Source organism: Ixodes scapularis, unplaced genomic scaffold (genome assembly GCF_016920785.2).
Source record: "Ixodes scapularis isolate PalLabHiFi unplaced genomic scaffold, ASM1692078v2 PGA_scaffold15__6_contigs__length_5221840, whole genome shotgun sequence".
NCBI classification, from domain to species: Eukaryota; Metazoa; Arthropoda; class Arachnida; order Ixodida; family Ixodidae; genus Ixodes; species Ixodes scapularis.
In genome coordinates this window covers 2,683,086-2,744,033 of record NW_024609841.1, presented here as the reverse complement: position 1 = coordinate 2,744,033, position 60,948 = coordinate 2,683,086, and the positions used below count along the sequence as shown (strand labels likewise).

General features: G+C 49.4%; 2 protein-coding genes across 2 annotated transcripts; both read right to left on the bottom strand.

Moving 5' to 3' along the window:
* Positions 1 to 23,769: 23,769 nt before the first annotated feature.
* On the bottom strand, positions 23,770 to 24,471 carry LOC121835628 (the record flags this gene model as incomplete). Its single annotated transcript, XM_042290059.1, has 1 exon — positions 23,770 to 24,471. A coding segment is annotated over one exon (702 nt), but the record flags the coding sequence as incomplete, so codon positions are not given.
* Positions 24,472 to 36,838: 12,367 nt separating this feature from the next.
* On the bottom strand, positions 36,839 to 37,678 carry LOC121835629. Its single transcript, XM_042290060.1, has one exon. It carries the CDS (start codon positions 37,676 to 37,678, stop codon positions 36,839 to 36,841), a length of 840 nt encoding a protein of 279 aa, XP_042145994.1.
* Between the last annotated feature and the right edge of the window lie 23,270 nt (positions 37,679 to 60,948).

Genomic DNA, 60,948 nt, shown 5'->3' with positions numbered 1-60,948 from the left:
TCCATCGCGCGTGGGTTCGAACTGTCGTCTGCTCTTTCAAACTTGGCTGCTTTTTGTCGTCAGCTCGTTCAAACGACAGCGGCCCGTAAACCAAATGTTGACCCGGTAATTGCGATAAGAACTAAGTACAGGCCTCAAAACACTCTTGAAGGTTGGTTGGGGTAAGTCGCTAAGGTGTAAACAGATACAAGAAGTTGTTGATCATTGTTACCAGTGGCCATCACCGACTTGTAATGCCCGATTCTACTTGCGGTTTTCAGTATCGATGTCCACCATCTCTGCTACGGTCCACGCTTTTGCAGTCCGAGCGACGTCGCGACTGAAAATAGCGAGCAGAATCTCATCGTGGGAGTCAGGCTTTAACGCCCATTCTGCGGCGTCCACGTGAAATGAATCGCCGCACGTCACATTATTCACGCAAAATTTTGCCTCGATAGTTTTGCTGAAGCCGCTCAAGTAGTCAGACATTGTTAGGAGGACGTAGAATCAACAATTCCAACGCGAAAAAGAACACATGGGACTCCCACCGACGCCGACAACAACGCAATTCAATGGTTTGTTTATGGGCGACGGCGGGCTTCCTGCCCACCATCCACCGCGCATGCGCGGCGCCGGTGGCGTCCGCTAGGGGCGCTCCGGTTTGTTTGTAAACATGAGTTGGTGTATAGTACGTGACCAGTGGCGGCTCCGGCATGTGCCAACTACAAATGCGCTTCGCGTCGTAAATATAACTCTTAAAATATTTTTTGTTGGTTGTAAATTCATTTCACGGCCTCCTGTTCCCGTCCAAGCTGTAATAAAAAAAATTGTTTTTGTCCTTTGCATGTTACCTTTAAACAACCCATAGCAAATTAAAGTCTCAACATCGGCAGAAAAAACAAAAAAAACTTGGAGGGACGTTTAAGGTTTAAGGGACTGTGCCGCGCTATTGTGTAGGAAAGTTTCTCACTTTACACCAGCTTCCTGGCACTAGTGGTACCCAAAAGTACTTAAACGCAACGACACTGACCAAGAAGCTTCGTTGCGCTGGAATTTCAACGATAAAAGTGAACCTTTTCTTTCAGGCTTTCTTTCGCAAAACTTTATGACGCAGTTGTGGGGATAATGCCAACAATGCGATCCCCAGGAGTGCGTCATCGAGCTTTGCGATCCCCGCTGCGAAGATCTTTAAATGCTGCTCACACAGTGGAAACGAAGACTGCATAGGCATTTGATTTTGGGCCGTGGCAGTCAGTGCCTCGACACGCATTCCTGCAGTTGCTCGTGCAGAATCGCTGGAATGACGGAGATAGCGCGTGGAACTCAGCGCGCACCGTGTGCACTGCCAACCTCGACGCGTGGCTATGTTAAAAACATTGGGGCATATGCATCTCTCCATAAAAGCGTTTGAGGGTGCGTTCATTGCTGTGCTTGTGTTTTATGCGGACACACTTTCTGGCTGGCCGCAATAGACCATTTGCTATATTACCCAAGCATCAAGGAGAATGCAGGGATTGGAGTTCCATGCGCCACACGCGCACGCCTTCACCCGTATGTAATATTCGAAATAAAGAACCGCAATAAGGCGTTGACCACTGATCTCTACTGTAGTAGGCTGGATCGCGGACCGCGGCCTCGGCAGCTGGGGCCTAGTGTCGCCACCGGCGGCCATTGATTGACACCAGCCAATGCATGGGACTCTATGGGAAGAAGGAGAAGAAGTGCCGTTTCTCCCTTTTCTAAGCTGTTGTCGGCACTGACACTTTGTGGATGCTTTTCGATAAGCCCGCCAAATAGATTGCGTACAAGCATTAAAACTGACAACCCTCGCTGTTCTTATAAATAAATATTTTGTGGTCGAGAGTGACTCTGCTGATGTGCAGCTCAATGAGACGAGAGTTAGCTAGAGTTACCGCGGAGTCGGTGGCGGTTTCGTTGAGTTGTGTTTAGCAGACGACAAGCTCGAAGACCTTGCTACGCGGAATGCGCTCACTCCCGGAAAGCCGCTGTCGAGATGAAACTTCCTTGTCATTCACCAACTTTTGAGCTTCCGCGAGGACGGTCTCATTGACAGCAAATTCCGTTGTTTACTCCACTACGAGAGCAAGCTTGCCAGCTCAGCCGTAGGTGCTCCCGTACGTTTTTTTTTTTTTTTTTTAATCGGTGCTCGAACGTTTGACAAATACCGATTCAATCTCCAAACACCCGACATGAGGATCGCAGCGCACCATAAAATACTCGCCTCCGAGCACAGAGTACATGCTTCAATATGCTTACTTTTGTTCGTCTCTCCCATAGACTTGCGTGTATTGCCTGGTGTCAAGCAATGGTCGCCGGTGGCGACACCGACGGGCTCCCGATCCGCGATCCAGCCTACTACAATAGAGATCAGTGGCGTTGACGAATGCGCGTGCAAAATACACTTTGTTTTAGGTATTTGCTTTAGAAAAGTTACTACTGCTGAGGCCAGCACGTGCGGCACGTGGAACACCAATCCCTGCATTATCCTTGATGCTTGGGTAATATAGCAATAGGTGCACAGCGCGCGAGCGCTGGCTGGACTGACGTATACTTCGTTTCAGCTTAGCTTCAGACGCAGCTGATGCTGCAAGCGCGAGCTCCGGGCTTTCAGCACCCCTGTGAAGCACGCGCGCTTGTGGAGTGCAAGCATTGTTCAGGGCCACATGCTCACGCTTGTAGCTTCGGCCTCGCTGTCACTTAAAGTGAAACGGACGGTATTGGTGGCGAGATGTTTTGGTGGCACTTTCCTATGGTTACCTCTCGTGACATCATTACTTTGTGAACAACAAGTTTGATGTAGTTTGTAAAGAGCATAATGGAAGCTTGAAGTCATAGCACTCTCATACCAGGACTGCAAACACCGTCAAAATGGAAGTTCTTACATTACTCTTATTTCCGTCGATGGGAGACCGTTTGCTGACCTCATAGTCAGCATTCAGCCTATCGTGGAAGACCGACCACAGCGACGCTTTCGATCGCTCACGCCGCCAATAGCACGTGTGAACTGTGATTTTTGTAAACAGTGGAAACGTCTATAGTCGGCTCCAAGTCTCATGGGCACTTTCCCTGGCTGCGAGTTGAGAATCTAAACGGTGTTCGCGTTTCTTGGTTTTTCCTGCGACTTCCATTTACTAAAATAAAAAAAAAAAAAAAAAACAAGCAACAACGTGCATTTCATAGGTCATAAATGTCAAGGAATATTTCTAAGCTGTATTTATTCAATGTAGGAAAATTGTTGCATCGCCCCTTTAAGAGTGGAAGGCAATAGCGTTATTGGGCTTGTTCGCAAAGCCTTTTCACCCGCGCTCGTTCCCAAGCCGCAGAAACGTGCTTGCGTGATCTAGTTGGTAGGGCCACGTGTCACGTGATGTCACACGTGAATGTTGTGGGTTTTTTTAACTTCCCGCGCGAGATCATGTGTCGTGACGTCATGACTCAATCGACCCGCTAAACATAGTGAAAAACATTTCCTCCAAATGTAAAGAAAAAATTTCCCGCCTTTCCTGCCAAACTTAGCGGGAAATTTAGCCCTCGTGGCATCACCAGGTGCATGCCGGGATTTTTCGGTCCCACCGACGCTGACGCCGACGCGTGATTTTCTGGGACACGAGCTCCTGAGCACTATCGCGTTAAAATAGGACAAAAAAAAAAAAAAGAACACAACATATTGCTACAGCGAGGATAGGCACCAAACTTATAAGAGAGAATTAGCTTTTACAATTTAGAATGGCTACCTTCGATCTTGTGCTAAGGAACAGACATTTCCCGCATGTATTTTGACGTTTTGTTTATAGCTAATTACTGGAGATTAAATACAAGCCTTAGAATAAAATACCTAAAACAACGAAAGAACAAATTTTGTCTGCGCGCTGTTACAACTCTCGTGCCATTGAAATAAATGCCTGAGTTTGCTAAATATGTAAGTACGTTTCAATCACCGAAACAGGCATAATCTTCAAAGTTCCATCATTCCATTAATCTAAGCATCCACATCTTCGCCAGTGCGTGATACTACCAGCTGTTTTGTAGTTACACTTTAAACACTGACGAAAATAGGCTTTTTAAAAGGTGCATCGTTTTGATATGGTGTACATAAGAAAACGAAGATGCCGCTAGGATATGATGATCTTAAAAAATTGCCAACCAAAAGTGCAATAGAGTAGCCAAAAGTGCAATAGAGTAGCCACTTGTAGCCATTAAAACCAAGAAGAAATAAACACGGTTGTTTTTAATGTTAATAAGAACTTAAAAATAGTAACCAGAGTCCCGACAACGTTGCCCGAAGATACCTTTCGAGCAAAGTAGTGGTTTCCTTACCCCACAAAAGCGTTGCTCTAATGTAGGCGGTAAATACTACCATTCATCGAAAACTTGACTTGAAACTTGAAAGAAGCAATACGTCGAGAAAGTGAGGGCGAGGAGGAGACGAGAGCGCGCAGTGACGTCAGAACGCCGAGCTCTGATTGAACCGATTAGTGGGTAGACCTAAAGCTAGGTGTCTTTGGCTGTAGCGCACTCTCGTCGGACGCGTTAGAACGCGGAACGCGGGCGTCCGGTGTTTGGCTCCATCATTCGAGCGCGCTCGACGAGTGCAGTGGAGACAAAGGCAGCTTAGCTCTAGGTCTACCCACTAATCAGACCAATCAGAACTCGGTGTTCGAATGCCGCCGCGCGCTCTCGACTCCTTCTTCCTCTGTTTCTCGGCGCATTGGCTTCCGCTCTTTAAGGGAAGAGTGTAAACCTTTTTTCGATGTTCGATACAAACAATCGCTCCTTGCTTCTCTTTTCTAGCAAAAGGAGAAATATGAAAGAGCCGGTTTTCTTCATTTCTTACACTCGGCGTACAAAAGATGCTTCATTGACGTCCACATCTAAAAATCTTAGACCTGAGATCAAACCAAAAATCCGGTAGGTAAGCATGGGAACAACGCAAATTGAATTGAAAGCTACCCTCGTGAGAAATGGGGAAAGTGGTAGGAGAAAGTCGGGCGAGTTGGTGAATTATCTTATAAGATAAAGCAGCGCAAAAACGAGACAAAAATAAAACAAAAAACAATGTAGGCAGGGCTGAGTCTGTTCCTAATAAAAAAACAATACACGCAGTGCTGTTTTGCCTAAAAAGAAAGCGGTAGCTTGCCGGTTGTTGATTGAAAGGGTCCATACTATATACGCAAGAAAGGGCAAGTTGTGCACTGGAATGCCTCTGGAACGCGCTAAAATAGGAGTATTATTGAGGAGCCCGAAAATTCATATTAGGAGACCTGCGCCCGTTCGGACAAGTTCGAAAACCCGAGCCCAAATCAGCCGAGTTTAGTCAATAGCACCGAGGAGACAAGGCTTCCGCATGACGTCATTCTTAGTGGATTCCGCCGCGAGCGGCAAGCACGCCGAAGCTGGACGAGAGACGCCGCAGGGTGAAAGACGCGTCCCTCTTGGCGTCACCAGCTACTAGCGTCGCATACGCTATGAGACGCTGCACCACGCGCTCGCAGCGACGCCGAGGCACTAGTGGTGACGTTTTGGGTAGAGGAAAGGCATCCGACTTGTCTCCTACATCCGTCTTCACCTCAAGACAAAAGTAAGTTTTGCGCATTGTTGATAGGCGGCGCGAACTACTTCTTACGGTGTTTGGTTATCGGTGGAAAATCCCATGGTTTTGACGTTTGGAACGTGTACGTCGTAATAAGACCACATATATCTAATCTCAAATGTACCCGCATATATCTTGATTCTCTGCATAAAGGGGGAAATCAGTAACGCTTTGCGAGAAGCCGGACTCTTTTTTTTTACTACGGTTCTTGAGGTGAAAACGGGTACAGGAGTATTGGTTGAGTTTTAATGAGAGTGAAGGTGAGTCCTATCCTAACTTGGGCCCGGCCGATTCACTGCGAATTCCATAGTGCTCGAGCACGTCTGGGATCCCGACGACCCGATCTTGCTAAATGTGAAAATACATGTGAGTGTGACTTTGGGTTAACTATCTGTAGCATCTTTAAACATATAAAAAAAGTTCCAGAAAAGCATGCACTTTTAACGCGCATTCATTCGACGACTAACGTGCCGCGGATCATTACGTTTCATACAAAGCTTGCTCTGACAACGTGCTTGCGTCATACGCCCCAATAAAACACCTTTGCGTATCCAGTTCTTCAATACACGAGGGCAGCCAGTTTTGAGCTTAGTTAAGATGATAAGGTTACATCTGAGAATGCGACAAGTGCACTGCGTAGAGACATTGATCATCGAAGTGCACTGCACGTCTTCCTTTCGCAAGTCGAAGCTTTTACGCCTAGTCGTATGTTACGCGATATTATTCTTTCAATAACTCTGTCTCGGTGTGCATTGCTTCTTTAGCGAAAATAAAACTAGAAATTAAAAGTTGTGTCAAAGTTATTTAACTAGGCAGGGTCGTGCCTCAAAGTTCCGGTGCAGTTAACTTTTAGGTAAAACTTGACGACAGCCTTTCTGTGGAATTTCGAGTCGATCGTAATACTTCATCTTCCTCTCTAAGATCAGTCCAGGCAAAAGAAGGCACTCGTAATTCGGGAATATTCAAGTTACAAGAGTACGCGCGCAAGCTATACACGCATTATCAAAGTACATTTGCTGTAATGTAAATTGAAATCAAACTTCATCGTACTTTATGTACGTTTAAATTACTTACGGCACTTTTTCGAAACCGCGATCCCGTGGAGCATACATACGATTTGAATTTATGCGCTTCCATCCTCCACGAAGAGCCGTAGAAACTACACACTTATAAGTACTTGCAAGTGTACTGCACAGTGGTGCAACCATGACACCAATCATTGGGTTTATTTTTACTCATTCAGTCAATGAGGAACGAGATGTTTGTTGTGCTACAATCGTAAAGCAATTCCAATAAAAGGTGGTTAACTTTTTTTTTTATACTGAGACGGTTCGACCATTAAAATGCGCATTACGCTATTACTTTAATTGGGTGAACTGATTAAAACATGACCAATAATTAATGTTCTAATTACACCTCCAGACTGTAGACACTGATGGGAACCCTTGACAATGTAGCTACTAATTTGATATAAAATTGTTGGTGTGGTTCTTCCTGACCTTTCTTCTGGAGATATTGTGACACCGAGTTGGGACTGAACGAAATTATTTCAAAAGAACATTGCACTTCTCACTCTAATCACTCGCCGAAAGAAAACGTACCACGGCATTTTGATTTTGGATAGCATACGCCACTCCAAGGATCCAAACAAGGTTGTCGCGAAAGAGAACACTCGAAAAGAACACACTCGCGCAGCACACGGCACTCTTAATCCTATCGAAATTCTGACTACAATCCTAATTACGTCTAATAATCTGTCTCAGCTCTACGGGTGGGCTCAAAACTCCCGGAGATGACGGCGCTTAGAGGCGGTTTATTTTTCCCGGTGCAATTTATCACCATTGCTTTGAGTCTATTCGTGTTCGGTCACCGACCGCTGGAAAAGTGTTGCCCTTCCAAAAAATGTTTCTTTGGACTGTCTTCAGCAACGTTTTAATCAACACTTTGCTTTGTGAGGGTCATTACTTGAACTCTTACGAAAGACTTTTCAGAGGACTGTAATGTTTGGGCATGCGTTATTGCTTGAATTGCATTCCTGGCCAGAATAGAATAGGTATATGAAATCAATGAGCAGATTCTGGAAGATTGACTACTGCGGAATACATAATAAATAAATTAATGATGTTACGAATGAATGACCGAAACAAAATGTTTTACCCCAGATGAATGTTCCATTATTAATTTCTTTTAAAAAGGAAGCCAGAGTCCTAAACCTTTATATCTCAAAAGTGAGCGTACTGATCTACACTAGACAGATGTTTGCGTGTGAAAATATCTTGGTCGCTTTGTCGGTTAGAGCAGTTCGAAATACAGTACCTGTTATTTTGGACGAGAAGGACTTTATTGTATCTCTAATGTGTATTTTTCCCTTTAGTCTCTATTTTTCGCTACAGTGTTCTCGTCGATCTCTACTGCGTACTTGCATTAACGTTACTATAGATTAACTCAGTTACGGAACTCCCATCCCCGAGGGTGTACTCCCTTCACTCCCTTTAGTACGCCTTCCGCCGTTTAAAGCGCTATCTAGATTTTTGTTTTAAAACTATGTGTTCTATGGATGGATGAATGGATGAAGGATGGCTGCTCCTTTTGAATCCCGCGGTGACTTGCGCCACCTAGTACTGTGAAACATCGTCTTGGTGCTGTGCTTCGAAACAGATGTGTTCCATAGAATACGCGGCACTTGCCGTAGCAACCGCTGTCCTAAACCGGCGGCACATCGAGCAACTGGAGGCCAGCCGTGGGGGGACAGGGTGGGGGGTACTACTCTATGGAACGCCACTGAGCAGCAGTATGCGAATGTCACGTGATACCCGGAATGTGACGATGCCGGGTTTGTTTACATCGCGGTCGCAATAGCGGTACTGCGTGATGGCTGACTTTTGGAGGCAGCAAGGTGGCTCGTTACTGTTCTGTAACCGGTGGAACAACGTACGCGACCGAAAGGGGTTTAAATTAAATGTAAGTGATTTGGCGAGCGACGAGACAAGCGACGGTGACCCGCTTCGCTGTCACTCGGTCAGTCACGCTCCAAGGCAAGGCGCACGAAAGCGACGGGAGGAAGCGGCTGGAGCAAGCGACGGGAGCAATGCCATGAGCGACGCTTTCTAGAAATCCAAAAACCGAGCGACGCGACGAGCGACAGTGAGGAATTCCCGTCGCGCTGACTCTCACCGCTGACGCCGTCGCTCGTATCGTCGCTCGCTAAATTGCTTACATGTTGTTCAGCCTTAAATTTCCATCGCGCATACCGTTCGCTGGTTTCATCGGTTTAACTGGTTAAACAAAGACCCGTGATTGATGTTTCGAGCTCACTGCGGGGAACTAGATATGCGGGAATATTGGCGACTGTACACTATATTGTGCATGCCTATTCGCATACGATGCAGACGGGTCATCAATCAGTTGCCTTATTTTAACCAATGCAACCAATGGAATCGGTTAGATATTTCGGCGGCCAAAACGCTTCGAGCCCTTTTGGCTGCTGATGATAATCGATTTTTACAAAATTGTTACCATGCACTAAACATACACTCCTGAGAATGGATACAAAATATCTCATCAAAATAAACATTATCTTTGAAGAAAACAAATTGGGAAGTTCACGCGTACACCTCCGAAACGCTGTCTGCCGCGCTACTGGCAACAACGAGAAGCGGCGCTCGTGACGTCAGCGACAGTATCCAAAAGCGATCGACGATCCCTTGTCCACGGCAATGTGCGTTGTTGTTAGAGTTGCGACCAGAGTCTGCGTTTGTTGTTTTGCGGATTGTGTCTGATTTAGGCGATTGACAGAATGCGATGGAGGGTGAGGAGAATCAGTGATGCTGCTGCATTTCTTCAACGACATCTCATCGGTTTCCTACCGACTCTGCGACGGAAGTGTTTCCAGCAGTTCGACGCAAACGCTGGCTCCTAGCGTTCGCGTCGTGCTAAACAGTTCGCACCGTGCTAGCAAACCAAACATTTTATACCGTTCTGCTTCTGAAGCGACATATAGGTCCACATGTCGACGGATCGCGAAGGCAGCCGTCACGCTCTTAAAAAAAAAACCTAGTAGTATTTACTAGGTAAAAGCTAGTAGCCGCTTGTCACATATGTTACAAGGCACCTAGTAATTTTAGGTGGTAACGGTCAAGCTAGTAACGGTTACTAGGTCAAGAAGCTAATAACTGTTACTAGCCTCAAAGTAGAATCCATGTATTTTACTACTTCTAGCTAGTAACTAGGGCTACCTCCCGACGGAAGACCGGAAACACAACTAGTCACGTGATTTCAGGTGAAAAATAAAAAAATAAAAGGTGTGGGGTTATGCCACTTACCACCAGGTGGCATGCGCAACAAAAATTGAAACTGGAAATGAGTAATCCAGGTAGCGCTAGTCACCGTCTAATTGAACGTACACACAAAAAAAACCCCGATTATTCATAGTTTATTTTAATTGTCCCACATTTGCTCCCACTTGACACACTGCAGTCACACAAACACGCGCTTAGTTAATCACTCAAATCGCTAATTTACGGGCGGGGCAATGGGGATCGAACCCAGGAGGTTCCCAGCGCAAGCTTCCGAGCGGAGACGCTTTAGCCCACTCGGACACTTCCTTTTTTATTTCTTTGTATTGCCAGGCATTATTCATTCACAAAATACACTTCAGAAGCACTTGTAAAAAAAGTCAACCTGACCTACGACAGACGCACATTAATTAACATGATCTTAAAGTGACCAGTTCGTCTAGGACTGGCAACAAATCAGGCCCATCTCCCAAAACGTTATACACTTCTCTAATCTGACTAATGCTCTGAGTAAAATAGTGACATACTGGTCGAGATTCTACATCAGCATGCCGCACTGCCATGCGGATCTTCCAGATACTGTGTAAGCCAATAACCATAAGTAAATCATACGGTACAGAATTTGGAGCAACAGGCAGAAAACGTATCCCGTGTGCGCTTAAAGGAAGTTCCTTTTTCAGAGTTCGCTGCAGTACATCCCAGTAGAACACCGCGTCCCAACAATCTAAAAACACATGCTCTATCGACTCGGGCCTTTTGCACAAGATAAAGTTCACAGTCCAGGGAACAAATATGCCCTTTTCGTCCAGCCATGTTTTCACCGGAAGTGCTCCGCTCTGAAGTTGAAAGGAAAAGGTTTTCATTGTGGCCGGGACCAGCATTTTCTTACCGCGACGAAGTACATCCTGTCCAGAAGTCACGCTGTAAATAGCTCGATACAAAGGGGTTAGGAATGACGTTTCTATCAGATTTCTTTTAACTCGCGTTCGAGAGACAGTGCTCAGATATTCCAAAGAGAAGCGCGTGGTTAAAAACTTGTATGCACCGACGACTTCCTTCAAATGAGCACTCAGTGGTCCCGTAGCACCGTCACTGGATGAAACGATGAAATTGGGTAAGACACCCGACAATTGAACCTGAAGAACAGTACGCAGACAGGGATCTTCTTGATCACGTAGGAAAAGAAAACGGTTAACAATTTGGCGTAAGAAAAGGTGCGATAAAGAAAGACCACCATGCCGTACGAGCCTAAACAAATTCATTCGGCTGACGCGCTCCCAGCTGAACGCCCACACATATTGCCACCCGCAGAGCCGAGAAGGCAACGCTCGGTCACGGTCTTCTAGAAGATTCCCGGTCATTCTCGCAGCAGACGTAACTTTCCTTCTGCTTTGTTATTCTCGAAAGTGCCAGTTCATCCTCGCCCCAAGCGCGCGACGCTCGAACCTTCTTTGCCGAACTTTCGAGATAGTGACGCAGGGTAGATAAGCGGCTCCCGCGACCTTGTCGAGTCAGTCCCAGTCTCGCTAGCGCTCTGTAGTGCCGCCGAACCGCCGCCCGCTTTTCCGCTACCTCGAAGCTCCTTCGGTATTTATTTTTGGTTGGCACAAGTTCGCCCATTAAATCTTTATTTTCAGCTCACTGTTTGGCTTTTCGTCACCTTCATTCGTGACATTTCTGGTGGAGGTGCGGGGTACAAAACCCGTGCAGCGTACCCCTAGAAGAACTCGGTCAACAAGCCCCATTTCCCGACGACCTTCCGTTGAAGGCTCAGAGCATCGTGCCAGCCGCCGTCTTCAAGGGCAAGCTCCTGAACTCGGACCCCCGCCGCGGAAATCAAAGAAGAAGACCGCGACGATGACCGCTCCGCCCGTCGTTGTCCTGCCCGTCGCCCCCCGATCGCCGACAACTTTCCATGGCGAAATTTATGAAGACGTCGAGGACTGGATCCTTCACTATGAGCGCGTCGCCCGCCACAACGGATGGAACGCCGAGCAGCGCCTCCAGAACCTCTACTTCTCGCTGGAAGGCACCGCGAGGCACTGGTTCGAAAACCACGAGGCTTCGCTTACATCGTGGGATATCTGCGCTGCCGAGTTGAGGCGAACATTCTCGAACCAACACCGGCGACAGAATGCGGAGGACCTGCTCCAGACGCGGACACAAGCCCCCGACGAAAGCGTGACAAGCTACGTTGAAGACGTGCTACGACTCTGTACACGCGCCGACCCTCAAGCCACCGAGGAGAAGAAGTTGCGCTTCCTCATGAGGGGCGTCAAGAGTGAAATCTTCGGTGGCCTTGTCCGCAGCCCCCCGACGACGGTAGATGGCTTCGTGGCCGAGGCAACCAACATCGAGCGAGCGCTGTTGGCCAGAGCTGTGCACTATTAACGACGCACCGGTGTGTCAACGGTTCCGGCTGTCTCACCACCTCGCTCCGATGTCAATAGTATCGGCATCGAACACCTGCGGCAGATAATCCGCGACGTCGTTCGAGAAGAAATCAGGAAGGTTCTGCCCACTGCCGATCGCCCTGCCTCGCTTTCTATGGCGGAAGTAGTGCGGGAGGAGGTGCAGCGAGCCTTCCAGCAGGAGGCTCCCGTCGACCTGCCACCACCGGAACAACCAACGGTGAGCTACGCCGCCATGGCTCGACGACCGCCAGTTCCTGCCCGTCAACCTCCTGCGCCGCAACGACGAGACACACCAGCACCGCCGTACCTCCGACGTCTCGACGACCGACCTCAGTGCGTCCGGCGAGAACAACCGGCGCCCAGGAAGACTGACGTGTGGCGGACGGCTGATCGACGCCCCCTGTGCTACCACTGTGGTGAAGCAGACCACATCTACCGACGATGCCCCTACCGACAGCTGGGCTTACGAGGGTTTGCGCCCAACGACCCTCGACCACGTCTTGGAGAGCGACCTCGGGACATCGAAGACTACCTCCGCCGCTCTTCATCTCCTGAGTCGTCTCGCCGCCGAGGATTCCGTTCACCATCTCCCCGACGCTCGCCATCGCCCTTCCGCCGGTCCCGCCGAGAAAGCCTGTCCCCCTTGCCTCGCCGGGAAAACTGAGTGCGGCAATACCGGGAGGTGGTATTGCCGGTGACGAACGACGCCAATATCCTCCACTAACGTCGGAGGGCTCCCACACTAGCGACGAAACGGATAGGAGCGAGGCTTCTGTGACGGTGTCGAATAACCTCGACGTTACCATCGACGGCCACGACGCGAAGGCACTCGTCGACACAGGAGCAGACTATTCCGTTTTAAGTGGGAAGCTCTCTCGCCGCCTTCGGAAAGTGATGACGCCGTGGGATGGCCCGAAAATGCGAACCGCCGGCGGACATCTCATCACACCAGTGGGAAGGTGTACTGCGCGCGTGGACATCTATGGAGAGTCTTGCCCCGTCAAATTCGTCGTCCTCAAAGACTGTTAGAGAGACGTCATCCTTGGCATGGACTTCCTTTGTGAGTACGGTGCCGTGATCGACCTTTGAGCAAACAGGTTGACGCTGCGAAAGCCCGTGCTACCTCCGGAGGAATCCAAAACGTCGCCAGCCGCCGTCCGAGTCATTGCGGACCACGTGAACCTGCCGCCACGGTCGAGTGTTCTTGTGCCCGTCGTTACCGACGCAGTTGCCAGCGGGAAAGTCCTTTTGGAAGGCAACGTCCAACTGCTTCTCGGAAGAGGAATAGGCGTCGCAAGGGGCGTAGCAGAGCTGCAGGATGGACGTTGTGTGGTCCTCGCGACGAACTTTCGACCGGAGGCGCAGCATCTCACGAAAGGTGCCACTATAGGACACGTCGAGGAACTCCGGGCCGACGCCGAAATCGCCGCGATCTCTGACGAGCCCTCGCCATGTCAGCCGTCCAGTACTGTGCCGCCACAGCTCGACGTTAACCCCAAGCTCAGCGCCACGGAACGACGACAGCTCGGAGACCTCCTCGCCGAGTTCGGCGACTGCTTTGCGACGACGTCGAGGGTGCGCCAGACAACAGTTGCGAAACACCGCATCATTACCAACGAGGACGCGCTCCCTGTGCCTCGGCCGCCGTACCGGGTCTCCCCAAAGGAACGAGAGGCCATTCATGAACAAGTACAGGAGGTGCTCAACGACGACATCATTCAGCCTTCGAGCAGCCCGTGGGCCTCTCCAGTTGTGCTGGTAAAGAAGAAAGACGGAACGCTTCGATTCTGCGTTGACTACCGGCGGCTCAACGCGGTCACGAAGAAAGATGTGTTTCCGCTCCCCCGCATCGACGACACGCTGGACCGGCTGCGCCACTCCCGATACTTTTCGTCGATGGACCTTAAGAGTGGCTACTGGCAGATCGAAGTCGACGAACGGGACCGAGAAAAGACTGCCTTCGTCACGCCCGACGGACTGTTTGAGTTCAAGGTGATGCCCTTCGGACTGTGCACGGCGCCGGCAACGTTCCAACGTGTCATGGACACCGTCCTGGCAGGCCTCAAGTGGCAGAGCTGTCTCGTTTACCTCGATGACGTCGTGGTATTCTCGGCCAACTTCGACGAGCATTTGCGACGCCTTCGGGCCGTTTTAGAGGCAATCAGGACCGCAGGACTCACCCTCAAGCCGACGAAGTGCCGGTTCGCCTACGGCGAACTGAAGTTCCTGGGCCACGTGGTGAGCAACGAAGGTGTAAGTCCTGACCCTGAGAAGACTCGCGCCGTAGCGGCCTTTCCACCGCCTACCGACAAAACTGCCGTCCGAAGATTCCTTGGGCTTTGCGCATACTACCGGCGATTCGTTCAGGATTTCGCCAAGCTTTCTGCGCCGCTAACGCACCTTACGAAGGACACCGTGAACTTCGACTGGGGTGAAGAACAACAACAGGCATTCGACGAACTAAAGCGACGGCTCCAGTCACCACCGATTCTCGGCCACTTCGACCAATCAGCCGATTTGCGTTAAAATCATCTGGTGGGCTAGTTGGCTAAACATAATGAGAAAAATTAGCGCAAATACAAGGAAGGAAGAACGTTAGGACAGGAAAGAGCGCTACTTACAACTGGCTTTAATTATAAGGTGAAAAAAGAAAAAGAAAACAAAACCCGGAGAGGGGAACAAAGTACTGACAAAAAAGAAGTGATACAGAGAGCGAAATTAATTAAGGTGAAAATACAAAATAAAATAATAAAATAATAAAATAGAATAAAATAAATTAAAGGCAGATCTGCAGAATCGCATCGGCAAATGCGCAGGCAGCAGCACTAGCAGCACACACACGAGACACCGGCAAACCCTTTGCGAGCATGAAGAGGCGAACTGCTGCCGGTGACCATCCCTCAGATCTAGTGGTCACACATGAGTCCCTTGCAGTAGCCGCACACACACACACACGGGACACCGGCAAATTCTTCCAGCATGAAGCCAGCATGAAGTGGCGACACTGTTGCCGGTAACCAAGCAGCAGGACGCAAATATCAGGGGCACGTGTCGAGGTATCTCAGCTCTTTCTCTGAAAGGAAGACTGACGTGGCACTAACACATTTGCTTTCTTCTTTCTTGATCTTGTACGCTTCATAGATTTCTCTAGCTCTTTTGTCATTGAGATGTTTTAACACCTTCGTCTGATTAAACAAAGGGGTACAATGACAGTCACGAACATGCACCGCAAGATGTCCAGATGGAGAGGCTTTCAGTGAGAGGTCATGCATGCTCTCTCAATCTAACATTGATGCAGCGACCCGACTGCCCCACATAGACCTTTCCACAGGAAAAAGGTACTTCATAAACGACATGACTCTTACAGTCCACGTACTTATGTTGGTGTCTTGTTTGGCATTGAACATTTTCTTCTTTTGTGTTGTTTATTCTTGGGAAAAGTTTTTTGAGCTTGTCCGGTGCTGAAAGTGCTACCTGTACATCATACTTGGAGGCTACTCTCTTGACATTGTGTGCCAAGCAATGGATATATGGAACAATAGCAGGACGCCGTGTCTTTTCTGATTTTCGTTGTCTTTTCTGTGACGTGAGCAGACGTTCTGCAACATCAAATAAGATTGAGTCAGGAAAACCTGAACACCTCAGTCGGTGAACTTGAGCTTCAAAGCTCTCCCCCGCTGAATGCAGACATGACTTTTTAAGAGCCGTGCTGAAGCATCCAGTGACAATAGCTCTCTTGATGAGTTTAGAATGAGCAGAGTCATACGGTAAAAGTCGTTTCTTGGAGCGTGGGGAATACATCCAACAGGTGTGGTCTTGCAGGAACGACAGTCTCAAATCCAGAAACTGGAGGGTGGCATTCTCCGGTGATTCATCAGTGAACTTAAGACCCTCTGCTTGCTCGATGAAGGTGGATCGTATGTGGCTCAAAAACTGCTTCTCGTTGCTAACAGGTCGTTGTTTAAGGAGGACAAGGTAATCGTCCACGTAGCGAAAAATGTGTGAGACATGTGCGTCAGTGAACCTGTCGGCTATAGCCCTATCACATTTGGCCAGAAAAATGTCGCAGAGGACAGGCGCCACGCACGACCCTATGCATATACCTTTCTTTTGCAGGTAAAATGCATCATTGAACGTGACAATTGTGGCTGACAAGTAGAACTTCAGTAGTTCTAAAAAAGATTCGACCTGAACGCCACATTGATTCTGAAAGGAGATGGTCCCGTTTTCTTCGATGGATTCCCTTACGGCTGTGAAGAGCTTGACGTGCGGAATGGAGTAGAACAAGTCTTCAACATCCAGGGAAAACCCATAGCGAACAGACGTCTTGTTTTGCTGCAGATATTGAACCAGCACATCAGAATTTGAAATCAAAAAAGGGTCATTCAGTGGAAGGGTAGACAGATGACGGAGGAGGAATCGTGACATATTGGCCTGCCACGATCCTTTTTCTGTTACAATGACTCGGAAAGGACATCCTAGCTTGTGCGTTTTTGCAGTAAAAAACATGTCCAGTTGGTCTTTTTTTGATTTGTCTACCCTTCCACTGAATGACCCTTTTTTGATTTCAAATTCTGATGTGCTGGTTCAATATCTGCAGCAAAACAAGACGTCTGTTCGCTATGGGTTTTCCCTGGATGTTGAAGACTTGTTCTACTCCATTCCGCACGTCAAGCTCTTCACAGCCGTAAGGGAATCCATCGAAGAAAACGGGACCATCTCCTTTCAGAATCAATGTGGCGTTCAGGTCGAATCTTTTTTAGAACTACTGAAGTTCTACTTGTCAGCCACAATTGTCACGTTCAATGATGCATTTTACCTGCAAAAGAAAGGTATATGCATAGGGTCGTGCGTGGCGCCTGTCCTCTGCGACATTTTTCTGGCCAAATGTGATAGGGCTATAGCCGACAGGTTCACTGACGCACATGTCTCACACATTTTTCGCTACGTGGACGATTACCTTGTCCTCCTTAAACAACGACCTGTTAGCAACGAGAAGCAGTTTTTGAGCCACATACGATCCACCTTCATCGAGCAAGCAGAGGGTCTTAAGTTCACTGATGAATCACCGGAGAATGCCACCCTCCAGTTTCTGGATTTGAGACTGTCGTTCCTGCAAGACCACACCTGTTGGATGTATTCCCCACGCTCCAAGAAACGACTTTTACCGTATGACTCTGCTCATTCTAAACTCATCAAGAGAGCTATTGTCACTGGATGCTTCAGCACGGCTCTTAAAAAGTCATGTCTGCATTCAGCGGGGGAGAGCTTTGAAGCTCAAGTTCACCGACTGAGGTGTTCAGGTTTTCCTGACTCAATCTTATTTGATGTTGCAGAACGTCTGCTCACGTCACAGAAAAGACAACGAAAATCAGAAAAGACACGGCGTCCTGCTATTGTTCCATATATCCATTGCTTGGCACACAATCTCAAGAGAGTAGCCTCCAAGTATGATGTACAGGTAGCACTTTCAGCACCGGACAAGCTCAAAAAACTTTTCCCAAGAATAAACAACACAAAAGAAGAAAATGTTCAATGCCAAACAAGACACCAACATAAGTACGTGGACTGTAAGAGTCATGTCGTTTATGAAGTACCTTTTTCCTGTGGAAAGGTCTATGTGGGGCAGTCGGGTCGCTGCATCAATGTTAGATTGAGAGAGCATGACCTCTCACTGAAAGCCTCTCCATCTGGACATCTTGCGGTGCATGTTCGTGACTGTCATTGTACCCCTTTGTTTAATCAGACGAAGGTGTTAAAACATCTCAATGACAAAAGAGCTAGAGAAATCTATGAAGCGTACAAGATCAAGAAAGAAGAAAGCAAATGTGTTAGTGCCCCGTCAGTCTTCCTTTCAGAGAAAGAGCTGAGATACCTCGACACGTGCCCCTGATATTTGCGTCCTGCTGCTTGGTTACCGGCAACAGTGTCGCCACTTCATGCTGGAAGAATTTGCCGGTGTCCCGTGTGTGTGTGTGTGCGGCTACTGCAAGGGACTCATGTGTGACCACTAGATCTGAGGGATGGTCACCGGCAGCAGTTCGCCTCTTCATGCTCGCAAAGGGTTTGCCGGTGTCTCGTGTGTGTGCTGCTAGTGCTGCTGCCTGCGCATTTGCCGATGCGATTCTGCAGATCTGCCTTTAATTTATTTTATTCTATTTTATTATTTTATTATTTTATTTTGTATTTTCACCTTAATTAATTTCGCTCTCTGTATCACTTCTTTTTTGTCAGTACTTTGTTCCCCTCTCCGGGTTTTGTTTTCTTTTTCTTTTTTCACCTTATAATTAAAGCCAGTTGTAAGTAGCGCTCTTTCCTGTCCTAACGTTCTTCCTTCCTTGTATTTGCGCTAATTTTTCTCATTACAATCAGCCGAAACGGAGGTCCACACGGACGCCAGTAATACAGGACTCGGAGCGGTACTGGTCCAACGACAAGACGGTGCGGAGCGCGTGATCGCATACGCTAGCCGGACGCTGTCGAACGCGGAACGCAATTACTCGACGACCGAGAAGGAATGTCTGGCCGTCGTCTGGGCTATCACGAAATTCCGCCCATACCTGTACGGGACTCCTTTTCGGGTGGTCACCGACTACCATTCGCTGTGTTGGTTAGCGAGCCTGAAGGACCCATCGGGACGCCTCGCTCGATGGAGCCTACGACTGCAAGAGTACGACGTAACCGCGGTATACAAGTCAGGCCGAAAACACAGCGACGCCGACTGCCTGTCCAGAGCCCCTGTCGAGTCAGCTGCCGGATGTGCCAAAGACGACGACGACGACGACCACTTTCTTGGCGCGGTGAGCATTCACGGCATGGCAGCGCTCCAGCGGGACGATCCTGAGCTGCGTGCATTGATCGACCACTTGGAGGGACGAGGGGGTACGATTCTCCGAGCCTTCTCACGTGACCTGCCACGATTCGCCGTCCGGAGAGGTATCCTCTATAAAGAAAACTTCGGGGACAACAACTCGACGTGGCTGCTAGTGATTCCTGCTAGTCTTCGAGAAGAGATCTTCCAAGCTTGCCACGACGACCCAACATCTGGTCACCTTGGCTACAGTAGGACTCTTGCACGGATCCGAGAAAAATACTACTGGCCCAAGCTTCCGAAGACTGTCCACCTCTACGTCCGTTCGTGCCACGAATGCCACCGACGTAAGAAACCACCGACGAAGCCGGCAGGTCTCTTGGAACCGATCGCGCCCCCGACTGCACCATTCCAGCAGGTTGGAATGGATCTTCTCGGACCTTTGCCACCGTCGGCGCAGGGAAACCGGTGGATAATCGTGGCAACTGATTATCTCACCAGGTACGCCGAGACAAAAGCACTCCCGTCGGGGACCGCCGTGGAAGTAGCCAAATTCTTCGTGGAGTCTATCGTCCTCCGACACGGCGCTCCCCAAGTCCTGATTACGGATCGAGGATCCTCGTTCATGGCGCAACTGACACAAGAGATACTCCGCCTGAGCCACACCGACCACCGCCGGACCACGGCATACCACCCGCAGACCAACGGGTTGACGGAGCGACTAAACAAGACCATCGCCGACATGATTTCTATGTACGTTGACGTGGAACACAAGACGTGGGATGAAGTGCTGCCCTACGTCACGTTTGCGTACAACACGGCGATTCAAGAAACTACCGGCATTACACCCTTTCAGCTGGTGCACGGCAGAAAGGTGACGACGATGCTCGACGCCATGCTGCCCCACGACCCGACGGATGACGGCACTGACGACGCCCAGCTGGTCACCCAACGAGCAGAAGAAGTACGCCAGCTAGCCCGTCTTCGAATAAAGGACCAGCAACGTGTGGACGCTGGCCGGTACAACCTTCGCCGCCGCGACGTGGAGTTCCAGCCCGGAGACAGGGTATGGGTGTGGACACCCATTCGCCGCCGCGGCCTCAGCGAGAAACTGTTAAAACGCTACTTCGGACCCTACAAGGTCATCCGCCGCCTTGGGGACTTGAACTACGAGGTGCTCCCCGACGGAACTCGCCCATCAGGACGCCGCCAGCTACGACCCGAAGTCGTCCACGTTGTTCGACTCAAGCCGTTCTACGTGCGTTAGGATTGTGAAACCATGTTTGTTTTGTTTCGCCGTAATTGTTTTAGCCATTTCCGTTTTCCTTTCGTTTTGCATCGGGGCGATGCACTTTTAAAGGGGGGATAATGCCACCCGCAGAGCCGAGAAGGCAACGCTCGGTCACGGTCTTCTAGAAGATTCCCGGTCATTCTCGCAGCAGACGTAACTTTCCTTCTGCTTTGTTATTCTCGAAAGTGCCAGTTCATCCTCGCCCCGAGCGCGCGACGCTCGAACCTTCTTTGCCGAACTTTCGAGATAGTGACGCAGGGTAGATAAACGGCTCCCGCGACCTTGTCGAGTCAGTCCCAGTCTCGCTAGCGCTCTGTAGTGCCGCCGAACCGCCGCCCGCTTTTCCGCTACCTCGACGCTCCTTAGTTATTTATTTTTGGTTGGCACAAGTTCGCCCATTGAATCTTTATTTTCAGTTCACTGTTTGGCTTTTCGTCACCTTCATTCGTGACAATATACAGCGAACACACGATGCAGCTTCTGAATGTGAAATCGAGAACAATGCAATACCTGTAGAAGATACCGCAGCTTAGCGAGAAAAATAAATTACACACTGTAGCTCTCGCGAAAATAGACAAATGGCGGCCTGCACTCGGGGCCGCTTTCTCGCGCAGCTTATCTGTCTCTTCACTCCACAGACCCGCGCTGTCACGATAGTATTCAAATGGTACGCCAAGATAACGGGTGGGAAGGGTTGACCAGGCAATGGTGAGCGACAAAGTTTGGCTTCGATGCCTATCCGCCGTGCCAAAAACGCGAACATTTCGACCAGTTCACTGAACATCCGGTCCGAGAAGAAAAAGTTTTGGTGATTTCGATGGCTCTTTCAATACTCTCTCTATCTGTGCAAAAAATAGCAATGTCGTCCGCATAAGCCGAAATGCGAACCTCGCGCGCATTCAAGGTAAAACCGCGAACATGCTCACTCCGAATGACACTCAAGCAGTATGGTTCAATATACAATCCAAACAGTAATGGCGAGAGCGGACAGCCTTGTCTAACAGAAGATTTTACAGGAATGCGTTCACTGACTCGCTTTCAACAATAAGACGCGTTGTACAATTATAATATGCCGGTTGCACTCCTTCAAAAATTATAGGTCCTATATCGATATGCTTCAAAATTTGGCTTAAAACGTCATGAGACACCCGATCGAAGGCCTTTTCCAAGTCAATTTGTAACATGGAGACTTAGCGCAGCTCACCGTCACAACACTCCAAGATACTGCGGGCAAAATGAATGTTGGTCAAAATAGTCCGACCCTGTATGCCGCATGTCTGATGAGGCCCAACAACACTCGTTATCACACCCTGCAAACGGCGAGCGAGGACTTTCATTAATATTCTATAGTCAACATTGTAAGGCTTATTAGACGGTAGGAGTTAACACTGCGAAGCTTAACGGAGTCGTCACACTTTGGGATTAACACTGTGTGTGTGCGTGAAAAGGAGGGGGGGAGAACTTTTCGTTCATATGCCTCAGTGAAAACTTCAATTAACGCGGATAAAATTTCATGTTTAAATGTTTTGTAAAAACCAAGCAATTAAGCCATCTGGGCCCTGCTTTTCCGGGTTTTAAGTCATCTATCGCTTTTGTTACCTCTGACAAGCTGATTGGTTCCTCTAAAAAGTCCTTATCGTTTCCGTCAACCTTCGGCCGTAGAGGGAGAAAGTCGTCTTTAAGTCCTGACAGTGGTGGGGCGCTACAACTCAACAACGTTTTATAGTGTTAAACAAACGCATCTTCGATATGAGTTTTATCGCTGGACAAAACCTCAAGGAGTTCTATTTCAACTACATCATTCGCTCGCGCATATTTCTTTTCCGCCGCCACCATTCTTTTTGTCGGCTGCTCTCCCACCAAGAAACGCTCTGAGGGAGCCCGTATTGCCGCCCCCCTGTATCAGTCGCGATCGAGACTTTCAATTTTGGCATTCAAGTGGTTAATACCCCCAATGAAAGCGCCGGGTGCCCGGCATTCTTCCTGTAGCAGCTTGTCTAAGTTTTTTTGGTGTTCCAATTCTCGACTCTTCTCCTGATACTTCAGGAGACATGTCCTTTCAAGTGCAGTTAATTTCATCTTCTGTTTAAATGTTTCCCAGCTCTCGCTTGCACTGCCTCCTTTCAGTTGCACGTCACTTCAGATTGTCTTAAGACAGGAAAGAAATTGTTCATCCTTTAGAAGTTTCGCATTCATTTTCCATAATTCCCATGAGAAATTGGCCCCCTCTTTCTTTTTACCTAATTGGAATGTTACAAGGCAGTGATCGCTAAAAGCAGCATAGTCTACAGAATAACTTCGGCATAAATATACCAGTTTCGATGAGATATACGCCCGGTCCAGTCTAGCGTGACTGACACGCTGAAAGTGCGTGAAAGGCATACAGTTTGACCTAGGCACACAACATGCGACGTCTTCCAGAACAAAATCTTCAATAATGTTATTTAATTCTAGGGTACTGGCATCCCTATTGCGCGTTCGGTTGGACCTGTCTTCGGCTCGGCAGACACAATTAAAGTCACCCAAAATGATCAGAAAGCGATGGGACTGGCAATGTTGGAAAACGTTTTGGAAAAAAAACCTTCGCTCCTCAGCCTCATTAGGTGCATAAACACAAATGACACGCCATTCATTTCCCATAACATAAAAATCACACATGACAAACCTCCCAGATGGGCAGGTCGTGACGGTTTGCACGGCCGCGCCTACAGATTTTCTGAGGAGCAGGCAGCAGCCAGCCGAGAAACCAGCATCATGACTCACGCAGACTTCGTACCCCGCCAGAAAAGGCCGCACCATGTAGTCGGTCTGGTTCTCGCTCTCGACTTCGGTTTCCTGAATTGCGACAATGTCCAGGTCATGCTCGGTGAACAGCCGGTAGAGCTGTTGCTGCCGTCGTCTGGCTAAAAGTCCGCGGACGATCAACGTAGCTACGCGCAAGGCGTTTTCAAGGGAAACCATCGAAAAGCGAGTCTTAGGCCTTGTACGCTGGGGTCATCTCTCACCCTACCTGGGAAGAAACGAAGAACGGCTGCGGCCAGCGCGTCGTCCCCTCTTGCTCGTCACTACGAACCAGGTCCCTCAGTCTGCTGGAGCGTCTGGTGGCTTCCCTGCTCCGGGTCGCTGAGCCGCCGCTTGATCGCCTCGGTCGCGAAGTCCATTGCTGTACCATCTCCGGCGTCCAGTGCGTCAGTCGCGTCCTTAGCTGCCGGTGTCGTCTCAATGGTCTTCTTCGCGTTAGGCTCATTTTCACCAACAGTGCCTTCCGCCGTCAATGTTATGGCGGAGACCTGGCCTTCAGGCATCGCTAACAGTTCGTGTTGCTGCTCACCGGACTATTGACGGTATTATGAAGAAATCCTCGCGGTTGGAGTCGCCGCCGCCTCGGCCTCTTCCTCGTCCATTACGAGGTTTCTGTCCTGGCTGTCGGTGGTCTTACTGGCAGCAGCTCGAGCGTACGACCGTACGCAATCCGAGGCCTCATCCCCGAAGGCTCGACACTCCTCACACCTCGGCACTCTACAGTCCCGCCGTATATGTCCCGTGCGTCGACAGCGGAGGCACACCGGTGCCCGTCCGGGGACGACAACCAGGAGCGGGCCTCCGTAGATGCGGAGCTGCTGCGGCAGGGACTCCGGTGTTATGTCTTCACAGAGCACCATGCGGATGATGACGGTAGTAGTATCCACGTCTGCCAGGCCCTCGATGCTCCACTTCTCGCGGGTGAGACCCTTCACCTCCCCGTAAAGCTCGAAGGCCCGTCGAAGGGCGTCTGCAGATACGTCGAATGCCACCCAGTCGACTTTTACCTTCAGCACTCGTTTTTCTGGATCAATTACCAGGCATGGTCGCCCCTTCACCAGCATGGTCCCCTCTCGCAGAAGCGTCTCTTTGGCGGAGGTGGTGTGCAGCTTCAGCAGCCAGACGTGCCCCATTTGAAACGCGCCAAGTCCTGCTACGTCCTCCCGAACTCCCACCTGCTTCAGAGGCCCCACGAAGTCTTCAGCTCGGTACGGCCGCCCCCGGGTATCAGCGTGCAGGACAAGGCTGCATTTCATGGTTTCTCCTGTCGACAGAGTAGGCAGTATAACTGCGTAGTCATTTGGAACATCGCCTTGCTAGGCATCACCGCGGCTCGGAGCCGCCGTCATCGAGCTCGCAGCGGAGCGATCCATTCCACGTGCGCCCGCTACCGCGTTCGAAGTTGGAATCCTCGGCCACTTCCTAAATCCCTTGACTGCCCTTAAGTCTTTTATACTGACCATTTGAGTGCGCAAACTTGCCGTCGCGTATGATCACGTCAGTCCTTCGTAGTCGCTAGGTCAATTGCGCGACGAGGCAAACCGCATGAAAGCGAAGGGAAAGAGCGGCCAAGGCGATGAGCGACGTTTCCTAGAAATTAAAAAAAAAAACCGAGCGCCGCGACGGGTGACCGTGAAAAATCGCCGTCGCTCGTCGCTGTCTCCGTCGCTAGCTCGTCGCTCGCTAAATCGATTACATGCGGTTCAACCTTTACAACAAATGCGGTCACCGTCGGCGAGAGGGTGCTTTCTTGCCATCTCCCGCGGCGAACGAAGGCTGTAATTGACGGGGAGTACGACGGCAGCTCGTTTCGCGTGCTGCGCTACACAAATGCATGCAAAATCATTACCGTGGGCAGCTCGCATCTTAATTTTTCTAATACACTGAAAACGCTTGCGTTTTTTAGGAAGATTTAAGCGAATTCAGAAAAACTCGTAGAATGACGAAGCAGTTCTTTTTTTTTTTCATTAGTCCCAACTACATACACTATTTACGACGCACATCGACGGTTGTGACAGTGCACTGTCAGGACCGAAGATAGCTCAATCAGAATCATTCAACCACCGAGCACACACAGACAGTGAAGAAGTTCTCAGTGTCAAGTAGGAGGAGGCAGAGAAAAGCGTCTTGGACGACGAAACCCAATCCAGTGACAGCGGCGCCGGCTCGTCAGAACTATCCTTGGAGCAGTCCACGTCCGCCACGCACACACTCGCCCCATCGAGCGCACGAACGTTAACCATGCACTCCAACACGGGAACACTAGGGAACACGAGAACTGCACACGACACAAGGCAAAAACGGCAGGATCCTCCGACTGGCCTCAACTGGCTTGTAGTACAATGTTGCCAAGCGTCACTTGTGAAAGAAAAACATTAGTCTTTAAAAAATACAAAAATATAACAAATATAAAAAAAACGGAATTAACCTTTTTTTTTGTTTTCGGAAAGGTTTTTCGTATGTGCTACGTGGATATTTTCATCCGAGTTAAAACCAAAATGAAAATATAAACGCTCACAAACGAATTTAAACGAGAAGGAAAGTAAGTAAGCCGCATGGCCATTGCATCACCAATGGCTGCTGCGCTCGCGGGAGCGCTGGCTTCCACGTCGAGCTGGTACGGAGCCTGCGATCGTTATAAAGTCAGCTCCAACCAACGTTACTAAAACACTCACTTGGGAAACTCGCCGTTGAAACATGGGCCGCTGGCGTCTACCGAGACCGAGCTAAATACGACAACAGCGCCACTCTATCATTTCTCTGTACTGGGGTCACACTGAGCTTTTAGAAAGCAAGTTTTTCCGTAAAAACAAACGATAAAGGCTCTTTTTGTATGAAATTTATTGAAGCTTAGTACAAAATAATGGGCGCGTGATGTTTTTGAAATATTTAGTTTGCAGGGTGTCACGGCACAATTAATATTGTTTTTATACACCCATGCCTCAGCGGTGCTTTCAGGTAGCGCGTCCTGACCCCCCATTTTTTACTGCGATCGACCTAATAGTGCATTTTAACGTGGGTGGTAAGTCGCGGCGCTTCCGCTGGGGGGGAGACGGGGGTGGCGCCCCTGTAACCTCTTCCGCTGTATCTGTTTCGGCTCCAAAATGACCGATTAAAGCCAAATGGAAGTCCCGTGCAGTTCCTCGAGTGGCCGCTGCGGGATAAATGGCGGCGTTGTGTTCGCCATTAGCTCGGTTCTCGTGGACAGATCGGGGCCACTTTTTCAGAGCAGTCTCTATGGCAGTTTCCCAACTGAGTGTTTTAGTAACACTGACTCTAACCCTTGAACATTCCCCTCATACAATATTTGACGCTACGATTGAGTGTAGATACCTACCCCTGCGATCCGCAACAGCAAGCATAGAGTAATCTACAGAAGGTAAAGAGCGGACACTCCCATAGTCCCCACCGGCCCATTTAGCTGCCAGGGAGCGCACCCAGCGGCCGTCGTAGTCCCCAACTGAATGAATGGACTCACAATAAAAAAAAAAAAAACTTACCAGACGTATAGATATCGGATTTGGCGTAGTGTGTTGGGCGGTAGCCTGCGCCATCTGGTATGCTGCGAGTTATATTTTTCCTACTATTCCCGCATGCCAAATTTCAGCTATAATTACGTCACACGTATGTGTGAATCCTAATGCGCACAACTAATGGACAATACTATGTACAGTTAACACTCACTCTACAAGCCAGGAAACACATGTAGGTTTGTGCTGCCCAGAACACCACCAGGGAGTAGTCAACAAAGTTTATTTTCGCAACAAAAAATATGATGGGCAGTTTGTGCCTCGTATACAATTACAAAAACTAGAAAACACAAGCACCGTGTATCAGGGATTCACAAACAGTACAGCCCGAAAAAAAACGACAAGCATATTATGGCAGGCATAAAAATCTTATCAAACAAGTGAAATTAAAAATGCAATTGGATTGAAAGCCGGCTTTGTATTCTCAAGCAAGTTCCATGGAAGGCGCACACACACATATAACATATGCAGCATCAGTAACAAATACAAAAAAAAAAAAAAAACTGTCCATGCAGTATCAAAGCTCGTTGATCCAATGCAATTTGTAGGCAAATAAAAAGTTCAGCAGAAGAATTCTGAGATGCACGATAACCACAATGAGAAAAACCAGACAAGTAAATGCCTAAATGAGATTGCCACTAGTATAGACCTACTTAGTTTGTGACATAGTCATTTAATAACCCTAACACAACCTGCACTGCACAATTAAACATACATTGCTCCTGCTGATTTGAGTAACAATAATGACCAAAATAACAAGAACTGAAAGCCAACCGACGGACTAATGCAGGTTTTACGTCCATGTCGCGCTTAACATGTCACATTTAACATGTAAGTTTTAACATGACCACTACCATAAAAAGCACACATGAAATAGCTGACAAAAGACTGCTGCAAGCAGACTGGTTCCCGGCGTACCTGCGACTCACTCATCACAAATGATTCCACCAAGGCTTGGCATGCAATCTGCACTGCCTAATTAAGTATATCTTACAGGGTGTCTACCAAATGACTTCTTCCAAAGCCCCCGATTTTTCCACGTTTTCCTTGACTATTTCGATAAAATTCCCCGGCTATTCCCTCCTTCGAAGGATGACATTTTGGGCAATGCTATTCAGCAGAGCCATGGCGACACCTGATTGCCGGGCTTCGCTAAGCACCTCCGTGGCACTTTCACTGGTCACTTTTCCTGATTCAGCCAACCTTTTAATTCTGATAATTCTCTGACTTTTCCAGGAGATCCCGAATTCCCTGAGAATTTCAGGCTTACCAGGTTGGTAGACACCCTGATGTCAATCTCCTTCACGCTTCACGTATGTGTAAAGTAGAAACAATGTCCAAAAGAAAAGGAAGTTGCATCTAAGATGAGTGAGATAAGAGAGTATTAACAAAGATCAAAATGGGAACTTACACATTCCACATGACCATAATAGGAAAAAACAGACATGACCACCTAAAAAAGCAGTCACTACAATAGATCAGGAGAGGAGTAGAGTGCAACCTACTTGCTGCAAATAATCCCAACAAATGGCTAGTGTGCAGTCTGCACGGCCCAATAAAATCCCAATAAAATTAATTTTACTCTTGCAGATATCTTATGAAATGCAACATAATGTCTGAAACACATCACCAGAATGAAGTTCTACCCATTGGTAGAACTTCATTCTGGTGATATCTCGCGCCTCTGGTGTACAGCTTGAAAAGCTGTACACCAGAGACGCGAGAATGAAAGCGAACTTTATCAAAGTTTCGATTTACGAAACGGCCATGCCAGCACAATCGAATCCTGCAAAATATCTTCAAAAACCGTGCGCGACATTCTGGAGTGCAACAATTTAAATCACCAACAACCTGTCGTCTCTTGGAACTCGGAGGAACTTTGTTCCTGGCTTCTTGCGCGTTCTTTCATTGTTTCCGAACCAGGTTACGCAACACTAGCTGCCGTAGCCAAACATCCTGGCGGCATCAGCTGGAACCGAAAAGAGCACAAGTCAATTTGAGATGATGCGAATTTAGTGCATTCATTTCGTAGCAATTTGGAAACCAAAATTGTTGAAGCGACACTAAAGAGTGGCGATTAAAAAAAAAAAGTCTTCACGGTATTGACACACCCCATTTCTTTGTAATTTCCTCGTGAGCGCGCTTTGCTTAGGATAGCCTCGCCCTAAGCAAAGCGCGCATGAAGGCTAAATGTACCCGGCTTCATACCTGGCGCCAGGTACAACGCTGTCAAAGCTGCTGGCGCGAAAGCCACGCGCTTGCGCCACCATCATTGACAGCGATGCACAAAAGGTATGAAATCCAGTATGCCCTGAGTGCCTTGACTGGCGCTCTCGCTGCTGGAGCGCACGCGCGCACGTGCAACTGCCGAGGTTTCATCCAGATTAATTAACTCGCGCTTCAGCCCGTGCGCCCAACTATGGGCAAAAGCAAGCAAAATACGGTGTCAGTCAAACGACCCACCTTTTTAACAACGGAAGAAGAACGAGAAGCCCGCATGAGCCATTCAGGCGCAGCCGAACCGACCTTTCGCGCGACGTGAGCGGAAAGCCACCGTCTGCCGAGTTGACGGCCCCAAAGCCATCCACTGAGCCGCAGCCAAAGCCGCAGCTGTTCAAATTGTTTTTAAAAGTATTTGGAACTGCTATTAATATTGAAATGTTAGGTTATAAAGTAGAGTTATTTATCAAGGGTGAAAATGTGATAAATGTCTAAATTAAGTGTGTGACTGCAGTGCCACTGAACGGTCGTCGTAGTCCCTAGCTCCTGGGCCGCGAAGCGGGTCTAGTGGCCACTCTTTTCGTTTACTGTGTTACTCTATGCAGCAAGTAGGTCCCTAACGCTGGCAATCGGTTATGAAGCAGGCGCCACCATCTTCTCCGCGCCTTTGCGGTAGTAAATAGCTATACTCGGCGACAACTTTTCTTGGCAATGCCGAGGAAGTTGACGAAAGCCCACGCACAGCCTTATCCAGCGCTCAAAATTGGATAGAAAACACGTGCCTGTACCCTTCACTGCATTGCCAAGAAAAGTTGTCGCTGAGGACAACTTTTCTTGGCAATGCAGAGGAAGTTGACGATAGCCCACGCATAGCCTTATCCAGCGCTCAAACTTGGATAGAAAACACGTGCCTGTACCCTCCACTGCATTGCCAAGAAAAGTTGTCGGCGAGGACAACTTTTCATGGCAATGCAGAGGAAGTCGACGATAGCCCACGCACAGCGTTATCCAGCTCTCGAAATTAGATAGAAAACACGTGCCTGTACCCTCCACTGCATTGCCAAGAAAAGTTATCGCCGAGGACAACTTTTCTTGGCAATGCATTGGATGTTGACGATAGCCCACGCACAGCCTTATCCAGCGCTCAAAATTGGATAGAAAACACGCGCCTGTACCCTCCACTGCATTGCCAAGAAAAGTTGTCGCCGAGGACAATTATTCTTGGCAATGCAGAGGAAGTTGACGATAGCCCACACACAGCCTTATCCAGCGCTCAAAATTGGATAGAAAACACGTGCCTGTACCCTCCACTGCATTGCCAAGAAACGTTGTCGGCGAAGACAACTTTTCTTGGCAGTGCAGAGGAAGTTGACGATAGCCCACGCACAGCCTTATCCAGCGCTCAAAATTTTATAGAAAACACGTGCCTGTACCCTCCACTGCATTGCCAAGAAAAGTTGTCGCCGAGGACAACTTTTCTTGGCAATGCAGAGGAAGTTGACGATAGCCCACGCACAGCCTTATCCAGCGCTCAAAATTGGATAGAAAACACGTGCCTGTACCCTCCACTGCATTGCCAAGAAAAGTTGTCGCCGAGGACAACTTTTCTTGGCAATGCAGAGGACGTTGACGATAGCCCACGCAAAGCCTTATCCAGCGCTCAAAGTTGGATAGAAAACACGTGCCTGTACCCTCCACTGCATTGCCAAGAAAAGTTGTCGCCGAGGACAACTTTTCTTGGCAATGCAGAGGAAGTTGACGATAGCCCACGCACAGCCTTATCCAGCGCTCAAAATTGGATAGAAAACACGTGCCTGTACCCTCCACTGCGTTGCCAAGAAAAGTTGTCACCGAGGACAACTTTTCTTGGCAATGCAGAGGAAGTTGACCATGGCCCACGCACAGCCTTAACCAGCGCTCAAAATTGGATAGGAAACACGCGCCTGTACCCTCCACTGCATTGCCAAGAAAAGTTGTCGCCGAGTAAAGTCGATGCTGTTATACTGGGCGACAACTTTTCTTGGTAATGCAAAGGAAGTTGACGATAGCCCACTCACAGCCTTATCCAGCGCCCAAAATTGGATATAAAACACGTGCCTGTACCCTCCAGTGCGTTGCCAAGAAAAGTTGTCGGCGAGGACAACTTTTCTTGGCAATGCAGAGGAAGTTGACGATAGCCCACGCACAGCCTTATCCAGCGCTCAAAATTGGATAGAAAACACGTGCCCCTACCCTCCACTAAATTGCCAAGAAAAGTTGTCGCCGAGGACAACTTTTCTTGGCAATGCAGAGGAAGTCGCCGATAGCCCACGCACAGCCTTATCCAGCGCTCAATATTGGATAGGAAACACGTGCCTGTACCCTCCACTGCATTGCCAAGAAAAGTTGTCGGCGAGGACAACGTTTCTTGGAAATGCAGAGGAAGTTGACCATAGCCCACTCACAGCCTCATCCAGCGCTAAAAATTGGATAGAAAACACGTGCCTGTACCCTCCACTGCACTGCCAAGAAAAGTTGTCGGCGAGGAGAACTTTTCTTGGCAATGCAGAGGAAGTTGACGATAGCCCACGCACAGCCTTATCCAGCGCTCAAAATTGGGTAGAAACCACGTGCCTGTACCCTCCACTGTATTGCCAAGAAAAGTTGTCGGCGAGGACAACTTTTCTTGGCAATGCAGAGGAAGTTCAAGATAGCCCACGCACAGCCTTATCCAGCACTCAAAATTGTATAGAAAACACGTGCCTCTACCCTCCACTGCATTGCCAAGAAAAGTTGTCGCCGAGGACAACTTTTCTTGGCAGTGCAGAGGAAGTTGACGATAGCCCACGCACAGCCTTATCCAGCGCTCAAAATTGGATAGAAAACACGTGCCTGTACCCTCCACTGCATTGCCAAGAAACGTTGTCGGCGAGGACAACTTTTTATGGCAATGCAGAGGAAGTCGACGATAGCCCACGCACAGCGTTATCCAGCTCTCGAAATCGGATAGAAAACACGTGCCTGTACCCTCCACTGCATTGCCAAGAAAAGTTGTCGCCGAGGACAACTTTTCTTGGCAATGCAGGGGGTGTTGACGATAGCCCACGCAGAGCCTTATCCAGCGCTCAAAATTGGATAGAAAACACGTGCCTGTACCCTCCACTGCATTGCCAAGAAAAGTTGTCGCCGAGGACAACTTTTCTTGGCAATGCAGAGGAAGTTGACGATAGCCCACGCACAGCCTTATCCAGCGCTCAAAATTGGATAGAAAACACGTGCCTGTACCCTCCACTGCATTGCTAGGAAAAGTTGCCGGCGAGGACAACTTTTCTTAACAGTGCAGAGGAAGTTGACGATAGCCCACGCACAGCCTTATTCAGCGCTCAAAATTGTATAGAAAACACGTGCCTGTACCCTCCACTGCATTGCCAAGAAACGTTGTCGCCGAGGACAACTTTTTTTGGTAGTGCAGAGGAAGTTGACGATAGCCCACGCACAGCCTTATCCAGCGCTCAAAATTGGATAGAAAACACGTGCCTGTACCCTCCACTGCATTGCCAAGAAAAGTTGTCGGCGAGGACAACTTTTTATGGCAATGCAGAGGAAGTCGTCGATAGCCCACGCACAGCGTTATCCAGCTCTCGAAATTGGATAGAAAACACATGCCTGTACCCTCCACTGCATAGCCAAGAAAAGTTGTCGGCGAGGACAACTTTTCTTGGCAATGCAGAGGAAGTTGACGATAGCCCACTCACAGCCTTATCCAGCGCTCAAAATTGGATAGAAAATACGTGCCTCTACCCTCCACTGCATTGCCAAGAAAAGTTGTCGGCGAGGACAACTTTTCTTGGCAATGCAGAGGAAGTCGACGATAGCCCACGCACAGCATTATCCAGCGCTCAAAATTGGATAGAAAACACGTGCCTCTACCCCCCACTGCATTGCCAAGAAAAGTTGTCGGCGAGGACAACTTTTCTTGGCAATGCAGAGGAAGTTGACGATAGCCCACGCACAGCCTTATCCAGCGCTCAAACTCGGATAGAAAACACGTGCCTGTACCCTCCACTGCATTGCCAAGAAAAGTTGTCGGCGAGGACAACTTTTCTTGGCAATGCAGAGGAAGTTGACGATAGCCCACTCACAGCCTTATCCAGCGCTCAAAATTTTATAAAAAACACGTGCCTGTACTTTCCACTGCATTGCCAAGAAAAGTTGTCGGCGAGGACAACTTTTCTTGGCAATGCAGAGGAAGTTGCCGATAGCCCACGCACAGCCTTATCCAGCGCTCAATATTGGATAGGAAACACGTGCCTGTACCCTCCACTGCATTGCCAAGAAAAGTTGTCGCCGAGGACCACTTTTCTTGGCACTGCAGAGGAAGTTGACGATAGCCCGCGCACAGCCTTATCCAGCGCTCAAAATTGGATAGAAAACACGTGCCTGTACCCTCCACTGCATTGCCAGGAAAAGTTGTCGGCGAGGACAACTTTTCTTGGCAATGCAGACGAAGTCGCCGATAGCCCACGCACAGCCTTATCCAGCGCTCAAAATTGGATAGAAAACACGTGCCTCCACCCTCCACTGCATTGCCAAGAAAAGTTGTCGGCGAGGACAACTTTTCTTGGCAATGCAGAGGAAGTCGCCGATAGCCCACGCACAGCCTTATCCAGCGCTCAATATTGGATAGGAAACACGTGCCTGTACCCTCCACTGCATTGCCAAGAAAGGTTCTCGGCGAGGACAACGTTTCTTGGCAATGCAGAGGAAGTTGACCATAGCCCACTCACAGCCTCATCCAGCGCTAAAAATTGGATAGAAAACACGTGCCTGTACCCTCCACTGCACTGCCAAGAAAAGTTGTCGGCGAGGACAACTTTCCTTGGCAATGCAGAGAAAGTCGCCGATAGCCCACGCACAGCCTTATCCAGCGCTCAATATTGGATAGGAAACACGTGCCTGTACGCTCCACTGCATTGCCAAGAAAAGTTGTCGCCGAGGACCACTTTTCTTGGCACTGCAGAGGAAGTTGACGATAGCCCACGCACAGCCTTATCCAGCGCTCAAAATTGGATAGAAAACACGTGCCTGCACCCTCCACTGCATTGCCAAGAAAAGTTGTCGCCGAATATAGTGAAAAGGTAGCAACGGCCAGAAAAAGGTAGCAATGGCTGCATCTGCTAACTTTTTACTACCTATCGCGCGTTTGAGGTAGTAAATAGTTAGTGAAAGGTAGTAACGCTAAGGAAGGGGTAGTAACTGCAGCAGTTACTAGCTTCTTACTAGCTTTTTTGTAAGAGTGCATGGGTGGTCCTCTCGGAAGCGGTGCCGGCGAATCGAATGCAAACGGGGGATCTTCCGAAATTTCGTGGTGAAAATCTTATAACATTTCCTTCCCACTGCTTGACACAGACAAGCTTGATGAATCGTAGTCAATTATTTTTCACGCTTCTGACGCTGGGCGAAACAGGCACGAGCTGTCTATGTGCGGATGTTTATACACCTGCAATCACAACAAGATGGCGGACCAATCAAGTTTGCAGTCAACTTTAGTTTCGGTTTCGATTTTATTGTATTTATACGATTAAACATTTTTAAAATCGTTTTGGGGATTTGTTTTTGCCGCTCTATGCTAAGTTTTTTGCGCTCCTTCAAAAAAAAAAGTTTAATAGAAAACGTTAAAATTGATACCAGATGTCCATAATGTCCATCAACTACCGGATTTGCTGAATTGAGGAAATGATAACCACCGAATGGTGTTTCGAATGCCTCGCTGTGCGAAACATACTTGGGGGCTTCTGAGACTCTAGGACCCGGTTAAGTTTTCATGAATGATAGGAATCACGCATTAAGTACTAAAAAAATACCTGCGCTGTTTATTAGTTTTTTTTTTTGCGAAATGTAGCGGGAAAACTGACGTCACGTTATCAAGCCGCGGTGTCACGTGACCCGAGGTCACATGACCGGGTCACGTGACCTGATTTCACGTAAGATAAGATGACGTGCCATCATTTTCCATGCTGCATTTAGCGGAGAAATCGGCGCCACAATTTCCATGCCACAACGTCACGTGATCTGACGTCAGCGACGTGGTCACGAGACGTGACATCACGGTGTCAAGCCGTGATGTCGCGTGATAACCTGATGTCGCGCGACGTCAAATTCTTAGCTAAATTTAGTTTAGAAATAATTGTGAGAAGCGACAGAGGCTTTATTTCGATACTTTGAGCAGGCCCTGCTCAAGACCAGGGTGAAAGATAGACAGGTGGGGAAACGAGAGCCGAATGAGCGACCGCATTGTGTCCCCTTCGGTTTCCTCTTTTTTTGTGGCGCCATCTATGTGGAGCACCTCGAACTCTCACTCCGTGTGGGCGACCGATGGCGACCGGCTAAACTGACGGAGATGGTTTCTCGTGGATTTTTAATGGAAGACTTTCGTGTTCTCGTTTTATTTTCCGCACTCTCCCATTAAGTTCCGCACAAATCCGATTCCGATTTTTTTCCTCTCGCCGCAGCGCGATCTGTCGGAAGTCGGAGGTACCCGGAAGCAGACGAGTACACAATCCGGTCACGGCGTTGCGGTAGGCTTCTATGGGCCGTTTTCCCACCTGTCTATCTCACACCCTGGTCAAGACGTTGAAAAGAGAGCCTCTTCTGCTGCTCACAATTTTTCTGCGTCTGATGCTCTCTTGGTTGAGAATTCCTTCTAGCACTTTGGATCTAAATTTAGCGGAGATGTGCACTGACAGACAGACGAACGAACCGACAAGTTTCTGAGGTTTGGGAGTTTAGTTAAAAAGCATTCCATGTTTCAAAAACCGCTGAAAACTTTGATAGATAATCAGCATAACTTTTATTTTTTCATTACGGCCCCCTTTTCTTGCCCGCTAGAGTTATAAAAAAGCAAAGGCAAAAAAAAGAGAAACCCGACATATTTTGCTTAGTTAAACCGCTATGCACTCTGAACACTAAAGGCTGCAAGCTCGCGTGCAGCTGCTGCGCAAGGACAATATTAACTAGAAGACACGGCCTGTGACTTTCCCCCTCATACGTCATCATTAGTGGTTTGGCGCAGCGTTGCCTCGCTCGCGTCAGCGTCGCGGCTAGCGCGTCGCAGCAGCGTCTCACAGCGACTGCGACTCCGATACGTGGCGACGGCAAGACGTACGCGTCTGCCGCTTTGCGGCGTCTCTCGTCAAGATTCAGTGTGTGTTGCTTGGGGGCGGGTCGGGGACACGCTCATAATGACGCCATGAGCAGGCGTTGTTCTTCCTAGGCAGCATTGGCAAGGCCTCCAATTAGGGTGGTGTCAACAATCCCTTCCAGCGGTGCACCGCGATTCGTACGCAGCGTCCACTCTTGCCGAGCTGGGCGCTCCGAGATGCGGCCAGATACGCCGCCGTAATGGTCGAATATCCGACCGGACGCGACCATCGTGTCTGCAAACACTGTGCACCCGATCCATCATCGCGCTCCTCCGAAAGGCAGCGCCGGTCCTCACCAAGTTTATGAAAGGGGCGTGTACAGGTTACGGCCTTCCAGCTAGGTCTCGTGCCCCGCCTAGTGGACCTTTCGACCGTGAGAAAAAAAAAGGAAGGAGACTTGTGTGTAGTAGTAGTAGTTAGTGGTAGCGGGTAGTGGAAAGCCGGAACATGTTGGCCACTCCTTTAGTGGGGCGAGTTAGTTCCGAGGAAGGGAAGGGGATGAAAGGGGAGATCAGAAAAAGTTAAAGAAAGAAGAGAGTAAAGAAAATAACGGATTGAAAAGAGAAGAGTGGCAAAATGGGATGAAAAGGGATCAGAAAGAAAAAGGAAGAAAGAATGAAAATAAAAAGGAACGATTGGTCAGCAGTTTTTGTGACTCGGTTGTTGATGAGTTGCCATCGCCCAGTGTATGTCAGAAACCGGGGTTAGAGGCGGTCAAATAAACTGGTGTCCTCCAAGAACTTGAGATGTGCGGCGAAGGTTCTCGAGACATCGCGTGCAGAACCTGGGGGAAAAAGAATGTCCTGTGTTGTAGCACTTGCTACGCCTGCTTGCCGCAGGCCGTCGAGAAACGATTTTCTCTTGTCCGCTAAAGTAGGGCAAGTCCAGAGGAGATGGTCCTGGTCCTCGGGAACATCACAGGATGGACAGTTTGGGTTTATTGTTCGGTCCATACGGTGAAGGGCTTTCGCAGTAAAGGCACAACCAGTGCGAAGTCTGTTCATTAGAAAAGCGGAGGCTCGGGACAGCTTTGGAGGCACGCGTGCGGGTGGCTTCCCGGTAGAGACGCGCGTGTCCGGATGTAGTTTCTCTATATCTTTGTGAATAATAAGTCTGGCCTCATACATCTTTGGTATAACAATTGTTGGTACATGAATGTGGTGGGCTGCATTAGCGAGACGATCGGCTGTCTCATTGCCCGAGATACCGACATGTGATGGCAGCCATTGGTATGCTATATGCCATCCTTTATACTCGAGATTTCTTGTCATGTGTCCAATGTATCTGGCATATTGTGGGGCGTCTTCAAGGCTACCGAGAAGTTGTAAAGCTATTCTGGAATCTGTGTGGAACACTGTCTTTCCACTGTGAAGGATACTGTCGAGGATGTCAAGGCCTAGCCAAAGCGCGGCAAGTTCTGCAGTGGTAGATGTAGTGTAAAAGCTCAGTTTCCTTGATTTGGCCTTGTTTAGTTCCGGTATAAAAACTGCTGCAGTAGATGATTTGCGGCTATGAAGTATCGAGCCGTCGGTATATACACGCATCCATCCTAAAAAATCCACCTCAATTCTGTACTCTGCGAGGGCCCGAGCGACAACTTGGGCTGTGAAGCGTTTGCTTTTGAGTTCCGGAATAGATTCACTGATGTTCAGCGGCGAGGCGTAAAGTGGTGGTGCCGGGTAGATTGTATCTAAGGCGCCCAGAATTTCTTCAAAGTCTCTAGCGAGAGATCCAAGGCGAGATTGAGGACAACTTCGAATATGGTTCAAGAGGGACCCTGTTGACCGGCAGGATGTTTGCCTTGCGATGTGGCGAATTGTCAGCTCTCTGCCGTGGTTCCCGACAAGGTTGACCCTCGCTTCAACCAGCGTTGGAATGTTCGGGGAGTATCTCGGTAAACCCAGACAGAAGCGAAGTGCAATTTTTTGCAGGGTCTCAATGGCTGGAGACTGTGCATTGCTCACGTGAATCAGCGGCAACGCGTATAATAATCTCCAAAGAATGAGGCCTCTGTATAGCTGTAGCATCATGACCTGAGACGTTCTCCACCTGCTGCCCATCAACATTCGAATGGCGTGAGGTGGCGGCGACATCTGATCAGTGTTGCCTTGACTGCAGGCTTCCAGGAGATGCGGTCATCCAGAAGAAACCCCAGGTAGGAGTACGTCCGGACACGTGCTACATCGGTTCCGTTAATTGTGTAGATTTTGTTCATCGATGCTCTAGCCGTTGGATGGTATTGAAGGGCAGCTGTTTTGGAGGCGGAAAGCGTAAGGCCGAGTCTAGAGATCTCGTGTACAACTATAGTCAATCCGTCCTGGAGGGTTCGTTGCATCTTGCTATATATCTTAGTTGGGGCGGTAGTCCAGAGCGCCACGTCGTCAGCGTATATTGCGATGTTAATGACTGGTCCCGATGACTTCATCCGCCGTAGAGCCTCAGGCAGTGCCGCAATAGCAGCGTAAAATAAGAGAGGGCTTATAACACTGCCTTGAGGAACGCCTTGGGTTACCGTACGTTGAGAACTTCGAATTCCACCTAGGCGTACGTGCATAGACCTTCCTGTAAGAAGGGCGCGTACGAATGCCAGAGTTCGGCCTGCAACCCCGAGCCTTGTAAGCTTAGCAATAATGGTTTCGTGTGGAAAAACATCAAATGCTTTCTTAATATCAAGAAATATTGCTGTTGTTGCTTGCCTTGTTGCCTTCGATTGTTCCATGTCTGATACGAGGCTGCCGATCGCGTCTGTCGTACAACGTTGTTTGCGGAAGCCAGACAGCTGATTAGGCAGGGCGCTCGATGTCTCGAGCTGCCAGTCAAGGCGCTGTAGGACCATTCGCTCCATCACCTTCCCTAGACAACATGTAAGAGATATCGGTCTGTAGGAGCTGGTGATGCCTATCGGTTTTCCTGGTTTATGGATGGGAACAACCTCAGATCTGAGCCAGGCAGGAGGAATATCAGACGAGCGCCAAATATGATTTAAGTATTCCAGAAGGCCAGGAAGCGTCGTATCATCAATGTTACTAGGCTCTTGAAAAGTTATCCCATCTGGGCCTGGTGCGGTGCGTTTCCGAGAAGAACGCCGAAAAGCATGCTGTAGTTCACTCAGCGTGAAATCGGAGTTGCGGGCAACCTGCGCTGGCGTGCTGGTAGCAGTGGCTGCGACAAATCCCTGTGGCGGAGCGGGAGCAGAGGTGAATTCATCAGCAAGGAGTTCCGCGGCTTGAGGCAACGTCATGTTCTGCGCGATAACAAGGCCAAGGACCGGTGAGCGGGGAACAGCATGACCCGCCAGGATGCGGACCATTCGCCATGCTTGCCTTCCGCCGCCGGGAGAGTGAAGGGTCTCGCATCGCTGTCGCCATTGTTTCCGTTGTAAGCGCATGATATGCCTACGAAATGCCGCATCAATCCTTCGACACCGTTGTATATCCTCTTGTCTTGATGTTTTCAAGGCACGTCGTTGTGCTTTGCGGCGCGAGGCACGTAGCCTTAAGTATTTTAGGTCTGGGTTGGGTCTATATATAGGAACCGTAACTCTCCATGTCGCTTTGCAGAGCGCCTGAGTGATTACGGTCGCGTGATCAGTGCTGCCAGTAGATATTATATCTTCGAAGTACACTCGGAAGGCATCCTAGTTTGTTACAGAACAAGTCTTGTGGGTGACAGGTCTTTTCTCTGGGGAAGTGATTATAATAGGAAGATGTCACTGCCCCAGCTGTCGGGTTCGGCGAGCCAGAGCGCACGTACTGCAGCGGTGGCGAAACTCAGGTCGAGCACACTGTTCTCTACGCCAGGCCTCACAAAGGTTGCATGCCGTCATTCAGACACCGGAGGCCAATAGCTGTAGTGGTATCCTCTAGAGTCCGGCCACGAGCGGACGTTTGCTTGTCCCCCCAAGCCTCGTTGTGGGCGTTAAAGTCCCCAAGGATCAGCGTGGCCGGCTAATACCAAGAAAGGATCGTGCGTAAGATGGAAGGATTCCAAGAGAACTAGGCCGAATATATACCGATACGATTGTCATAGCGTCAGATTTTTCTTTTTGTATCGTGACGGCCACGTATTTTGCGCTTTGGTCGCAGAGACCTGAAAGATCCACTTGCAACTGAGGTAAGTCTCTGTGTACAAATAGAGATGCCTTAGGTGCGTCTTTTTGTGTTGGTTATTAAGTATACGCAGGGTCGCGGCGCGCAATGGGAATAAGCGCAACGCCCGGCAAGGAGGGACGAGACGTAGCCTCCATAGCGTCACATCGCTGTTTTTATTAGGACTAACTTCGAACGAGAAGGAAGAAAACACAGCACACAAAAAAATAAAAAGAGCTCTCGCGCGCTCCATCTGGTAGTGGTGCATGACACTTGCTAACACCCCCCCCCCCCTTCATGTGCCACTACGCCCATTAAACACCTGAAGTCCCCAGTGTTCACAGAGTTCACGGGTTCTTCTTCCATTGAGTGCCTTGGTCAGGGCGTCGGCACAGTTGTCTGATGACTTCACATACAATTGTATTATTCTTCCTTCTTCAATCTTCTCTCTTAAGAATAAATGACGCAGGTCAATATGTTGGCTGCGCTCTGACGTCACTTGCTTGCTTGCAAGAGCGATAGCTCCTTGGTTGTCAACTTGCAAAACTTGTGGCTCAACGATTAACTCCTGGGCACCTATTTCGTTGAGAAAGTGTTGGAGCCACAGTACCTCCTTTGCCGCTTGGCACATTGAAAGGTATTCGGTTTCCATGTTGGATAATGCAGTGGACTTCTGCTTCTTACTACTGCACGAAATGGCAGCTCCAGCCAGCATGAAAATGTACCCATTAAATGACCGCCAGTCATTTGTATCATTAGCCCAATCGGCATCGCAAAAACCTTGTACACACCCTTCTTTCTTCGTGTATGTGAAGGTATAGTTCTTTGTCTGTTGCACATACCTCAAAATGCGCTTTATGCCATTCCACATCTGCAAGGTGGGATGCTCACTGAATTGGCTCATACAAGCGGTTGCGAATGCCAAGTCTGGCCTTGTGCCTCCCGCTAAGTAAAGTAGCGCTCTAACCACTTGTCGGTACTTGAGCTTCAACTCCTTTTCTTCATCGGCAGTAGATCTCTGAAACTTCATTCCAGGATCAAGCGGTGATGCCGCCGCTTTAGCACTTGTCATCCCAAATTACTCCAAGATTTCTTCGGCGTACGCTGTTTGGTCCAATGTGAGTACTCCACCTTCATGTCGCACAACTCTGATTGACAAGATGTGGGTAACCTCCCCAAGGTTCTTGGTGTTGAATGTACGTCCAATGTTTCTCTTGAAGCTTTTGATCGCCTCTTCGTCGTTTGCGAGAATCAGTGGGTCATCCACGTAGACATTTACAATGATGTCCCCCCCCCCCTGCTTAAAGTAGACGCATGGATCCGCCTTGGACCGAGAAAACCGTTGCGTCCTCAGAAACTTGTCCAGTTCCAGGTTCCACTCCCGTCCGGATTGACGCAGTCCATACAGGCTCCTCTTCAAGAGACATACGTCGTCCTTGCGGTCTTCGTGCTTCGCAGGTTGTTCCATGTACACGGTCTCCTTCAAGGTCCCATTTAAGTATGCAGCAGTGATGTCAACTTGATGAATCTTCCAGTCTCTTTCAACTGCTACTGCTAACAGTGTTCGGATAGACTTGAGCTTCACCACCAGCGAGAAGGTCTCCTTTAAGTCAACTCCTACTTCAGAATAACCACAGGCAACAAGTCGAGCCTTGTAACGCTCTAGGTCACCATTTTGGTCAAACTTCTTCTTGAATACCCACTTGCATTTGATGATTTGTTGGTCTTTTGGTCTTGGAACCATTTCCCATGTGTAATTTTTCTTCAGGTTGTCTAGCTGCTCTTGTATGGCTTTTCTCCATTCCTGCGCATCAGGCATTGAGAGTGCTTCCTCCACTGTTTGAGGATCTTCTAAGCTGCTTTGTCTCGTCAGACAACAGGTACGAAAGGGTATCGGAAGTTGCTTCTTAGCTGCCAGTCTCTCCGAACGTCTTAACACATTGGTGGTCTCTGCCACTTGAGTAGTAGGCATATCTTCCTCTTCCGAGCTCTCGTCTTCATCACAGTAGGTGGCACCATCATCACTTCTCTTTTGCTCTGATTGGATCTCTTCATCAACAGTGACTGTGATCACGTCTACAGCACAGTCTCCGCCTTCTTCAGCGAGTCGACCTCCGGCCTCAGTCTTGCATGGGGAGCTCTTTTCGTCGAAGGTCACGTCACGACTGACGAAGAACTTATCGCTGCGCCAGTCCCAGAGTTCATACCCTTTTACTCCCTTTGGGTAACCCACCAGCACACACTCCATTGCCTTTGGGTCGAGCTTCGTCTTCCTGCGCTTGTTGTCAACCATCCATACCTTGCATCCGAACACTCTTACGTGGCTCAACTTGACCTCTCTGCCAAGCCACATGGCTTCGGGAACCGCTTCGTCGAGTGCTTTCGATGGACAGTTGTTGCGAATGTGTGATGCAGTCACCACAACATCAGCCCAGAGTTCTTTTGTGATGCCCGATTCAATCAGTAGGCACCTCGTTGTGTCCAGCAGCGTTCGGTTCATCCTCTCAGCCACCCCATTTTGCTGAGGCGTTCTGGGCACCGTCAGCTGTCGCAAGATACCATGCTTAGCAAGGTATTGGGTGAATTCCCGGCTGATGCATTCACCTCCGTCGTCACTGCGTAGCATCTTCACTTTCGTTTTGTGAAGGTTCTCGACCATTTGTCTTTATTGGTCGAACCTGCCCAGCACTTCATTTTTCGTCTTCATTCGGTACACTACAGTGTATCTGGAGTAGTCATCAATGAACGTTACAAATAGTTCGACCCTTCCTTCGAAACAGGTGTGATCTTTCCAACAACATCCGAGTGAACCAGGTCCAATGGGGCCTTAGCCCTCGTTCCACCAGTCTTTGGAAAGCTGTTTCTCTTCGATTTGCCGAGTGCACACGTCGAGCACTTCGCGTCTTCACTGCTTCTCCCACTTTGGCGAAGTTTTTCGACAGCTTCATGGTGGAGATGACCGAGGCGTCGATGCCATAAAGCAACGTCTGTCGCCTTTGCTAACTTCAACGTTGCACACGACTCGCTCACAGTGTATAATTTACCATCACGCCTTGCTATGAGAATCGGGTCACCATTGGCTTCACTCACTTTATCCGTTCCATTGCTGAAAGTCACGTTCAGTCCACGTTCCTCAATCTTCCCAACTGACAAGAGGTTACCGTCCAAGCTGGGTACTTAAAGGACATCTCTAAGCTCGATGGGGATGCCACCGCTGTCTTTCGAGAGTTCAATCTTTACTTGCCCTTTCCCGAGAACCTCCATGACTTCTTTGTTTGTAGCCTCAACAGACAAGTGGCAGGACTGGAAGCTGGTGAATTTGGCTCTGTTTGACGTAATGTGGTCAGTTGCTCCACTGTTAAGGTTTTAGATGTTTGACCCTGAGGAACTCCCACCTCTGGCACAGAGCGCCTTCTTCGGTTCACTGGAATTTCTTCTTTTCTGTGAGCCGCACCTTTCGTCGTCGGGACGCTCTTTGCATCCTCTGGCGGTGTGTCCAAATTTTCCGCACGCAAAACATCGGACTCGTCGTTTCGGCTCAGAGGATCTCATAGCAGTGCGAGTTTCTTCTTTCCTTACAAATGTTCTTGGAATGCGGAAACGGCGAACGGCTGGGTGTAAAAACAACAGCAAGGACATATCCCAGACACAGCCCAGGCGAAATACTCGGAGACATCGCACGACCATCGACACCCACAGATGGTACGAGAGAACAGTGAGCCAAAGTCGGTGAAACAGACTTTGTTTGCCGCCCCTACCATCGCGGGCGCCGCTTCCTTTATCTCCCGGTTTCGTGCTGACTCGTCCGTCATACATTCTAGGTAGTGGGCTAAACCAGGCAATTTTTGGTTTGTTTAGTGCCTGGCCACGCTTCTTCTTCTTTTTTTTTCTCAGCGAGGAGTTTGGAGAAAAATACTTCAAGATGGCAATTTCTCCATGTCCGCGACGGTGGGTTCTAATTTATATAGTAAAACAAAGTAACTGTAACAGCCTAAACAGTTACAGTTTCACGATAAAAAGTAACAGTGCTACAGTTAAAAGTTACCAGTATTAAAGAGTAACGCGTTACAGGTGAAAGTTACCGAAAAAAGTAACTAGTTACCGGTAACGCGCTACTAGTAACAAGTTAATGCCCAAGACTGGTGTTGAATCGAGTTTTGGGTCGAGTCAAGTCGAGAAACCGGAGTGTGAGTGTTGTCCGCTGTCACGTGGTCACTTCTCGCCAACGTCGCCCTGTCGCTCCTCTCGCTTCTTTCTCGGTGTTTCGGTTGCTCTGAGCACCCAAGAGCGAAGGTTATGAAGTGACTTCTCTAAAGAAAAAGTTATTCATCACCGACTTGCCCTTCTAAAGTTCTTAACCGTTCTTAACGAGTTGAAAGAGTTCTTCAGGTGTCGAAGAACCTTTTGAGAACGCATTTATTTCAGAATATAGTTTTCTTCACACTCCTTACGACCGCCACACTTTCAAGTTACAACTTTTTCGTATTTAGGTGGCCATATGAATGTTTTGTTGGTTCAGTTTTGTTCATAAATTGTGGCAGGGTTGTCTTGCAACATGCCCATCCGGGAGGAACAACCATAGAGTTATTACAATAAACTCTAGAGGCTCAGCTGGCGCTAGTGTGCTGTTGCAAATTGAAGCAGACAGCAAGCAGTCAGAAACTGACTTCCGGTAATGCATTTCTATGGGAAAAAGCGAGTGCATTTTCTCTCTGCGCTCGATTATAAGAGCAAATATCACGAATAATTCGTACGTACTAGGCACATTGGAACATTTCTCAGTCACGCAGACGAAATAATTGGTCCGGTGCAGCATTTTTATTTGAAATTCTTGGCATTAAAAACGGTGTTAAAACCGCTTCGTACGTGTATTTATGTGCACTGTCGGACACTGGTAGCGCAAACACGGCGTCGACGCTTTCCAGCATGGGGGATATACGTGCCAAACGAACGAACGACATGTGGAAAACCAAGAAAGACGGCAAGAACTACGCAGTAACACTGGGTAAGTAACTCCTCGTGCTTGCAGACGATCAAAATAAGTTGAAAGTCACGTAATATAGTCCGATTTGCAATAAATAAGTACTGCACTATCCTTTCTGCTCATGAATATGTGCGAAGATGCTTGATTTGTGTTCAAATCATCACTCGCACGCTCCAAATCTTTGCAAATAGGGGGAAGCCAGAGGACAGGTGCACGATGAAAACTACCCTACATAGGAAATAATAAGAAAACACACCTTTCGTAGCCCACGCACTTTATTCTTTACGTTTCGAACGTTTTTTTTTTTAACCGCTCTAAAGATGCAGGACGGGGTCATTTTCGTATAGTGAGAGGACAGGCATATTAGCAATATATAAGCACCAACGGAATGCTGGCGAACTCTGAACACACTCTAAATTCCTTTCGATCGTTATTTTGCTTAGAATCGTCGCTCGTTTCTACATACCTGCCATGGAACAGAGGTTTGGGCCTGAAATATAGCGAAGTTTAGCATCGTTCAGTGGTAAAGGGAAAATACTCTAACTAAAGCAATTACGCTTTCACAGTATTAATAAAGGTACATACTACCCGGTACAACCGAAATAACAAAAGTTATTAATGTTATTTTCCGGCGACGAGACAAAATTCACGTGCGTTTTTCCATAGGAACACACAGGAAGACTGCAAAAGTAGACTGCATGCTGTCTGCATCAATTTGCAACCGGAAGTCCCATAGACACTAGCGCCAGCTGAGCCTCTAGCGTTTATTGTAATAACTCTATGGGAACAACACGAACCCGGGGTTTCCAAAACGAGAGACTATATTTATTAAAGTGACATTAAAGGGTTGTTAGTAATAAAGTATAATAATGCCGGGCATTCGACCTACACGTCCCCGTGTCACCGGTCCGTCTTTTCTCCCTGTGGGCGTGTCCCCCTCTTTTATACACTTGCGCGGCCCGGACGTTTGCGCGGCCCGGACGTTCTTCACTCTTGGTGGTCAGTAGCGGCCCCTGGTGGTGGTGGCCGGCCCTCGCTCCCACAAGGTACGCCTTGGTTTGACGTTTCTACGTCGTAGTTCTCTAAAAATCTGGGCACGGGTTTGTCCAAAACCTTTTATTTCTGCATTTTCATTGGTGTGGGCGAAAATGTGTGTAACGCGTTACTAGTAACGAGTTACTTCTACCTAGTTATTTTTTTGTTGAAGGGTAATGCATTTAGTTGTTTTTTAGAAGCGAACGAGTGGCGTATTTGGTTACTTTTGAGGAGTAACTTGTACAACAACGTTTAAACAGCCACGTTTTCATTTTGACCTGAGTATGCGTCTGTTGCGACAAAGGCAGATGGACAAGCTGAAAAACAACAAAACATTATGACAGTACAGCAACATTTATTGCTGAACACGCCCGTCGAACTCTACAGCTGGGAATGTCCTTTACCCAGCGAACACAATAAGATTCGTTGGTTGAACTTTTCTAAAATCGTGTAGAGACCGTATGTAAACCCGGAGGTTCCCAACACGGGAAGGCAGAGATACATTGTGACCTTGGAACTTCAGAAGCAGAGAGAAGAAAAGAGAGAAGGATATCCCAGATTCACCAGTCCTTCCTGAAACAGAACACTGCCGTTCCTTGGAGCGCGTCAGTAGAACGACTATTCAGCGTCGCCGGAAATGTATTCTCGAGGATGCCGGGAAATATAACCGATGAAAACTTTGAAAGGCAGAAACTGCTGAAGTGCAACAACTACTGAAAAGAAAGATTATGAAAGAAAAGCAGTCTTGTATATGGTCGTCAAAGTAGTGAGAAAAGTAAATCGTTACTTTTCATATAACGTAACGCGTTATTTTGAGAATAGGTAACGAGTAACATATTTAGTTTCTTTATGAGCTAGTAATGAGTAACGTAATTTGGTTACATTCTTTTTTTTTTTTGGGGGGGGGGGGGGGGGGCGGGTAACGTGTACATGTCTAGGTGTGGAATCTAGGAAGCGTTGAACTGGATTCTTCCTCCGCCGTTAATCTACGATTGTATAAATTCACGATTAGGTATGGGGAAAATCTTGGCTTCTGTTTCAATTCCCCGGCGGATGAACCGAAACACGAGACAACCTAAAAAAAACAAAAAACAACGTGATAAAATTATCAAAGGGAGCTCATCGCCTAAAAAGGAAAATCTACTATAGCAGTAAAAACGAAACTTGGAGAAATAAAAAGAAAATGATCTATATTTACACAAAACGTAAGAAAAGAAAAAAAAAACAGTGAAAAGAAGGTGAAAACTAATTTACGGCAATAAAAACTCTCCAAAAGCAGCTCTGATTAAGTTTGAATAATCGGGCCCGTAATTATCCTTCTGACTCGCCGTTGGCCGGGTGTTCGTAAGAGTGAAAGAGAAAGAAACGAAGGGGGGAAGAAGCAGAAAGCGAGGCGGAATTCATTACGACCGCTGATGCCCTGTGGCCGACACGCCGCCCTGGCGACAGTCGTGAATACTAACGACGCGTCGCTTGTGCAACACATTTGTTTCCCCCACTCGCGCCAAGCAAGTTCAAGAAAGACAGTGGGCAAATGACAACCGTCCACCGTGGCCTAATGGCGCGGCGAGGCTTGCGTTTTTCGGACGAGCGAGGCGGGGTGGGCTAACCCGGGAGAACGGAGCTACCAATTAGCGCCCGCGCGAATGCCCCCACCCCGTCCCACGCATACGCACGAAGAAACGAAACAAAACGACACCAGGAGGAGTGCGTGCAGTATGCGAATCACCGAAACCCGCGATTACGTGTTCCACTGCACCGGAGCGCTTCGTTTGGCTCGCTTTGCTTTTGATGATTTTTGGCAACGGATCTGTGCTACCGCTGCTGTGTACTCCACCTGGGCACTGGAGTCGATGGGCCAGGTGTGGCAACGCCAGGCGCTGCCTGTATCGGTCGAGCTCCACCCGGTGAAGCTGCAGGGACCGGACTTGGGTGTGGCACCGGTCCAACTGGTGCCACAGGAGTGGCGATGCTTGTCGTCTCCGGGGTGGGTGGCGCTCCGCTGGCCGCTACTGGTGCTGTTGCTGGGCCCCCTGCGGGCTGGTCCTCTGAAGCGACGGCCGAGGGTGCAAGCCAGGTCCCGGAGCGAGGCCTGACGTGGTCGGTGTGCCGGCGCCAGGTGGTCCCGTCGGGCATGCGGACGAGCAGCGACGAGGCACTCGCTGGTGAAACCACATGTCCGGCAAACCAGGGTGGACCAGGACGGAAGTTCCTGGCGTAGACCGACGCTCCCGGCTCCGGCAAAGGCCCGGGACTTCACCCTCGGTCAGCAGCCAGCTTCTGCTTTAGCTGCTTCAGGAGCGCCGTGGACCGGAGGTCTGGATGCAAGACGTCCAGGGGTTCTTGACCATCCGGCCCAGCAGAAGCTCGCAGGGGGCACGGCCAGTGACCTCATGGGGTGTGGTCCGGTACTGGAACAGTACCCGGGCCACCTGCGTTCGGAAATCCCCGGGATGGCTCTTCTTGAGCCTGTTCTTGATCGTCTGTACCACCCGCTCTGCTGCACCATTGGAAGCAGAGTGGTACGGCGGAACCAGCATCCGGCAGATCCCATTCCTCTCCAGCCAGTCTTGGTACTCGGCGCTGGCGAAAGCGGGACCATTGTCGGACACAATAATGTCCGGCAATCCCTGCGCCGCGAAGACTTGCCGCAGCGCCGCATAGGTCGCGCTCGCCGATGGACTGGTGGCTGGCAGTGCCTCCACCCACTTGGAGAAGGCATCCACTACCACCAGGAAGTAGTGGCCCTTGAAGGGTCCCGCATAGTCCACGTGCAAGCTGGACCACGCCCTCTGTGGGAACGGCCAAGTGGTGATCTCCACGTGGCGCGAGGCTCGCTGGTTCTCCTGGCAGACCGGGCAGCCTTGCACCTGGTGCGCGATGTCTTGGTCCAGGCCAGGCCACCAAACGCGCGACCGTGCCACCATCTTGGTCTTCTCCACGCCAGGATGCCCCGCATGCAGAAACTGCAGCACCTTGGCCCGCAGACTTTGTGGAATTACCACCCTGGAACCCCACAGCAGGCAGACCTGCTCCAAGCTCAGCTCGGCGGTCTTGTGGCTGTGCGCCTGGTGACGCAGCTTCTCTCCTCGGGCAACCGCCTTGACCACCTGAGACAGGACCGGATCCCGGCTGGTCGCCTGCGCCGCCGCAGTCCTGGTGAGCACCCCGGGTAGGCCCGCTCCAGCAGGAACACGTCAGCTGGCTCCGGAACGGCAGCAGGCACCTCCGGCAGGGGCAGACGGCTCAGGGCATCGGTAGGTCCCAGGTCCTTCCCAGGGCGGTAGAGCAGCTTGTAACTGTAGGCCGCCAGCGTCAAGGCCCAGCGTACCACTCGAGGTGAGGCTTGCACTGGAACTGCCTTGTCAGGTCCCAGCAGCCCCAGCAGTGGCTTGTGGTCCGTGACTGCCCCGAATTGCCGGCCCCACAGGTACTGATGGAAGCGCTGGACCCCGAAGATGAGCGCCAGGCCTTCCTTGTCGAGCTGGCTGTATATATAGCGTTGCTCCGCCGCATGAAGCCGACGAAAAGCAAACGCCACAGGGCGTTCCTGACCATCCTGACCCCGGTACGACAGGACGGCTCCTACCCCGTACGGCGGCGCATCCACAGTGAGGACTACAGGCTTGGCCGGGTCGAAGTGCACCAGCACTGGAGCCTTAGCGACCAACTCCTTGCTGTGCTGGAAGGCCAAGTCCTGCTCCTTCTTCCAGGCCCACTGCTGCCCATCACGAAGCAGGCGATGCAGCGGCTCCAGATGCGTCGACAGGTTGGGCAGGAACCTCCTGTAGAAGTTGATGAGGCCGAGGTAGCTCTGAAGCTCCTTCTTGCTCTTGGGCTTCGGCGCCTTGAGCACGGCCTCAATCTTGCGGGGAGCCGGGGCCAGGCCAGCCTGGGAGATGATATGTCCCAGGTACTCCACGCTGGGGGTCAGGAACACGCACTTGTCCAGCCTCAGCTTGAGACCGGCGTCCTGTAGTCGTGTCAGGACTTTGCGGAGGTTCTGCAGGTGGTCCCCGTCGTCGGTACCGGTAACCAGGATGTCGTCCAAGTACACCGCCACGTGCCTCATGCCCCTGAAGAGGTTGTCTATCTCCTTTTGGAAGATGGCTGGGTCTAAGGCCACGCCGAAGGGTAGGCGCGTGTACTGATAGAGTCCCATGGTAGTCGAAATGGTGACATACTTCCGGACGGCATCCTGGACCACCAGCTGCTGGTAGGCATCTCGAAGGTCGAGCTTGGAGAACTTCTGTCCCCCGGACAGAGCCGACCAGAGATCTTCTACCCGAGGCAGCGGGTACTTCTCGACGGTAGCGACGGGGTTGATGGTGACCTTGAAATCTCCGCAGATCCTGACGCGGCCGTCTCGCTTGAGGACTGGAACTATCGGTGCGGCCCACTCGGAGGTCTTGACGGGCACCAGGATACCCTCTCGCTGCAGCCGTTGCAGCTCCTGGGTGACCCCGTCCTTCAGGGCGAACGGCAGCGGACGCGGCTTGAAGAACCGAGGCCGGGCTCCCTCAGGAACGTGGATGCCAACCGTCATGCCGGCGAAGGTGCCCACCCCCGGCTGGAACAGGGACCGGAAGTCGGCCAGGAGGCTCGGGACGCCCTTCACCACGTGCAGCGCAGCTTCTTGGTACTCCGGCAGCCGAACACCCAGCGAGTGAATCCAGTTACGGCCCAGCAGCGTCGGCGACGACCCATTGGTTAAATAAAGGGGAAGGATTGTCTCCCTGTCGCCAAGGTGAACGCTGACTTGGGCCCGACCCTGGACCTGGGAAAGCTGCACGGAGTAGCTGCGCAGCATGACGTCAGATGCCTCGATGGACACGCCAGGGAAGGTCCGCTTGAACAGCTTCCCGGGCATGACCGACACGCTAACCCCTGTGTCCAGCTCCATGGTGATGGGATGGCCGCAGATTTCGACAGACACCAAGTAAGGTGGCACAGACGACGAAATTCTCCTGGTGTGCCACACGTCGAAAATCTGCGGGTCCTCGGCCACGACGTGGACCCTGGCTGACGACGGACCCGGGCCTTGTGCCGCTCGTCCCTGCCGCGTTCTCTTGCGACGGCCTCCCTGGCCGCGGGCTTGGCTGGAACCCGTGCTTGAACCAGGCTGCTGCTGCTGCTGCTGGCCGCCGCTCGGCCTCCTCCCTCGGCAGACACGTGCGAGGTGTCCAGTTCTCCCGCGCATAAAGCATTCTGCTTGGACGAACTGGCACTGTGAGGGGGAGTGGGGAGCACCGCAGCGGCTGCAGGCACCGCTCCTTGCCGTCATCTTGTTCACCGCCGCTTCCGTCGACGGGGAGCCGGCCGCACGCGCAATTTCACTGGCGTCCTTTGCTGCGGCTTCCATCGCCAGCGCTGCTTTCACCGCGTCGTCCAGCGAGGGGTCGGGGAGCTCCACAAGTCGCATCTGCATGGCGGGGTGGTTGATGCCGCAGACGAACCGGTCCCGGAGTAGCGAGTCACACTGGTCGCCGAAGGCGCAGGTGTTCGCTAACCCTCGTAGCGCAGTGACGAACTGCCCGAGGGTCTCCCCGTCCCGGCGGCTCCGGTTGTTGAAGCGGAACCACTCCATCAGCGTGGACGGCGCCGGGCTGAAGTGCGAGCGCAGCGTGGCGAGCAGATCACCCAGCGTTTTGACATGCGGCGTGGCCGGCTTGAGGAGGTCGAGCAAAAGACTGAAGACGCGGGTCCCGCAGCTGGCCAAGAAGATGTCCCGTTGCTTCGCCTCGGGCGTGTCGTTCGCCCGGAAGAACACGCGGACCTGTTCTTCGCAGACTGGTCAGGCGGACCCATCTCCCTCGAACGGCTCGAGCCTCCCGTAGAGCGGTATGGCGACAGGAGCGGGGGGCGGTGTTGCGACTCTCTCGGCGGCGTGGGCCGAACCGTGCATGTGTGTGGCCTCCAGTGTCACGGTTCCTCGTCGCCAGTGTCACGATCTTTCTAGAACGTGGACGAAGGGGGCCGAAGCACCCGCCGAGAAGAGACGACACGCAGCCTGGTTGTGAGGGCGGACGATGACTGACCGAAGCGGCGTGCGCTCAACGGCGTTTATTGGGCGCGGTGATCAATGTTGCCCGCCGAGCCTGACGGCCACAGACGGGCGGACTGGAGGGGGGCGCTACATACTTGTCACACATGTATAATACGTTAAAACTTGTTTTGTATTCTTTGAACATGTGACAAGCGGCACAATATACAATTTTGTTTAGAACTAACCTCGAGGTGTAGTTGAGAGCTGCTCAAAGGCACTCACACTCAAAGAATATTATTTCAGCTGCATGAGGCAAAGAGGTTTGTTGATATTCTCCGGCAAAAGAGACCTCTTTTGATAGTTGACAATAGTCTCTGCAGCGCTAAACGGACACTCGAACGGCGTTGAAGTGTCCGGGACACGTGTAACCTTCGGGAATTGTCTGGAGTACTAGACCCTAAACTTTACTTTTGGTTAAATTTTTACCTAAAGTTGGCACTTCATGGAGGTGTACTCAACCACCTCTGCGTGGTGAAAGCGATGATTTTGTACTTTCTTATGGAACGTCGAAATTGTTACAATTAACCGGTTAAATATTAATCGCAATTAAAGCATCAATCAATTAATCGTCTTGTTAATCGATCAATTTCCAAGCCCTAGTAATAACGGATTTCAATGAGTGGCGGAAATCGACAAAAACGCTTTTGAAATTTGACGTCTGCAGAGTTCAGCTGACTTCAAAACGCCGAACGATTCCCCTTTGACTCTCGACAATTCTCGTTGAACCGTACTAAGCTTTTTGCCCAAGAGAGTCGCAACCTCAAAGATAAACCACAAAAACATTTTTTTTTTAAAAATCTCGCTGCCTTGTCAGTGCACATTTTTGAGCACAAAATGTTGGGCAACATCCCCAAATAATGCTGAAAATGATTTATTCCCAAGCACACCTTACAGATGTTAAAAAAAACTGCAGTTTTCCACTTTCCTTAGTGAGTCCCATGCCTTTAATTGCTCGCGTCAAGTGATGGCTGCAGGTGGTGCCGCTCGATCGCTGTAAGACTGTAATGTTTCGAGACCAGCAAAAGACATGATTCGGGGTTACCGGATTTGTGGAGAAAGGAGAGAGAGAGCAAACTGGAGATTTAGATATGGTATCAGGAAGCTCCGGTGATATTGGTGTGCCCTACCGCGCTCTGTTCTCGCATATTTAGACGACAGAAAAGCATTTCATGCGACTTCAGATAAAGCTTAAGATAGCTGACAACGATGATTTGAAGCACCAAGATGGCTGAAATGTTGTAAAGGCCCATTCACACACGAGCGTTTGCTTGCATCTACTTTCGTTACATTACAAATCACCAAGACATCTGTGTTTTGTATGCCACGTGGGAATATACTCCTTCGATTAGTTTCCACGCTTTATACGAGGCACATATTTCCCGGTGACTCTCGACGTAAGCCAACCAGCTTCCGAAACACGACGCGTCGTGTAAAAAAATAGTACTGTGTGAATCTAAGTCTAGCTTATTTCTTTGCTCTAGGTGTGGCAGGTGGTTTCGACGTATTACCGCAGTGGTACGCTTCACCAAATTAACTAGATTAGATTGTGTAACAGGAGAAGCCAAAACCACATTGAAGAAGAAGAAAGACGGGTAATAGTTTGTAACTTCCAGCGTACTCCGAACACTGTAAGTTGTTCCAAGGACTATTTTTTCTCGGAACACCAGCGCCCGTTTGCTCGAACCACTAACCACGGCTAAAGTTAGCCGCAGTACCTAGGAGAGGGATTTTGAGATCACGTGACTGGGCTCGCTAGGGATGCGGGGAAATATGGCGGTGCCCCATGCAGTGAGTGAGCGCCGCTCACTTTGGAACTAATATGTCATTGTGGTTGCAATATCGTGCGCGTTAGTCAGCAACGAATGGTGCAGCAGGCTTTCGCTTTGCCTTACCTCACTTAAACCGCAAAGCATGGGTAATGACATCGCCGCATTTTTTTGATAGTGTTTCGATTCTGGGCACTCATAAGCCTAAATGAACGCGATAATTGTCGCCATAGCAACGTCTTTGGAAAGCGGATTGTTGATAGCAAACAAAAGCAGACCGCGTTTCAACAAACCTTTTTTTCTAAAGTATCCAAGCACCGAGGTCCATGCTACGACTGTGGTTGCACGCGTCGCGCGTGCTGGCGTCTGCAGTAGTAACCGTTCTAAAGCAAAAAAGTATAAAACAAATTTTGCCTTGCACGCGCGTTCGTTAAAGCCTTATTATGATTTTTTTACTTCAAATCTTTTATAAGAGGAAGGCCAGCGCGCGTGAACCGTAGAATCACACTTCCAGCGTTCTCCTCGCGATGCTTGGATAATTTAGAAAAAAGTCTGTTGGAACGCCGTCTGCTTTTGTGTGCTTTCAACAATCCGCTTTCCAAAGACGTTGTCATGCCGACAATTATCGTGTTCATTTAGGCTTAGGAGTGCCAAGAATCGAAACACTATCTAAAAAATGCGGCGATGTCATTGGCCATGCTTTGCGGTTTAAGTGAGGTAAGGCAAAGCGAAAGCCTCCTGCATTATTCGTTGCTGACTAACGCGCCCGATATTGCAGCTACAACGACATATCAGTTCCAAAGCGAGCGGCGCTTTCTCATTGGGGCACCGCCATGCTTCCCCGCATCCCTACAGAGCCAGTCACGTGATCTCAAAATCCCTCTCCTAGGTACCGCGGCTAACTTTAGCCGCGGTTAGTGGTTCGAGCAAACGGGCCCAGGTAAGCAATAGACCCTTTACGAAAGTCAGTCTTCCCACCTTGTGCAGAGCCAGACCCGACGCTCTAATGGCGGAACTACACTGTTTCTCCACACCAGAAAAATCGAACGTCTTCGAAAGCATAGAGCAGAAAAAGGAAAAGATGTTGGTCCTTTCACGTCAACTTCGATGCACGGAATCGAGGGTGTTTGATTTAGCCGCGCATGATCTCCTATAACCGCCATTAGAGCGGCAATAATGGAGCTTTTTATACTACCACAAGAGGACTCTGACTTTTGAAAAGGGTCTATTACCCGCCAGCCGTGACAAGAGCGACTGTCGTTTGAGCGATGGTCTCGCACGGGTTGCTAGGTGCGTGCACAACCGCGCGCGCCAACACCCTTCCCGGGGAGCGCGTTTCGTTTCCGTCGGCGAGGCATGTGCACGCCTCATGGTCGCTACACACAGAGCTTCCGCCGTCCACATGTTTCCCCCGTTCTTTACAGCCAGTTCCTCGTCCGGACGACAAGCAAACGCTACAGGGAAAGAATGGCTGCTTCCGAGTGCCAAGATTCGTTCGTGCGGTGTGTAAACTGCAACTTATGACAGAGGGGCCCCCATCTTTCAAGTCACTGCCGCGACATATCATCTTTCCCGACAGTCGTGTAAGAACCTTAATCACTTTCCGCGCTGCGGTTTTCTGCGCGAGAGCAATGGAAAGAGATAGGGTAGGACATCGCTTGCGGGGAGGAACCCAGCGGTGTGATTTTAGGACAATTGGTTATAATTAGAAACATGGCTACAAAAAGACATGCCCGCCGGTTTGATTAGATAATTTATGTTTGATTCGTCTACCGTTTTTTTTTTTTAAATCGCTATTGAGCCGATAGAAATTATCGATCGTTATTTTTTGCTGGCTGGCCTTTTCAGAAGAAGATGGTATGGTCTAGATAGCGCATAGTTCATCCTCAAAACTGCCTTTTACAGAAACGTTTTTTGAGGAAACTTTCGACGGAAGCGAACTTACAATTTAAGAAACTCCTTAAACGTCGACTGCAACACAATGCACCGCAAAATACCTATCATCCGTCTTACTTTATCCTTGTAGCGAACGAAAATAACAAGCGGTATCCTGCCCGCTGGCAACACGGTGTCCGTAGCAAAAGGCTGCCAACCCCTTTTATTACTGCGACAACATGGCCATTCAAGCATAATATAAATAGCACTACACGGTTGTTCACATGGCCAGTTATTAGTGTTCGTTTTATCGCGATCCAAATAAGCCTGTTCTTCTCAGCCCTACTAATTATTAGGATGGCGAAAATCTCCCTCTGCCTTTTACAGCCCAACAAATATTACCTCGGTTTGCAGGCACTCGTGTCAAGGCCCGTGTGTCTCCTTTTCCTCATATAATTCTGAAAGCAGATCTGCGAGATCGATGGCGAAAGAGGGAGAAGGAGAAAAAAAAGGAAAGACGGTTACAATCCCCCGTAACGCCGAATTGGAGCGCAGCTCTTCAGGAGGAGGAGGGGAAGGTACGGAGAGGAGGGTATGCCTCTCCTCCTCATTCGTACCCTCCCCTCCTCATATCCTGCTTGCCTGCCATTTAGTGGGGAAAATTCTCCGCTAAATTTAGCGGGGCGATTTTTCGGCCAAATGTACCAGGGAAATTTACTCATAATGCAACGCGTGGTGACGTCATATATGACGTCACCGCTCGTCACTGACGTCATTTATGACATCACTGGTGACCCTCGGAACGCCACACGTGACGTCATGTGTGACATAATCATGGGAAACGTCCCATAATGCACCGCGCGGTTACGTCGACTGCGACTGCGACGGCGACGCCGACGCCGCTCAAGCCGGAAACAGGCGCCTAAGAGCCCCCTAATCTGTAAAACGTTATTCTTAAAATTAAAGTCGGCGATGTACAACTGACGCATGAAGTGAGGTTGTGAAACACAATGCTTTGTGTAGGATCGCACGCTGCACCTTCCCCTGAAAATGGTTTTTCGGCATCGTCACTCTAGGCGTAGGCAGCTTAATGAACGAAGGGCGTCTCCAGGGCCGGGAATATTATTATCGTTCTTCAGCCAATCGTATGCGACATTAGCCGATAAGAACGATGAAGACAAAATAATGCCACAAGGAGCGGTCACAAAATATCCGATGCCTATAGTCGAGATTTCTTCGTGGACCGGCCTGATTGGATTTCTCAGTACAAGCACAGGTATATTTGTTTCGGGTGCAGTAGGGCTCGGCTGAATGTGCGAGCCTCAAATAATCAGGGTGATGCTGCTAAAGTGGCAGCATCATCGTGCCCTTGCAATTATAGCCACAGAGAGGATAAGAATGGCTGAGCGTGTTTTGCGGACCCCAGGCGTCCAGCACGTGCTCTTTGCTTTTCGTCGTGCTTTGGCTGGGCGTGCACGCCCGAAGCTCACGAGATGCCGAAGTGTTATCGAAGGTGACAAACTCGCGCTGGAGGCGGAACAACTGACGAATTTCCCTGCCATCCTTATCCTGTCACTCACTACAGTATGCTTCATGTGTATCTTACACAAGTCTAAGTTCAAAGAGTTGAAGCCTTTCAGAAGTTCCTTAATACTTACCAAAACTCGGAACGAAAACTCCGGGCAAAGATAATCCATACTCCTCCTTGGGAAGAGCCCGCAACCTGGAGCCCCTAGCGCGGTCGGTCAATGTCATAGTAGAGTGAGGTGAATTATATCCAGGGACGGGTTTCTTGGGATTCCTCTTGGCTTGGATGAGCCTTAATGGAGCCTGGCTGCTTAAGGAGAAGGCCAATCTTTTTGAGCGAATCTTTTTTCCTGGAGAAGGAGGTTTTTAAATGGTGAGGTTTCAAGACTTTTAATTCTGGACTTTTCATGAGGCTTCTGAGTAAGTAAATAGAGACCCTGTGAAGTCCCTAAAAATCTGATGTATGGATACTCATATAAATATCTCCATGCCCAGCCTGCAGATGTTTACTAAAAAAAAAAATACAGACAGAGAAAAGAACTCGTTATTGAAATTCCCTCCCTTAAATTTGCGTTCTACCGGCGGTTAAAAACTTCATATGCATCGAATTCAACGCATTGTCCCAAACGTTCCTGAATGTGTGCTTCCCCACGATGCTCCTCGAACGCCAGAAATCGGTCTCAGATGGCAGACATTTGTTGAATAACAAAGAACCCATTTCACGCTAGGAAGTCAAAATATCGAACCCTCAGTTTTCTACATCATTTGAAACGGCAAGGGGTCTCTATGATGTGCGTGTTTTTAGCTTTTAACTTGTTGGTTGGCTTCCTTAACTTAGTTTGGTATACATTTGCTTGAGTTAAAACTAGCGAGGCTCCTGTAGATAGCAATAACTAAACTTCGGTGTCGCAAGCTAAGCAAAAACGACCAAAAGGCAACAAAAGTCAATAAAAAGCGCAGACTTCGATTAGGCATCTTCAAAAGAACAAAGAGCGATTTCGTCTTATTCGAGTGCTTCCGTCCAGAAAAGCAAGTGGGATGTTAAATACTTCTCTCGCGCATTTTTAGGCGTTCACGGATACAAGGCAACGAAAGAGAAGAGGTCGAAATCCCAGACCTAGAAAGACTTATTTCAATCTTCCGTTCCAGCGGGGCGACTGTTGCAGAATTTTAAATCAAGATATATTCCAGCTACACTTCTTTCTTTCCTATCGGACTCCAATAAAAATGCTTCGTCGGCGCTGCAAAGTAAAAAAAAAAAAAAAAATGAAAGAAAAGGACTCTACCCAGCGGTGCAAATTTTGCAGGAAACAAAGATTTTAAAACGCCCCTCGTCTTCTATTCGTGAATTTACAACACTGGGGATTTGGCCTTTCCAACTTTGGAAACGCTGAAGTCTAATATATGGAAAAACTTTTTAAAGATTAGAGAAAGATATATGAGGAAACCATTTAGCCATTTCGACACTGCCAGACTTGTGAAACAAAAGCTGGCTGGAGAAAAAAAGAAACAATCTTCTGCTAGAGACAAAAGAATGCGGGCGAGCTGGTTAGGAAACGTACTAATGTAAACCCTGAGGCGCGGATAAATACATTTTATGTATCCCCGCCTTAGTGTTTAGATTTATGACTTCACTGCTGTGTGCTCTAAAACGGGGGTCGCACTGCTAATACGTCATTCTAAAGACAGCCTTCAAACACTGTCTGACGCGTGTTTCCTCATTGTATGATGATCTTGTCACATTGGTCACACAAAAAAACTCTTTGTAGATATATACGAAGCAAAAATATGTACTGCAGGGTTTGCTGCCGTACTGCTCACCCGCCATAAATACCAACGAGGCAGATGCCGAAACGCACCTTTGTCGTCTCCAATCTAGCCAGCGACTCCTGTCCGCCCGAGTCTGTGCGTGGCTCGCGGGCCTTGCTTACCCGCCGGGCAGCGAACACGAATTCCTTTCTCTTAGGAACTGTGACCACACGACGATGACGACGCTCGTTCTTCTGGCACCGATAGCGTGAGCCGCGAGGTTCCCAGTTTCGCGATCATGGGATAAACACGTTCCTTCGCCTGGCACCATAATAGCAGTGTTATAAATCACCACACCGGTGATTCGGTTAACGCTTCTATTGGCGGCGACCACGGACAACCACGTGAGAAACGGTTCCCTGATCGTCGGGCTACCACTGGTCAGCTCCTTCGGCATGGCGTACAGGAGTTCCTCCCTTCGACGATGTCGCAGACAGGCGGGACTCATATCTTATTAGAGTCGAAGCTTACATCGACTCTAATAAGTGCCGAAACTCGACACTAGGAACGAAGGCTATCCCCGTGTTACCCGCAGGTGGCACACCAGCAAAAGTGTTTGAGCTCACTTACGAGGAGACTGCCAAGCACTTGGATAGTTACTTCACACTTAAGCCAAATGAAATAGCGGAGAGTTGCTGGATTCAGCGGTGGACATGGGAGTTACTGCAGAGGCGGCCACGAAAGACACCCCGCAGAAGGTGAAGCCAGAGGGAGGACTACAGAAGGTGTCAACGAAAGGGAGCGTATTATAACTTCTGTAATCCGAACTCCAATCAAGGCCCAAGAGAAGGTGAGTACATCAGCGCCTTGCTATCGTTGTGGAAGAGCCTCACACCTTCCCAGTGACTGCGGGTTTTGGAAAATACACGTTTTCGCTGTGGCAAGGTTGGACATGTTGTACAGCACTGTGCTACACGTAAGAAAGCATCGGCTGCAGAGGCCAGCGCCTTTTCTAAAAGAGGGACTGATGACGACGGCGTTACTGGTATCTTTTTTCCGCGACCGGATCAAGAGGACACGATTAACTTCATTGCGCCAGTCCAGGGGCTGTTCACGTGTGTGTGTGGGGGGGGGGAGGTGTTGACCTGCTCAAATGGAACTGGACACCGGCTCCCCGGTCTGTGTAATTCCGAAAACAGTATACGAAAAGTACAAAAGCAGGCTGGCCTCGTTTGCAACCCACAGCATTAAGCTTGTCTGCCACCTCAGCAAAGTGCCCATCATGGGGTATTTGAGTTTGAAGGTCTATTACGAAGGACATCAGGTGAACACGGAGCTAAAGGTTTTGGGATACAAAGGACCAAGTCTGGTTGGCCGCGACGTTATTTGAGCTTTCGGCCTTCCTCCAGCTCAACTGCTGTTTTTGGAGTGCGAAAAAACGTTAAGACTCGGATGAGGTCTTGGCAGAATACCAAGAACTCTTTCAACCAGGAGTGGGTCTAATCAAAGGACCGGATTTACACTTGCACGCGAATTCTGGAGCGACACCTAAATTCTGGAAGGCCAGGCCTATAGTGTCCGGGCTATGGCAGAAGCTGACTTTTGGAGAATGGTGTTCTCTTGCCTGTTTCTCATTATGACTGGGCAACTCCAGTCGTACCAGTCAAAAAACAAAACAAAAAAAAAAAAGAACGGCTCCGTCCGGCTGTGCGGTGATTTTAAGCTCACCGTAAACAAGGCGGGT

Excerpts from the sequence above, each read along its gene's own strand:
- LOC121835629 (XM_042290060.1), bottom strand. The coding sequence starts at position 37,678 with ATGCGTGTATATACCGACGGCTCGATACTTCATAGCCGCAAATCATCT.